Source organism: Chiloscyllium plagiosum, unplaced genomic scaffold (genome assembly GCF_037043375.1).
Source record: "Chiloscyllium plagiosum isolate Xiang-an unplaced genomic scaffold, Cpla_swu_hap1 HiC_scaffold_22, whole genome shotgun sequence".
Classification (NCBI taxonomy): Eukaryota; Metazoa; Chordata; class Chondrichthyes; order Orectolobiformes; family Hemiscylliidae; genus Chiloscyllium; species Chiloscyllium plagiosum.
Window position 1 is genome coordinate 73,749,159 of NW_028270160.1, and position 72,089 is coordinate 73,821,247.

The following is a 72,089-nucleotide window of genomic DNA, read 5'->3' on the forward strand; positions in this document are numbered from 1 at the left end:
AAGGCTTTGCTGTTGCTGAATCCCCCACAATCAACAAGCTGGGAGTTCCCATTGAGCTGAAAATGAAATGGGTTTACAATGTAAGTACTGTGGCTACAAGAGCAGCTCAGGGGGCAGGAACACTGCAGTGAGGGATGTACCTCATGGCTCCAAAAGCCTCTCCACCATCTCCAAGGCACAGGTCAGGAGTGTGATGGAATACTCCCCACTTGCCTGGACGGAAATATCTCCAAGATCCCTCAAGAAATGGGATCCCAGCATGACCAAGCAGCCATATAAAAGCACAATGTTGCAGACACTCAAAATCCGACATGAAATCAGAAAGTGCTGGAGAAATTCAGCAAATCTGGTAACACCTGTGGAGAGATACATAAAGTTAAACTTTTGAGTCCAATATCACCCTCCTTTAGAACAGTGCTGACAGGGTGTCATTTCGGACTAGAAACATTCATTCTCTTTCTCTCTTCATAGTTACACTAGGCCTGCTGAGTTTCTCCAACATTTTCTCTTTTATGATGAAGTAACCAGTTTGATCGGCACCACATCTACAAACCTTCAGTCTGTCCACCACCGGTGTTCAGTAGCAGCACTGAGTATCATTGACAATACACACTGCAGATACTCACCAATGCTCCGTAGACATCTCCTTCAACATCTATGACCACTACCTTCCTAAAGACAAAGGCAGTAGATGTTTGAGAACACCATGACCTGCATGTTTCCTTCCAAGCCACTCACCTTCCTGACTTGGATGTATATTCCTTCAGTAAAGTCTCTGAAGTCCCAATGGACCATAGGACTGCTCTCTCATTAGTGAGAAACAACTGGCCATGAGTTTAACCTGAGGGTCACCGTGCCTAAGGGGAACGGTGAAGTTGGGAAGGTAGGACCTTCATGATGATCTCAGCCAGTGTGGGGATTGAACCTGTGATGTTAACATAGAACATACTATAATACAGCACAGTACAGGCCCTTCAGCCCTCGGTGTTGTGCCAACCATTTATCTAACTCTATTGTTCTCTCCTCTATGTGCCTATCCAAGAGTCGCTTAAATTGCACAAAATACGGAGGCATGGGATTGAGGGTGTTTCAGCAGTTTGGATCACAAGTTGGCTCGCTGAAAGAAGACAGAGAGTGGTGGCTGTTGGGAAATATTCACCCTGGAGTTTGTTACTAGTGGTGTATCACAAGGATTTGTTTTGGGTCCACTGCTGTTTGTCATTTTTATAAATGACCTAGATGAGGGTGTGGAAGGATGGGTTAGTACATTTGTGGATAACAATAAGGTCGGTGGAGTTGTGGATAGTGTTGTAGGATGTTGCAGTCTACAGAGGGACATAGATAAGCTGCAGAGCTGGGCTGAGAGGCGGCAAATGGAACTTAATGTGGAAAAGTGTGAGGTGATTCACTTTGGAAGGAGGAACAAGAATACAGAGTACTGGGCTAATGGTAAGATTCTTGGTAGTGTAGATAAGCAGAGAGATCTCAGCATCCAGGTCCATAGATCCCTGAAAGTTGCCACCCAGTTTGATAAGGTTGAGGCTCTTTTCATTCGAGAGAAGAAGATAACGTAATTGTGAGATACAGATAATCACTGAGTTGGATGGGGTGGACAGTGAGAGCTTTTTTCTCGGATGGTGATGGCTAGCATGAGGGGACATAGCTTTAATTTGAGGGATGATAGATATAGGACAGATGTCAGAGGTAGTTTCTTTACACAGAGTGTAGTCGGGGCATGGAACGCACTGCCTGCAACTGTAGTAGACACCGACTTTCAGGGCATTTAAATGGTCATTGGATAATCATATGGATAAAAATGGAATAGTGTAGGATAAATGGGCTTCAGACTAATTACACAGGTCGGCACAACAATAAGGGCCGAAGGCAGTACTGCGCTGTCATGTTTATGTTCTATGTTCTAATTGTTCCTAATCTATCTGACTCTGCTACCACTGCTGGTAGTGTATTCCACACACCCACCACTGTCTGTGTTAAGAACCTACATCTGACATCTCCCCTAAAAGTTCCTCTCATCACTTTAAAATGATACCCGCCCCCCCCCCCCCCATGATGACCATTTCCACCCAGGGAAAAAGTATCTGTCTATTCCATCTGTCTGTGTCTCTCATCACCTTGTACACCTCCATCATGTCAGCTCTCATCCTTCTTCACTCCAGTGAGAAATACCCTCGTTCCCTCAACCTTTCTTCATAAGACATGCCCTCCAGTCCAGACAGCACCCTCTCTAAAGCTCCCACATCCTTTCTAAAATGAGGCAACCAGAACTGAACACAATATTCCAAGTGTGGTCTAAGCAGGGCTCTACAGAGCTGCAGCATAACCTCGCGGCTCTGAGACTCCATCCCTCTGCTAATGAAAGCAAACACGCTATACATTGCCTCAACAAATTTGGGGGGCGCTGGGTGACTTTGAGGGATCAATAGGCATGGACCCCAAGATCCCTCTGTTCCTCCACACTGCCAAGAATGCTGCCTTCAACCCTGCACTCTGCATTTCAGTTTGACCTTCCAAAATGAATCACTTCATGCTTTTCGAGGTTGAACTCCGTCTGACACTTATCAGCCCAGTTCTGCATCCTGTCAATGTTCCGTTGAAACCTAGAGCAGTCCTCCACACTATCCACCACTCCACCAACCTTCATGTCATTGGCAATCTTACTAACCCAACCTTCCACTTCCTCATGTAGGTCATTTATAAAAATACACAGAGAGCAGAGGTCCCAGAACCATCCCTGCAGAACATCACTGGTCACCAAGCTCCAGGCTGAATACTTCCCATCTACTACCAGCCTCTGTCTTCTATGGATGAGCCTACTCTGTGTCCAGACAGCCAAATTTCCCAGTATCCCACGCCTCCTTACTTTCTGAATGACCATCCCATGGGGAACCTTATCAAATGCCTTGCTAAAATCCATGTGCACCACATCCACTGCTCTACCTTCCTCAGTGCATTTTGTCACATCTTCAAAGGATTCAATAAGGTTTGTGAGGCATGACCTGCCCCTCACAAAGCCATGCTGACTATCTCTAACCAAGCTATGGTTTTCCAATTAATCATAAATCCGGTGTCTCAGAATCCTCTCCAATAATTTGCCCAACACAGAAGTAAAACTGACTGGTCTGTAATTCCTAAGATTACCCTATTCCCTATCATGAATAAGGGAATAATATTTGCCACCCTCCAATTATTTGGCACTACTCCAGTGGACAATGAGGACACAAAGATCATCATCAAAGGCACAGCAATCTCTTCCCTCACTTCCTGTAGTAACCTTGCGTATATTCCTTCCTGCCAGGGGAGTTAGCTATCCTTAAAACTTTCAGCACACCCTCCTTTTTAACACCAACCTGTTTGAGCATGTCAGCCTGTTTCATTCTGTCTTCACAAACATCAAGTTCCCTCTCAGTAGTGAATAATGAAGCAAAGTATTCATTGAGGACCAACACCACCTCCTCCTCCGACTCCAGGCACAAGTTCCCTTCACTGTCCCTGATTGGCCCTACCCTCACTCTGACCATCCTCTTGTTCCTCACATCAGTGTAGAACGCCTTAGGGTTTTCCTTCATCCTGCCTCCTAAAGCCTTTACATGCACCCTCCTAGATCTCCTAAGTCTATTCTTCAGTTCCTTCCTGGCTACCTTGTAACCCTCTAGAGCCCTGTCTGATGCTTGCCTCCTCAACCTTAAGTAAGCTTCCTTCTTCCTCTTGACTAGATGTTCCACATCCCTTGTCACCCAAGGTTCTTTCAACCTCCCATCCCTTCCTTGCCTCAGTGGGACAAACCTGTCCAGGACTATCAGCAAGTGCTTCCTAAACAACCTCCACATTTCTTTTCAGCATTTCCCTGAGAACATCTGTTCCCAATTTAGATGCCCCAGTTCCTGCCTGATAGCATTGTAATTCCCCCTCCCCCAATTAAATACTTTCCCAGACCATCTGCTCCTATCCCTCTCCATGAGTACAGTGAAGGTCATGGAGTTATGATCATTATCACCAAAATGCTTTCCTACTGAGAGATCTGACACCTGGCCAGGTTCGTTGCCAAGCACCAAATCCAAGATTGGATGTTGGTGTCACTCCAAATCACAAACCAGCCATCCAGCCCCCAGTGCTGCAGGGGCTCAGTTAGCACAGTTGGCTGGATGGCTGGTGTGAGATATAGAGAGGTGAGGTGGTACTTTGGTTAAACTCACCATCAGTTGTCTCTCTCCCTCTCTCCAAGACAGAACAGCCTTTTGAATTGTGCAATTCCTTCGGTATCCCTCTGTCACAATCCTAGAGAGAAGGCTGAGAGGTGACTTAATTGAGACATACAAGATAATCAGGGGGTTCGATAGGGTGGACAGTGAGAGCCTTTTTCCTCGGATGGTGATGGCTTGCACGAGGGGACATAGCTTTAAATTGAGGGGTGATAGATACAGGACAGATGTCAGAGTAGTTGGGGTATGGAACGCCCTGTCTACAACAGTTAAAGACTAGTCAACTTTAAGGGCATTTGAATGGTGATTGGATAAACATATGGATGAAAATGGAATAGTGTCGGATCGATGGGCTTCAGATTGTTCCACAGGTCGGTGCAACATCGAGGGCCAAAGGGCCTGTACTGTGCTGTAATGTGTGATGTTCTATTTTAGTGACCAGTTGATCACTAAAAGGCTGAAGGGTGAGAGCAAAGGAGAGACCTGCAGAGACCCAGAGATGGAGCGCAGAAGGAAGGCTGTGATTCTGCTCTTCACCATCTCTGGGAGCTTCACCCTCCCATGGTTCATCAATGTTGTAGATTTCTGAGATTATGTCATTCGAGGCATCAATCCTGATGATTGCCCACCGTTTCTGTTAGTGTTCAGTGTTGTTGGTTACATGCTGCAGAGGTTACGTTGTTGTACAAACAGATTTATTTATGCAGCAACGCTGTCTACATTCAGAGGGAAGATCAGTAACACAGTAAAACCTCTGGCTACACAAATTCATTACCTTCTGAATAAATAAAACTCTTCATTGAAGCCAAAGGGGTGGTCCCATTGTTCCCAGACTGTGGAATGATATTTTTCATTGACCCGTGGGATATGGGCAGCACTGGCTGGGCCAGTGTTATTTGTCTGTCCCTTGTTGCCCCTTGAGAAGGTGATGGTGAGCTGTCTTCTTGAACTCACTGCACTCCATGTGATGTAGGTAGACCCACAATGTGCCCCTTAGGGAGGGAATTCCAGGACTTTGACCCAATGACACTGAAGGAACAGCGATATGTTTCCAAGTCAGGATTGTGAGTGGTTTGGAGAGGAACTTTGGAGAGGGGGTGGTGTTCCCATGTATCTGCTGCCCTTGTCCTTCTAGATGGAAGTGATCCAGTGGAGAGCAGACTGAACCCACTGTGTCTCTGTCACTGACCCAGGGGAGAGCAGACTGACCCCACTGTGTCTCTGTCACTGACCCAGGGGCAGCAGACTGACCCCAGTGTGTTTGTGTCACTGACCCAGGGGGAGCAAACTGACCCCACTGTGTCTCTGTCACTGACCCAGGGGAGAGCAGACTGACCCCACTGTGTCTCTGTCACTGACCCAGGGGAGAGCAGACTGACCCCACTGTGTCTCTGTCACTGACCCAGGGGAGAGCAGACTGACCCCAGTGTGTCTGTGTCACTAACCCAGGGGGAGCAGACTGACCCCACTGTGTCTCTGTCACTGACCCAGGGGAGAGCAGACTGACCACACTGTGTCCCTGTCACTGATCCAGGGGGGAGCAGACTGACCCCAGTGTGTCTGTGTCACTGATCCAGGGGGGAGCAGACTGACCCCAGTGTGTCTGTGTCACTGACCCAGGGGAGAGCAGACTGACCCCATTTTATCTGTGTCACTGACCCAGGGGAGAGCAGACTGACCCCAGTGTGTCTGTGTCACTGACCCAGGGGAGAAGAGACTGACCCCATTGTATCTGTGTCACTGACCCAGGGGAGAGCAGACTGACCCCACTGTGCCTGTGTCACTGACCCAGGGGAGAGCAGACTGACTTCACTGTGTCTCTGTCACTGACCCAGGGGAGAGCAGACTGACCCCACTGTGTCTCTGTCACTGACCCCAGAGTGGGAAGGCTGACCCCACTGTGTCTGTGTCACTGACCCCAGGGAGGGAAGGCTGACCCCACTGTGTCTGTGTCACTGACCCCAGAGTGGGAAGGCTGACCCCAGTGTGTCTGTGTCACTGACCCAGGGGAGAAGAGACTGACCCCATTGTATCTGTGTCACTGACCCAGGGGAGAGCAGACTGACCCCACTGTGCCTGTGTCACTGACCCCAGGGAGGGAAGGCTGACCCCACTGTGTCTGTGTCACTGACCCCAGGGAGGGAAGGCTGACCCCACTGTGTCTGTGTCACTGACCCCAGGCAGGGAAGGCTGACCCCACTGTGTCTGTATCACTGACCCCAGGGAGGGAAGGCTGACCCCACTGTGTCTGTGTCACTGACCCCAGGGAGGAAAGGCTGACCCCACTGTGTCTCTGTCACTGACCCCTGGGAGGGAAGGCTGACCCCACTGTGTCTGTATCACTGACCCCAGGGAGGGAAGGCTGACCCCACTGTGTCTGTATCACTGACCCCAGGGAGGGAAGGCTGACCCCACTGTGTCTCTGTCACTGACCCCTGGGAGGGAAGGCTGACCCCACTGTGTCTGTGTCACTGACCCCAGGGAGGGAAGGCTGACCCCACTGTGTCTGTATCACTGACCCCAGGGAGGGAAGGCTGACCCCACTGTGTCTCTGTCACTGACCCCTGGGAGGGAAGGCTGACCCCACTGTGTCTGTATCACTGACCCCAGGGAAGGAAGGCTGACCCCACTGTGTCTGTGTCACTGACCCCAGGGAGGGAAGGCTGACCCCACTGTGTCTCTGTCACTGACCCCTGGGAGGGAAGGCTGACCCCACTGTGTCTGTATCACTGACCCCAGGGAGGGAAGGCTGACCCCAGTGTGTCTGTATCACTGACCCCAGGGAGGGAAGGCTGACCCCACTGTGTCTGTATCACTGACCCCAGGGAGGGAAGGCTGACCCCAGTGTGTCTGTATCACTGACCCCAGAGTGGGAAGGCTGACCCCACTGTGTCTGTATCACTGACCCCAGGGAGGGAAGGCTGACCCCAGTGTGTCTGTATCACTGACCCCTGGGAGGGAAGGCTGACCCCACTGTGTCTGTATCACTGACCCCAGGGAGGGAAGGCTGACCCCACTGTGTCTGTATCACTGACCCCAGGGAGGGAAGGCTGACCCCACTGTGTCTCTGTCACTGACCCCACTGTGTCTGTATCACTGACCCCAGGGAGGGAAGGCTGACCCCACTGTGTCTGTATCACTGACCCCTGGGAGGGAAGGCTGACCCCACTGTGTCTGTATCACTGACCCCAGGGAGGGAAGGCTGACCCCACTGTGTCTGTATCACTGACCCCAGGGAGGGAAGGCTGACCCCACTGTGTCTCTGTCACTGACCCCACTGTGTCTGTATCACTGACCCCAGGGAGGGAAGGCTGACCCCACTGTGTCTGTATCACTGACCCCAGGGAGGGAAGGCTGACCCCAGTGTGTCTGTATCACTGACCCCTGGGAGGGAAGGCTGACCCCACTGTGTCTGTATCACTGACCCCAGGGAGGGAAGGCTGACCCCACTGTGTCTGTATCACTGACCCCAGGGAGGGAAGGCTGACCCCACTGTGTCTCTGTCACTGACCCCACTGTGTCTGTATCACTGACCCCAGGGAGGGAAGGCTGACCCCACTGTGTCTGTATCACTGACCCCAGGGAGGGAAGGCTGACCCCACTGTGTCTCTGTCACTGACCCCACTGTGTCTGTGTCACTGACCCCAGGGAAGGAAGGCTGACCCCACTGTGTCTGTGTCACTGACCCCAGGGAGGAAAGGCTGACCCCACTGTGTCTGTGTCACTGACCCCTGGGAGGGAAGGCTGACCCCACTGTGTCTGTGTCACTGACCCCAGGGAGGGAAGGCTGACCCCACTGTGTCTGTATCACTGACCCCAGGGAGGGAAGGCTGACCCCACTGTGTCTGTATCACTGACCCCAGGGAGGGAAGGCTGACCCCACTGTGTCGGTGTCACTGACTCCAAGGAGAGCAGACTGATCCCTTGTCCCTTTACGGAGGATGTGTTCTGTTTCTCTTGATGAGGGATGTTATCAACCTGGTGCCAAGGTGTATGTTCCATGGAAAGCAGAGTAAATAGCTTTGGGTTTTCTTAAATTACGACCAAAGCAGCATGAGGAAGTGGAGTCCGGCTCTCACCGATCCAGGGGCTCAGTGCTGCTTTCAGTTACTGAAGTTGCATTATTTGGTGTTGAAGCTGTTAGTTACAGCTGTCACCTCTCTCTGCCATAGGAAAAAAGCTTGAACTCTCTCTCTGCTGTGAGATTGTTTGTTTTGGTGTTCCCATCTTTTGGATTGGAGGAGATAGTAAGTGAGGGAAATCTGTTTTGCTGAATTTGCCTTCACTAAGGGTCTGTTTATAGGATGTGGCTGTATTGGAACAGTTGATGGGTAGAATTAAATAATATATTATTTTGTTCTGTATTCCGACAGGTTCAAGTTGTGTTTTTTTTCATTGTTTGCATTTTAATTGTGGTGTAAGAATTAAGTGTGTTTTGTGTAAAGCTCAACATTCTGACCAATCGAATTCCATCCAGAACAGAACACTCTAGAACTGTCCATGATGCTACCAGCGAAGTCTAAGGTTCGACATGACCGTTCTCAAACTCACTTGAAGTATTGGCCAACAGAGTTCTGCACATTCTGGAAGGGATGTGAGTGCATTGGAGAGGGTGCAGAGGAGATTGACCAGGACGTTCCCTGGGCTTGGAGAGTTTTAGTTCTAAAGAGAGTTTGGACAGACTGGGATTGTTTTCATTAAAGCAGAGGCGATGGAGAGGAGACATGACTGAGATGTATAAAACTATGATGGGCGTAGGGTATACAGGAAGAGAACATTTCCCATGGATGGAGGGATTAAGGACCGGGGCATAGATTTAAGTGAAGGAAATTGAACCCTTTAGTTAAGGGAGGAGTAGCGTGTCAACAACTAAATGGCTGGAGGATAAGAGAAGGAGCTGGAAAGCGCAGCCTAAATGAGTGGTAGAGGTGTGAACCCTGAAGACAATTCGGAATTATATGGATGATATTTTGAAATGCCACAGTGGACAAGGCTGCAGACTGATGTACACAGTGAAGGCAAGAGGATATGACAGACAAGGAGTGAAACCCACATCCCTCTGTATAGTGGGCCCAGACCCATACCCTCCCTGGCCTCACCCCTCCATCCCCCTTCAAACTGCTCCATCATCAGTAAGCTGGTTTGGGTTTCTACACTGAGCATGCCCAGTACACTGCAGGGAACAAAGAATGATTCATCCCCAGCTGCTGTCGAGCAGATCGTGTGTGTCTCAGAGTCAGCTCTGAGACATCTCCTGGGCAGTCTCAATCTGTATCTGTGTGTCTCTGACTCCGTGTCATTGATCTCCACCCGTACACCCTAATGTCTATGTCTAGAACTGCTTTGTATATTCTGGAATATGAACACATTGTAACCTGAGAAAGGTGAGGGTTTCGGTCCTCCCCGGCTTACTCCCTGTTTGATCGCAGTGAGGCCACTTGAACTGGACAGGTCAAAGTGTGACCTCACAGAACAAGTGTGACCTCACCGTGTACATCACAGAGAGAGTTCTGACATCACAACTGGTGTGTAAACAGGCTTCAACTGAGACACGAGGCTGTGTCAGGAAACACAGGGAAGGCTAGGTCACTGCACTGACCGTGTCTCGGGCTGATCTGTCTGAGAGTGAATGTGATCAGAGAGATCATCAAAACAGCTGGACTTTACAAAGAGAAAACAAAGCTCTGAAAACACCATCAGCAATCTGATCAGGCAGAAGATGGGGAAGTTTGAAAGTTTTTTTTTAGATATTAGATTAGATTCCCTACAGTGTGGAAACAGGCCCTTTGGCCCAATAAGTCCACACCAACCCTCCGGAGAGTAACCCACCCAGTCTCATTTCCCTCTGACTAATGCACCTAATGTTATCTTCATTATTCTTACCATCTCCAGTCTCCACCTCACTGCCTACTTGTTTTCTCTTCTGGTTCCCAGTCCCCTGCCACATTAGTTTAAAACCTCCCCAATACCGTAGCAAAACTCCCCCAAGGACATTAGTTCCAGTCTGGTTCAGACGTAGACCGTCCATTTTGTAATAGTCCTACCTTCCCCAGAACCCGTCCCAATGTCCAACAAATCTGAACCCCTCCCTCCTACACCATCTCTCAAGCCACGTGTTCATCCTGCCTATTTTTTCATTTCTACGCTGGCGAGCACGTGGCACTAGTAGTAATCCCGAGATCACTACCTTTGAGGTCCTCCTCTTTAACTTCTCTCCTAGCTCCCTGAATTCTGCTTTCAGGACCTCATCTTGTTTTTTACTTATATCATTGGTGCTTGTATGCACCAAGACAACTGGCTGTTCACCCTCCCCTTTTAGAATGCTCTGCAGCCGATCGGTAACTTCCCTGACCCGAGCACCTGGGAGGCAACATACCATCCAGGAGTCCCGTTTTCGGCCACAGAACCGCAGATCTACTCCCCTCACAATCGAATCCCCTATGACTATGGCCCTATGAGTCTTTTTCCCGCCATTCTGAACAGCAGTGCCCACCACGGTGCCGTGATCCTGGCAACTGCTGCCTTACCCTGGTCGGCCATCTCCCCCAACAGTATCCAAAATGGTATACCTGTTTTGGAGGGAGATGAGCTCAGGGGACACCTCCACTGCCTTCCTACTCTTTCTCTGCCTTTTGGTCACCCATTCACTGTCTCCCTCAGCAATCCTAACCTGCATGTGACCAGTTCACTAAACGTGCTATCCACGACCTCCCCAGCATCGTGGATGCTCCACAGTGAGTCTATCCACAGCGAGTCTATCCACAGCTCCAGAGCCATTATACGGTCAAACAAGAGCTGCAGCTGGACATACTTCTTGTCAGTGTAAGGGTCAGAAAAGTCAGACACATCCCTGAGCTTCCACATCAAGCAAGAGGCACAGGACATGGGTCTGAGGTCCCCTGCCATTGTAGGCTTAGCTTTATATCAACTAACGAAAACCTAACAATGCCCTTAAATATATGAAAAAGAAAGATAAAGAAAAAAATAAAAGCTTTATCTTACAGAATCTTTTTCTTCCGGTTCGAGGTGGGGGGTGGGGGGGTGTGCAGGAGGGAGATACTACACGTGTAGTATCTCGGGTTTAGCCACTGCCCAAATATAAATTAAGCCCTTACCTTCCCAGCAGCCCTCGCTTCACTCCACCTTCTCTCCTCGCCGCTCTGTCAAAATGGAGGCACAGCCAACCCCATTTTCATCTGTCGCCCCATGATCAGCTTTTCCTTTCTCCCTGCCTCACAATTATTGGTCCCCTTTATCTGTCTGACTGCTCTTCTGTCTCTTTCTGGGCTCCATCTCCACCTATTGCAGCAGTGAGATGCCTCACCCCCCAACCCCCCCATCTGCACCTTTTCCTAGCTCCTATCAGTTACCATGAAGGATTACTGGATCTGAAACGTTAACTCTGCTTTAACTAATCAGAATCTGCCAAACCTGCTGCGTTTCTCAAGCGATTTCTCTTTTCATTCACATTCACATCCAGACGACATTTCCAAGGTGGAACTGCACTTCCTATTGGCTATAAGCTCGAGATGGTCATACTTTCTAACCAACCAGAGCAGGATGGAGAACCAAGGACCGCCCTGAGGACTCTCACGGTGTCAAGATTAGAGTGGTGTTGGAAAAGCACAGCAGGTCAGGCAGCATCCGAGGAGCAGGAAAATCGACCTTTCGAGCAGGAGCCCTTCGTCAGGAATGAGGCTGGGAGCCTCGGGGGTGGAGAGATAAATGGAAGAGGAGTGGGTAGCTGAGAGTGCAATCGGTGGATGGAGGTGAGGATAAAGGTGATATGTCAGAGAGAAGGGTGGAGCAGGTAGGTGGGAAGGAAGATTGACAGGTGGGACAGTTCATGGGGACAGTGCTGACTGAAAGGTTGAACTGGGGTAAAGTAGGGGGAGGGGAAATAGAAACCAGTTCCACCAGAGAAGAACCAGATGGCCTCCTTCTTTAAAGACCGTAATGTCCCCTCCCGCGTGGTTGAAAATGCCCTCCAATGTGTTTCAGCCACGTCCTGCACCTCTGCCCTCAACATTAGACATCCATGGCTGATGAAGGAACTCAGAAAAAGAGAGAGCCTATAAAGTGGCCGAGAGCACGGGGAAATCAGAAGATTGGGAAGACTACAAAAACAAACAGGATAACAAAGAGAAAAATAAGGAAGGAGAGGATCAAATATGAAGGTAAGCTAGCCAGTAATATTAGAAATGTGAATGAAAGTTTCTTTCAATACATAAGAAACAAATGAGAGGCAAAATTAGAGATCGGGCTGCTCCAAATTGATGCAGGAAGGCGAGTGCTGGGAGATAAGGAAATAGCTGAACAACCTAATAAATACTTTGTGTCAGTCTTCACAGTGGAAGACATGAGTAATATCCCAACAATAGTCAAGGGGCAGAGTTGAGTATGGTAGCCATTACAAAAGAGAAAATACTTGAAAAGCTAAAAGGTCTAAAAACTGATAAATCTCCTGGCCAGGATGGGCTACATCCTAGAGTTCTGAGGGAGGTGGCTGAAGAAATAGTGGAGGCATTGGTTATAATCTTTCAAAAATCACTGGAGTCAGAGAACGTCCCAGGTGAATGGAAAATCGCTGTTGTAACCCCCTTGTTCAAGAAAGGATCAAGACAAAAGATGGAAAATTATAGATGATTAGCCTAGCCATGGTTGTAGGTAAAATTCTAGAATCCATCGTTAAGGATGAGATTTCTAAATTCTTGAAAGTGTAGTATCGATTAGAACAAGTCAGCATGGATTTAGTAAGGGGAGGTCATGCCTGACAAACCTGTTAGAATTCTTTGAAGAGGTAACAAGCAGGTTAGACCAGGGAAACCTAGTGGATGTTATCTGCCTAGACTTCCAAAAGACCTTTAATAAGGTACCTCACAGGAGGCTGCTGAGTAAGGTGAGGGCCCATGGTGTTCAAGGTGAGCTAGTGGCATGGATTGAGGATTGACTGTCTGATAGAAGGCAGAGAGTTGGGATAAAAGGTTCTTTTTCAGAATGGCAATTGGTGACAAGTGGTGTCCTGCGGGGTTCAGTGTTGGGTCTGGAGCTGTTCACTTCCTACACAAATGATCCGGACAAAGAGATTGGGGGCATTCGGGTGAAGTTTGCCGATGATATGAAGTTAGGTGGACAGGCAGGTAGTTCTGAGGAGGTGGGGAGGCTACAGAAAGATTTAGACAGTTTAGGTGAATGGTCCAAGAAATGGCTGATGAAATTCAATCTGATTAAATGAAGAACACAGGCATGGACTATTTTCTAAACAGTGAGAAAATTCATAAAGCCAAAGTAAAAAGGGATCTGAAAATGCTAGTGCAGGATTCTCTAAAGGTTGACTTGCAGGTTGAGTCCGTGGTTAAGAAAGTATGTAGTGTTGTCATTTATCTCAAGAGGGTTGGAATGTAAAAGCAGTGATGTGCTATTGAGACTTTATAAAGCTCTGGTTAGGCCCAATTTAGAATACTGTGTCCAGGTTTGGGCCCCACACCTCAGGAAGGACATACTGACACTGCAGCGTGTCCAGTGGAGATTCACACAGATAATCCCTGGAATGGTAGGCCTAATGTACGATGAATGGGTGAGGATTCTGGTATTGTATTCATTAGCATTTAGAAGGTTGAAGGGAGATCTAATGGAAACTTACAAAATAATGCATGGCTTAGAAAGGGTGGATGCTGGGAAATTGTTTCTGTCAGGCAGGGATACTAGGATTCATGGGCACCGCCTTAAAATTAGAGAGGGTCAATTTAGAACGGAAATGAGGAGACATTTCTTCAGCCAGAGAGTGATGGGCCAGTGGAATTCATTGCCACAGAGCACAGTGGAGGCGGGGACGTTAAATGTATTTAAGACAGAGACTGATAAATTGTTAATTTTGCAGGGAATTAGGGATACAGGGAGTGTGCGGGTAAGTGGCGTTGAAATGCCCATCAGCCATGATTGAATGGTGGAGTGGCCTCGATGAGCCGAATGGCCTTACTTCCACTCCTACTTCTTATGGTTAGATTAGATTACTGACAGTGTGGAAACAGGCCCTTCGGCCCAACAAGTCCACACTGACCCGCTGAAGTGCAATCCACCCAGACCCATTCCCCTACATTTACCCCTGCCCCTAACACTACGGGCAATTTAGCATGGCCAATTCACCTAACCTGCACATTTTTGGACTGTGGGAGGAAACCGGAGCACCCGGAGGAAACCCACGCAGACACGGGGAGAATGTGAAAACTTCACACATTCAGTTACCTGAGGCGGGAATTGAACCCGGGTCTCTGGCACTGTGAGGCAGCAGTGCTAACCACTGTGCCACCGTGCTGCCCATAAACATTATAACATTACAGTCTCCCCTGGACTGGGAGGAAGTGTCAGGAGACTGGAGGGTTGCCAGCATTACAGCTTTGTTTTAAAAAGGGTTGAAAACCTAAGGCTAATCCTGGCGATTACAACCTTGTCAGTTTAACTAAGGGGAACAATTATTTGGAATAAAGTAATATGGAAAAAATATGGGATGGTTAGGAAAAGTCATGAGGAAATTGTGCACATCTGCCATTCCTAGTTACTGAGTTTTACAGCATAGAAACAGGCCGTTTAGTCCATATCCCTCCATACCTATCCCATTCATGTACCCCCAAATGTTTCTCAAATAATGAAATTGCCCTCACTTCCACCACGACCTCTGCCAGCTCCTTCCTGACACCACCCTCGGTGTGAAAAAAAATTGCCCCGCTGGATCCTTTAGTATCTCTCCCTCTCTCACCTTATACTTATGCTGTCTAGTTTTAGACTCCCCAACCGTGAGGAAAAGCAGTTGGCTATCTACCTTATCTGTGCCTCTCATTTTATAGACCTCTATAAGGGGACCCCTCCTTCTCCGACACCCCAAGGAAAAGTTCGAGCTCATCCAGTCTTTCTGTATAACTCAAAGACTTTCCAGTCCAGGTCGCATCCTCGTAAATCTTTTCTGCACGCTTTCTAGTTTAATAATATCCTTTCTATAGCAGGGTGACCAGAACGGCATGGAGTACTCCAAATGTGGCCTCACCAATGTCTTGTACAGCTGCAACAAAACGCCCCAATCCCTGTATTCAGTGTTCTGACCAATGAAAGCTAGCATGTCGAAAGCCTTCTTTACCACCCTGTCTACCTGTGACTCCACTTTCAAGGAACTATGAACCTGTATCCCCAGATCTCGTTGTTGTATAACGCTCCCCAGAGGCCCATGACTGTAACTCCTGCCCCGGTTTGCCCTACCAGGATGCAATATCTTGCACCTGTCTAAATTAAACTCCATCTGCCATTCCTCGGTCCAGTGGATCAGTTCATCAAGATCTCGCTGTATTCCCAGATAACATTCTTTACCATTCACTAAACCATCGATATTGGTCTTATTCACAAATTGGTTAACCATTCCTACTAAATTCACATCCAAATCATTTAAATAAATGATGAATAACAGTGGACACACAACCTCCACCACCCTCTGTCAAACCAATTTTGGATCCAGTTGGCTAGCTCTCCCTGAATCGCAGGAGCTTTAACCTTACTCAACAATCTACCAGGTGGTACCTTGTCAAAAGCCTCACTAAAGTCCACATAGACAACATCTCCTACATTGCCCTCATCTACTTTCTTGATCACCTCTTCGAAAACTCAGTCAAATTCATGAGACACGATTTCCTATGCAAAAAGCTATGCTGACTATCCCAGACTATCGTTGCCTTTCCAAATACCTTCAATCCTGTCTCTCAGAATCCCCTGTAGGAACTTACACAGATGGTAAGCTCAATGGTGGAAAGTTCCCACGCATTTCCCTGCAGCCTTTCTTAAATAATAGTACAACATTAGTAACTCTTCAATCTTCGGCCATTCCATCCCTGGCAGTCGATGATACAAATATCTCCACCAGGGACCTCTCAGTATCCTCCCTAGCCTCTCACAGTCCAGGAAGACATTTCATCAGGTCCTGGGGATTGAACCTTAATTCACGTTAAGACTTCAAGCACCTACTCTTCTGTACTTTGGACTGTCTTAAAGACATCACAATTTATTTCACCAAATTCCCTCGCATCCATGCCTTTCTCAACAGTAAATACTGACAAGACATATTCATTTAGGATCTCATCCATCTCTTGTGGCTCTAGCAGGTCTCCCAACCTCCAGTTCCGATCATCTCTACACCAGGAGAGATCCCAATGATCCAAGTACCTGAATACCTGCCCCATCTCTCAAGCCACGCACTCATCAGCCACATCCTCCTATTCCTCCTCCCGCTTCCACATGGCACCGGAAGTAGTCCAGAAATTACTGCCCTCGAGGTCCCACATTTTAACCTTCTGCCTGACTCCCTACTATCACTGTTCAGGACCTAATCCCTTTTCCTACCCATTCAGTTGGTACCAATATGTACAATGACTGCTCACACTCCCCTCAAGAATTTCATGCAACCACTCAGGGATGTCCCTGACCCTGGCACCAGGAAGGCAACACACCACTTTGGTGTCTCGATTGCTGCCACAGAAACATTTGTTTTTAACTGTCTGTAACCGTTACAGGCATCTAGAAATAATTCTTGACTGAGGAAAAATAGTTGTCACCACAGCCTTCTCACGTGACCTGATCAATCATTAAACTTTTTCCTTTGCATGTAACCTGCCCTCAAAGTTGAAAGATTGAAGCCCGTTTGTGTAACCTTTGTTCGGGACTTGCAATGATAGATCGTCAACTGATGGCTTCCTATCAACAAGTATAATTACAAATCAATAAAAACTAGTGCTTATCAGATTGAGTCACCCTTGGTAATTGTAATCGGAATCTCAACTTTGACCAGAGAGTGGGACACATTGACTGTAAGGACGGGAAGAAGACTCTCAATCAGTGGCCTTTGGTTCGGCTGTGTGGTTAACATGATACTGTATACATCCAATTGTGTCACTTTGCACCGTGCTCGTTATGAGGTAGGAACAAAATCAATGAAGCATGGCTCTAAACACCACCATTCCAGTAAAACTCTACTTGTCCCACTAATTGGAGTAAAAAACAACAGCCTGAGGCATCAGTCTGATTACTGCGTCACTTTGTTTCGAAATAAGAATAAATGTGAGTGTTATCTATTTCGGGTGTTTTCACAGACGGTCAGACTTGTCCTCTGCTCTTTGCAGCCTCCTTCCTAAGCAAGTTGTCAGAAAAAGCTCAGCAGAGAAGATGGAAAATTGATCACATTAATTTCCCAAGCCAGATATTGATGTGGTTGAATCTGCAGCTATTACCAGAGTCTCAGTGTTAAATGGAAGGATATTTGATAGTGACTGAAACAAACAGAAATTGCTAGAAAAGCTCAGCAGGTCTGGACACAACTGTGCAGAGAAATCAGAGTTAACGGTTCGGGTCTAGTGATCCTCCCTCAGAATGTTGCACACTGTATAAGGGATCCTTTTGAAATTATTGTAACAAAGAAAAGTAGAGAATAGTTCTGAGGACAGGTCACTGAATCCCAAACATTGTCTGATTTCGCTCCACAGATGTGACCAGGCCTGCTGAGCTTTTCCAGCAATTTCTGTTTTTGTTTCTGATTTCCAGCATCCCTAGTTCTTTCAATTTTTATTTGATAGTGACGACTTCATACAACTATAAACATGACTGCACTTGGAGCATACATTGCCACGGCACTTTTGTTTGCCATTAAGCCAAACAAAACCCAATTCCTAAGCTGCTATACCTAATCTTTTGTCATCCCTAAACACGATCCTGTATGAGTATCCTTTCACATTCTTGTGGTTCTGTTCGCCGAGCTGGGAATTTGTGTTGCAGACGTTTCGTCCCCTGTCTAGGTGACATCCTCAGTGCTTGGGAGCCTCCTGTGAAGCGCTTCTGTGATCTTTCCTCCGGCATTTGTAGTGGTTTGAATCTGCCGCTTCCGATTGTCAGTTCCAGCTGTCCACTGCAGTGGTCGGTATATTGGGTCCAGGTCAATGTGCATATTGATTGAATCTGTGGATGAGTGCCATGTCTCGAGGAATTCCCTGGCTGTTCTCTGTTTGGCTTGTCCTATAATAGTAGTGTTGTCCGAGTTGAATTCATGTTGCTTGTCATCTGCGTTTGGCTACTAAGGATAGCTGGTCGTGTCGTTTCGTGGCTAGTTGGTGTTCATGGATGCGGATCGTTAGCTGTCTATGTAGTGTACAAAATCCCATGCAAGGACTGCACAAAACACTACATAGGACAAACAGGAAGACAGCTAACGATCCGCATCCATGAACACCAACTAGCCACGAAACGACACAACCAGCTATCCTTAGTAGCCACACACGCAGATGATAAGCAACATGAGTTCGACTGGGACAACACTACTATTATAGGACAAGCCAAACAGAGAACAGCCAGGGAATTCCTAGAGGCATGGCACTCATCCACAGATTCAATCAATAAGCACATCGACCTGGACCCAATATACTGACCACTGCAGTGGACAGCTGGAACTGACAACCGGAAGCGGCAGATTCAAACCACTACAAACACCGGAGGAAACACCACAGAAGCGCTTCACAGGAGGCTCCCAAGCACTGAGGATGTCACCTAGACATGGGACGAAACATCTGCAACACAAATTCCCAGCTCGACGAACACAACCACAACAACGAGCATCCGAGCTATAAATCTTCTCACAGACTTTGAAATCCTTTCACATTATTGTAACGAATAGAAGTAAAGAACATTTATTTTGCACAGAGGCAGTATTGTTGTATTGTGGTTCTTGAATTAATAGGATGAAAGCTCCAGACAGTGGACCAATTCTGCTGTGTTGGCTGATTCAATTTGAAATCTATGAAATCACGTGGAATACAGTGGCAGTGAATGTAACAGCTATTTTCATCAAAGCTGATTATTTTTTCAGCAACTTACATTTGGGAAGAAAATCTGCCATCCCATTTTTTTTTTGCAGACCCACGGTGTGTTGACTGGTAAATACTCTCTGCCATGCTTCGCAAGCCTGCTGAGGTCAAGAGGTGGGCAAATTGACAACAGTTTCACTGACAACCCAATAAACACTAAAATGAAAGGAAACATAGGAACAGGAATAGGCCAATCAACCCCTCAAGACTCTTCTGCCATTCAATGCGATCACGGCTGATCTGTGGCCTAACCCCATTTACTTGCTTTTGACGCAGATCCCTTAATATCTCTGCTTAACAAAAAGTTATCAACCTCAGATTTGAAATTAGAACTGATACAGCATCCACAGCTATTTGTGGAAGAGGATGTTAAATATCTACCTGCCTTATGCATAGATGTGCTTCCTAACACCTTTTGTCCTATACACAGACTATATCACCTAGTTCTCGAATCAGTGAAAAGAGTTGATCCCTACCTACCCTGTCTTTTCCTGTTCATATCCCAAAGAGTTTGATCAGATTATCGCTTAAACTTCTAAATTTATAAAGAGACATCACATGAAATGTCTGTGACCTCTGGGTTGTTAGTTGAGGAACAGAACACAGCTCAAAATTCTTCTAATCTTGCAGTCATAGAATTATACAGCATAGAAACAGACCTTTGGGTTCAACTTGTCCATGCCGCCCAGCTTTCCCAAACTGAACTAGCAGTGGTGTGATGTTTTCTGGCTCCTGTAATGGAGTTTTAAATTTCCACCAGAGAATGTCGCAGATGATGACTGACTTTCCATTATTATTATGCAACAAGCATCGACCTGGAGCAGGTCTTGGGAGCAGGATCCCATATGTTTCTGCCTTGGAGGCAAAAGCACCATCCTAAAAATGGGCATTTCAAATTCTGAGCAACAAGGCACCAATAAATGATGGTTGAAAACTAACCATTCTGTTCATTTTACGTTCCGCAAAGCAACTTTTCAGAAATATTATTGCGTACCTCTGGAGCAGGCAAGACTCAGACTCTGGCCACCTGACTCAGAGATGGGGACATTACCACTGCACAATATGCCTCTGAAGGCACATTACGCTTAGTAACATTGCACCTCACCCTTTAAGTACTTGTGAAAAATTTAGATTGCTACTCCCAATATTCAACACGGGAGCAAAATTGGGCTCTTGCGATACATAGAACATAGAACATAGAAGAATACAGCGCAGTACAGGCCCTTTGGCCCTCGATGTTGCGCCGATCCAAGCCCACCTAACCTATACTAACCCACTATCCTCCATATGCCTATCCAATGCCCGCTTAAATGCCCATAAAGAGGGAGAGTCCACCACTGCTACTGGCAGGGCATTCCATGAACTTACGACTCGCTGAGTGAAGAACCTACCCCTAACTTCAGTCCTATATCTACCCCCCCTTAATTTAAAGCTATGCCCCCTTGTAATACCCGACTCCATACGCGGGAAAAGGTTCACACTGTCAACCCTATCTAACCCCCTAATCATCTTGTACACCTCAATCAAGTCACCCCTAAACCTTCTTTTCTCTAATGAAAACAGCCCCAAGTGTCTCAGTCTTTCCTCATACGATCTTCCTTCCATACCAGGCAACATCCTGGTAAACCTCCTCTGCACCCGTTCCAGTGCCTCCACATCCTTCCTATAGTATGGCGACCAAAACTGCACACAATATTCCAGATGCGGCCGCACCAGAGTCTTATACAACTGCATCATGACCTCAGGACTCCGGAACTCAATTCCTCTACCAATAAAAGCCAGTACGCCATATGCCTTCCTCACCGCACTATTTACCTGGGTGGCAACTTTCAGAGATCTGTGTACATGGACACCAAGATCCCTCTGCTCATCCACACTACCAAGTATCCGACCATTAGCCCAGTACCCCATCTTTTTGTTATTCTTCCCAAAGTGAATCACCTCACACTTAGCTACATTGAATTCCATTTGCCACCTTTCTGCCCAGCTCTGCAGCTTCTCTATATCCTGCTGTAACCTGCCACATCCTTCCTCACTGTCAACAACTCCTCCGACTTTCGTATCATCCGCAAACTTGCTCACCCAACCTTCTAACCCCTCTTCCAGGTCATTTATAAAAATGACAAACAGCAATGGTCCCAAAACAGATCCTTGCGGAACACCGCTAGTGACGGCACTCCATGAAGAAACTTTGCCATCAACTACTACCCTCTGTCTTCTTCCATCCAGCCAATTCCTAATCCAAACCTCCAACTCACCCTCAATGCCATATCTCCGTATTTTCTGCAGTAGCCTACCATGGGGAACCTTATCAAACGCCTTACTAAAATCCATATATACCACATCTACCGCTTTCCCCTCATCAACCTCCTTCGTCACCTTTTCAAAGAATTCAATAAGGTTTGTGAGGCACGACCTGCCCTTCACAAAACCATGCTGACTATCCTTGATCACATTATTCCTATCCAGATGTGCATAAATCCTATCCCTTACAATTCTCTCTAAGACTTTGCCCACAACAGAAGTGAGACTCACCAGCCTGTAGTTACTAGGGTTATCCCTACTCCCCTTTTTGAACAAGGGAACCACATTTGCTATCCTCCAGTCTTCTGGCACTACTCCTGTAGACAAAGAGGACATAAAAATCAAGGCCAATGGCTCTGCAATCTCCTCCCTTGCTTCCCAGAGAATCCTAGGATAAATGCCATCAGGCCCAGGGGACTTATCTATTTTCACCTTTTCCAGGATTTCCAACACCTCTTCTCTACATACCTCAAAGCCATCCATTCTACTTATTTGTGACTCAGTATTCACATCGACGACAATGCCCTGTTCTTGAGTAAATACTGAAGAAAAGTATTCATTCAGTGTCTCCCCAATCTCTTCCGCCTCCACACGCAACTTCCCACTACTATCCTTGACTGGACCTATTCCTACCCTAGTCATTCTTTTATTCCTAACATACCTATAGAAAGCCTTAGGGTTTTCCCTAATCCTACCGACTAAGGACCTTTCATGTCCCCTCCTTGCTGCTCTTAGCTCTCTCTTCAGGTCCTTCCTGGCTACCCTATAACTCTCAATCGCCCCAATTGAACCTTCACGTCTCATCTTGAGATAGGCCGCCCTCTTCCATTTAACAAGGGATTCCAATTCCTTATTAAACCACGGCTCCCTCGCACGACCCTTTCCGCCCTGCCTGACAGGTACATAATTATCAAGGACACTCAATAGTTGCTCCTTGAACAAGCTCCACATATCATTTACACTCTTGCCTTGGAGTCTACTTTTCCAAGCCACACATCCTAAGTCATGCCTCACCGCATCATAATTTCCCTGACCCCAGCTATAACTCTTGCCCTGTAGTACACACTTATCCCTCTCCATCACGAGAGTAAAAATCACCGAATTATGGTCACTATCCCCAAAGTGCTCACCTATACTTCTACCTCTGGCCCAGGAGCCCTGGGTTCAAGACCCTGCTTCTCTAAAGATGGGTCTGAACAGATTGATTGAAATATTTAGAGACTCTTTTGGCTGGGTTTTTGTATTCATTCACAGGAGAAAGGCTTTGCTGGCTCAGGAAGCATTTAATTCACCTCCCTAATTGCCCAGAGGCCAGTTGTGATTGAGTCACATTAGCTAGGTGGTCTGGAGTCACATGTAGGTGAGGATGGCAGTTTCCTTCCCTAAAGAACATCAGTGAACCAGGAGGGCTTTTCCCAAAAGTCAACAATAGATTCACGGTCATTGTGAGACTCTTCATTCCTGATTTGGTACAGAATGCAAACTCCACCAGCTGCCACGGTGGAATTTGAACTTGGGGACCAGGCTCATTACCAGCATCCCTGGATTAACAGTTTAGTGACAATACCACTAGGCCATTGCTTCCCCTAGCCGAGAGGCCTCTGTTTAAAACCCATCTACTTCAGAGCTGTGCCACAACGCATCTGAATGCGAGTTTAAGAAGCATCCAGAAGTACAAAATTAATTTATCCTACAAATTAATTTTGGGTGAGTGTTGTGAAGATGTGGGGTGTACTATACCTTTAAGAGAGTTAAAAGCTACAGAACTACCTGACAGAAAAAAAAAGATGATGTAACGTGCCCCAGCTACTGGTGTAGCTAGGGTAGCTGGTTGCCAGGAAACGACAAAACAGAATTGAATTAGGCCAATCAGTTTAAATTATACCCCAAAAATACCAACTCCAATCCAGTTTGAACTTGGTATATTGACAATCTTAAAATGATACAATCCAGTGCTTTCGGGGTATAAGACCAGGGAAATTTGAACAGTTGGGAGGAGCATCTTCTCAACTGCAACAGCATCTGCACACTGCCCAGCAAAATAGCTCTCTTAAAAGGTCCCTTTATCGATCAGTAACCTGTGACGCAATATCCCCAAGGAGACTGAAAGAAGACTGAAATACAGAGAAGAACAAAAGCTGTCTGATTTTGAGATAAGAAGTTTTGGGGTTTTTTTGTAAATCTTAATCAGGGGTGTTTTAATCGGACTAGTATTGTATGTGCAAGGTTTGTGAAGGTTTGTAGCTCAGGTTGAGGTTTAGGGTGTAGGTTTGCTCGCTGAGCTGTAGGTTTGATATCCAGACGTTGCATTACCTGGCTATTTATATGTTTGTCCTGGATGGGGTTCCTGGCATTTGTGGTGATGTCATTTCCTGTTCTTTTTCTGAGGGGTTGATGGATGGTATCTAGATCTATGTGTTTGTTTATGGCGTTGTGGTTGGAGGGCCAGGCTTCTAGGAATTCTCTGGCATGTCTTTGCTTAGCCTGTCCCAGGATAGATGTGTTGTCCCAGTCGAATTGGTGGTTTTTTTCAACCGTGTGTAGGGCTACGAGGGAGAGAGGGTCGTGTCTTTTTGTGACTAGCTGGTGTTTGTGTATCCTGGTGGCTAACTTTCTTCCTGTTTGTCCTACGTAGTGTTTGTGGCAGTCCTTGCATGGAATTTTGTAGATGACGTTGGTTTTGTCCATGGGTTGTACTGGGTCTTTTAATTTTGTTAATTTTTGTTTGAGAGTGTTGGTGGGTTTGTGTGCTACTAGGATTCCAAAGGGTCTTAGTAGTCTGGCTGTCATTTCTGAAACTTCTTTGATGTATGGTAAGGTGGTTAGGGTTTCTGGCTGTGTTTGGTCTGCTTGTCGTGGTTTGTTCTTGAGGAATCTGCGGACTGTATTTTTTGAGTATCTGTTCTTCTTGAATACGTTGTATAGGTGGTTCTCCTCTGTTTTCCAAAGTTCGTCTGTGCTGCAGTGTGTGGTGGCTCGTTGGAATAGTGTTCTGATACAGTTTCGTTTGTGTGTGTTGGGATGGTTGCTGGTGTAGTTAAGTATTTGGTCAGTGTTTGTCGGTTTTCTGTATACGCAGGTTTGTAGTTCTCTGTTGTCCTTTCTTTCGACTGTGACGTCCAGGAATGCGAGTTTGTTGTTGGTTTCTTCCTCCTTGGTGAACTTTATTCCTGTGAGGGTGTTGTTGATGATGTTAAATGTCTCTTCTATCTTGTTTCGTTTTGTGATGACAAAGGTGTCATCTGTGTAGCGGACCCAGATTTTTGGTTTGATGGTTGGTAGGGCTGTTTGTTGTAGTCTTTGCATTACCGCTTCCGCTATGAATCCTGATAGTGGAGATCCCATGGGTGTGCCGTTGGTTTGTTGGGAGATTATGTTGTTGAAGGTGAAGTGGGTGGTGAGGCACACGTCCACTAGCTTCATGATGTTTTCGTTGGTAATGTGATTGGATGGTGGTTGGGGTGTGTGAGATGGTCTCTTCTAAAAGTGTGGTAAGTGTTTCCTTTGCCAGGTCGATGTTGATGGAGGTGAACAGTATTGTATATTGTATTGTCTGTATCCTTTTATTTCCTGTCAATCATGTCTGTCAAAATGCCAATAGACATTGCTATAATGTCTGCTTCGACCACTTCCTCTGAAAGCGCATTCCAGGCACATTGAGTCAGTCATATTGTCATATAGCACAGAAACAGACCCTTCAGTCCAAGCCGTCCATGCCAAGCATAATCCCAAACTAAACTAGTCCCACCTGCCTGCTCCTGGCCGACAACTCTCCAAACCTTTCCTATTCATGTACTTCTCTCATCTCTTTCTAAACATTGTAATTACACCCACATCCACCACTTCGTCAGGAAGTTCCCTCTGTGGAAAAAGAAATTGCCCCTCCCACCTCCTTTAATCATTCCCCCTTTACCCTTAAATCGATGTCCGCTAGTAATTGAGATATCTATCCTGGGGAAAAAAAACTGCATTCTATCCATGCCTTTCATAATTTTGTAAATCTCTATCAGGCCGTCTTTCAGCCTCTGGTGTTCAAGTAAAAACCAATCTTGTCCAATCTCCTTCACAGATAATACCTCCCAAACCAGACAAAATCCTGGAGAACATTTTCTGTACCCTCTCCAATGCTCTCACGTGTTTCTGGTCATGATGCAATGACCCAGAACTGTACACAATATTCCAAATGCGACCTTGCTAATGCTCTGCAACATGGCTTGCCAATTTTTATACTCTGTGCCCTAAACAATAAAGGCAAGCATGCCATATGCCTTCTAGATTACCTCATCCACTGACATTGTCCCTTTCTGGGAACTGTGGACCTGTATGCTTCAAGCCCCTGTACTTTAATGCTTCTAAGGGTTCTGCCAATTACTGTGTAACTTCCCTTATTCATTGGACCTTCCAAATGTATCAGCTCATATTTTTCCAGATTAAAGTCCATCTGCCATTTCTTCACCCAAATCTCCAGATTATCTATAATCCTGCTGTATCCTCTGGCAATCCTCCACATTATCCATAGCTCCCTCAATGTTTGTGTTATCGGCAAACTTACTGATCAGACGATGGACATTCTCGTCCAAATTATTTATAAACAAATGAGGGGTCTCAATACTGATCCCTGTGCAACAATACTGGTCATATGGCCATATGATTTCACCCCCAGTATCTGCTTACCATGACAGATCTTGACAAAGGCCTTGCTAAAATCCAGTGAGACAATATCTGCCACTCTGCTCTCTTCAGGGATCTTTGCCACTTCCTCAAAAATCTCAATCAAGTTTGTGAGACATGACCTTCTCCACACAAAGCCTTGCTGCCTGTCACTAATTAGTCCTTTTTTTTCCCAAATGTGAGTAAATCCTGGCCCTAAGACTCTTCTCCAAGATCTCTTGGTTTGGCGGTATAGAGTCATGGAGTTGTACAGCAAGGAAACAGGCCCTTCGGTCCAACCCATCCATACTGACCAGGTATGTTAAATTACCACTGACATAAGGTTCACTGCATTTCCTATATTATCCGTGTTGCCCTTCTGAAACAAGGGAACAACACTGGCTATTGTCCAGTCCTCTTGGATCTCTCCTGTAACTAAAGAGGATTTAAAGATTTTGCACAAGGACCCAGAAATGTCCTCCCTAGAATAGCTACCATCAGCTCCTGGGAACTTATAACCTCATGGATTTTTGAAAAGCCCAACACTTCCTTCTTTTTTTATATAGACATGCCCTAGAAATATCAACATACCCTTGTCTAGATTCACCATGTCCATTTCTTTTGAATACACATGCAAATTATTCACTAAGGTCCTCACCCACATCCTCTGGCTTCATGCAGAAATTTCCTTCTTTGTCCTCAACTGGACCTGGCTTTTCCCTCACCCGCACCAACCAACCAACCCAACCGCCCCGTGGCTGAACACCTTAACTCCCTCTCCCACTCCCATTCCGCCAAGGACATGCAGGTCCTTGGCCTCCTCCATCGCCAGACCATGGCAACACGATGCCTGGAGGAAGAGCGCCTCATCTTTCACCTAGGAACCCTCCAACCACAAGGGATGAATGCAGATTTCTCCAGCTTTCTCATTTCCCCTCCCCCCACCTTATCTCAGTCCCAACCCTCGGACTCAGCACCACCTTCTTGACCTGCAATCTTCTTCCCGACCTCTCCGCCCCCACTCCCTCTCCGGCATATCACCCTCACCTTAACCTCCTTCCACCTATCGCTTTCCCTCCTCCCTCCCCCAAGTCCCTCCTCCCTATCTTTTATCTTAGCCTGCTTGGCACACCCTCCTCATTCCTGAAGAAGGGCTTATGCTCGAAACGTCGATTCTCCTGCTCCTTGGTTGCTGCCTGACTTGCTGCGCTTTTCCAGCAACACATTTTTCAGCTTTGGCCAATATCCCTCTAAACCCTTCTTATACACGTACCTATCCAGATGCCTTTTAAATGTTGTAATTGTCCCAGCCTCCATCCCTTCCAATGGCAGTTCATTCCAGACATGCACCACCCTCTGTGTGAAAGCGTTGCCCCTTAGGTCCCTTTTATACCTTTCCTCTCTCATCTTAAACCTATGCCTTCTGACATTGGACTCTCATACCCTGGGAAAAAGACATTGACTATTCACCCTATACATGTACCTTATGATTTCATAAAACTCTAAAAAGCCACCCCTCAGCCTCCAATGCTAGAGGGAAAATAGCTTCCGTTTATTCAGCTTCTTCCTGTAGCTCAAAGCCTCCAACCCTAACAACATCCTTGTAAATCTTTACTGCACCCTTTGAAGTTTCACAACATATTGAGAGAGACCAGAATTGCACACAGTATTCCAAAAGTAGCTTAACCAATTGTCATCCAAAGCACTTGAATCTAGCCATCATTATCCTTCACTTTCACAGGAAACGCTGGCCTGGAATTCACTAGCCTTTAAAAGAGTCTCATATTATCCGCAAACAACTCCTCCCATCTATATGCTCCAGTTTGTGACTAATATCGCCATCGCTAGCTTCTCCCAATTTCGCCAGGAACCACTTTTATCCTCATCATAAATAATGTATAACTTGCAGAATTATGGTCAGTGTTCCCAAAATGTTCTTTCACTGAAACTTTGATCACGTGACTGGGCTCATTCCTTAATACCGGATCAAGTATTTCCCTTCCTCAATTGGACTAGAGACATATTGCTTCAAGAAATCCTCTTGGACTCAACTAACACATTCTACCCCCACCCACACAAAAGCCCCTTTCCTTAAGAGAGTCCTTGTCAATTTCTAGAATGTTAAAATCACACATCACCACAAACCTGGTGTTTTCACATTTTTCCATTGACTCTCCATGGATATGTTCCTCTGTCTCCCACTGGCTGTTGGGAAGCCTGTAATACAAACCCATTGAAAGGTTTGCAGCCCTCTTATTCCTGAGCTCTACCCATATGACCTCACTGGATAAGCCCTCCAAGATATCCTCCCTCAGTAAACCTGTGATATTCTCCCTAATCAATAATCCTCAACATCTTTTACATCCCTCTCTATTTTGCATGATAAAATATAGAACATTAAGCTACCATTCTTTTCCTTCTTTGAACCAAGTAATAGCTACAATGTCATAGTTATATGCATGAATCCAAGCCCTAAGTTCATCTGTTTAATGTGTCATAATCCTTGCATTAGAACAAATTCACTTCAGATCGCCAGTCCTGCAGTGTTCAGTAACCTCTTCCTGTTTGTTCTTCTACTTCATTGAGAGGGCGCTGCTGGAAAAGAACAGCAGCTCAGGCAGCATCCGAAGAGCAGGAGACTCGATGTTTCAGGCAAAAGCCCTCCATCAAGAATCAGGCTTGTAGTTCAGGGGGGCTGAGAGATAAATGGGAGGGGTGTGGGGCTGGAGAGAGTGGGAGAATATGATAAGTAGGTGAACGTGGGGGGGTGGGGGAAGGTGATAGTCTGAGAGGAGGATGGAGCGGATAGGTGAAAAGGAAGATGGACAGATCAGGAGGGTGGTGCCGAGTTGGAGGGTTGAGACTGTGATAATGTGCAGGGGAGGGGAAATGAGGAAACTGGTGAAGTCCACATTGATCCCACGTACACCTCCCCCCCCACCTCTATCCAAGGCCCCAAAGGATTCTTCCACATCTGACAGAGATTTACCTGTACTTCCACACACGTCATCGACTGTATCCGTTGCACCTGAAGTGGTCTCCTTGACATTGGGGAGACAGGATGCCAACTTGCTGATTGTTTCAGAGAATATCTCTGGGACACCAGCGCCAACCAACCCCATCCCCCCGAACACTTTAACTCCCCCTCTCACTCCACCAAGGACAAGCAGGTCCTGGGCCTCCTCCATCACCAAACCCAAACCACCCGACACCTGGAGAAAGAACACCTCATCTTCCACTTTGGGACCCTGCAACCACACAGGAGCAATATGGATTTCACCAGTTTCCTCATTTCCTCTCCCTCCACCTTATCTCAGTCCCATGCCTCGAAATCAGTACCACCCTCTTGACCTGTCCATTTTCCTTCCCACCTGTCCACTCCACCCTATCACCTTTCCCTGCCACTTTCACCTACCTAACAAATTTCCAGTTACATTTTCCCCAAGCCCCAGCCTTCTCCCATTGATCTCTCAAACCCCTGGCCCACAAGCCCCATTCCTGATAAAGAGCTTATGACTGAAACGTTGACTCTCTTACTCCTCAGATGCTACCTGACCTGCTGTGCTTTTCCAGCACCACAGTCGACTCTGATCTCCAGCATCTGCAGTCCTCCCTTTCTCCCACCTGCTTTAAACACCTACCGAGTGACACCAGCAAACCTCCCTGCCAAGATATTGGTGCTTCTCCAATTTGCGTTAAATCCTTCCTTCTTGTTGAGGTCCCAAACGCCCTGGAGGACATTCCAACGATCCACATATTGGAAGCCCTCCATCCAACAGCCTTTTAGCAATGTTTTTCACTGCACTGTCTTCCTATTCCTCGCCTCACTGGCACATGGAGTAATCCCGAGATGTGAACCCCAGAGGGGTTGCCTATGTTATTCATACCAACCTGTACCACACTCTTTGGCTGCTCAGAGTCATAGAGATGTACAACATGGAAACAGACCCTTTGGTCCAACTCATCTATGCCAACCAGATATCCTAACCTAATCTAGTCCCACTTGCCAGCACCTTGGTCCATATCCCTCTGAACCCTTCTTAGTCATGTACCCATTCCAGATGCATTTTAAATGCTGTAGTTGTACCAGACTCCACCACTTCCTCTGGTAGCTCATTCCATACAAGCACCACCCTCTGTGTGAAAACGCTGCCCCTTAGGTCCTTTTTTTTATCTTTCCCCTCTCACCTAAACCTATGCCCTCTAATTCCAGACTCCCCCACCCCAGGGAAAATACTTTGTCGATTGATCCCATCCATGCCCCTTCATGATTTTATAAACTTCTATAAGATCACCCCTCAGCCTCCGACACTCCAGTGAAAACAGCTCCAGCCTGTTCAGCCTCTCCCTATAGCTCAAATCCTCCAACCCTGGCAACATTTCTGCAATTCATTTCTGAAATGTTTCAAGTTTCACAAATCCTTCCTACAGGAGGGAGACCAGAATTACACACAATATTCCAAAAGTGGCCTAACCAATGTCCTGTACAGCTTCAACTCATTGTTCCTTTTGACAATGTTCTATGCCCACTCACAGACATCCTTGACCCTGGAACAAGGGAGGCCATGCATCATCCTGGTCCTTTTTGCAGCCACAGAAATGCCTATGGAGACCGCTATTAGTACTGGTTTTCTGCACTTTGATCCTGCCTGTTGAACAACAGTGCCAGCTGTGGTAGCACTGTTCTGGCAGCTACTGTTGTTATCCCCTGATCGAGCCCTACCCACCACTCCACTCCTCTCCTCTCAAAATCCAAAACGGTATACTTGTTGGAGATGGTTTATCCAGTCTCCAACTGCCTGTCCCTTCCAGCTACCTGCCTGAACCTTGGTAGTGTCCACGACTCTAAAACTCCTGCCTATGGCGCTTTCCACCCACTTTCCTGAATGCCCCAAAGTGTGTCCCCACTCTGACCCATGTAATCTGACAGAAGCTACAATTGGACAGTTCCCACAGGTTTGGTTGGCATGACTGTTCGAACTGTCTCTTATTTCCCACATTCGATATGATAAGCAAACTACCCAGTGTACTGCCATTTTAATCTTCTCACAACTACTTCATTGAAAATTAATGTCTACTAAAATTAACTTACAGCAAACTAGATGGCCCTAGAGTTAGAATCTCATTAAAGAACATTAAATATTCAATTAATTCTAGAAATAGCAGTCTAGATCCCACTCTAAATCCCAGGACTGTACTGCTCGCCCACCAGCCTGACTCCCATTGCCCTTAAACCTGATGGGGAGGGAAAGGTGAATGGAGGTTTCAGGTAAGAACAGAGTGAGTCATCTGACCGTTACTGACCAATCAGCAGGCCTTCTGTCCAAAACGTTACTCTGGCATTGTGACGTCACTCCCCTCCAGGTCTGGCCCCGGAAGCTCCTTCCGCTGCCTCAGCCCCTCAAGGTGTGTCCTCAAACCCGAGCCCGCTCCTTCGGGATTGATGTGGACGCTCCCACTGAGTGAGACCGTTTCATGCCGGGTCACAGGAAGCCTTGACTGTGCTGGGTGTTGGTAGTGTCAGTTAAATATTAATCTGCTCAACCTGTCACTGAGAGAGGTGTGAATAAGGGGATAAATCAGAATCATCTTCTTCTGTGCTGTCGATCTCTACGGCAATCATATAACCAGAAGGTAACACACTGAGATCTTAATCAAGGTGCGGGAACAAATGACTGCAGATGCTGGAATCGGAACTGAAAACAACAAATGCTGGAGATCACAGCGGGTCAGATAGCATTCACAGAGGGAGAACAAGCTAACGTTCCGAGTCTAGATGACTCTTCATCTTAATCAATACAGTTAAATATTTTTAGTGTCATTGCATTTTGATATCAACACGATCATTTTGCTGTTATTAGAATGTAGTTTGCTTACATTTGTTGAATAGCAGCAGCAACAAAATTCCGCCAGCATTTTGATCAGTCTAACAACGGTACATATTCTTTTGTTTAGCTTGTGAACAAATGCAAAATTATGACGGACGGAGTAAATGTGGGACAAATACAATGTACTTCAATGAAAGGAAGAAATGGAAAAGGTAAAGTTCAAAGATCAGCTGTGTTACTGGCAATATTCCCTGATGAGTATCAGACACTCCAGGATAGAATGTTACAATTTCAGGAAAGGCTGAGAAGTAACTGTGGCTATCAGAATGGTAAACAGCATGGCAGGCATCTCAGGAGACTGGATAGCCTGAGCACAACTTGCAGATGAATGGTATTTCGTGCTTGGCCACTGGGCAGACCACCTATGAACAAAAACAGTTGTTTTATCCCCTCATACATGATCTGTGGCAGCAGGAGAGATCATCTGGGCTCACAATCCTGCTAAATGGAAACACAAAATTCAGTTTACTGAACCAGCTCATAACATCAATTGGATGGTCAGGCTGGTTGTAAACAGGTCTTGGCAGTGTGGCTGTGGAGGGAGGTAACTATCTGTCCTTCTGTGGTTCCATTCAAGCCCAGGTGTCCTTGGGGATGGGGCGCAGAATGTCCATCTCAATGCCTTTAGAGGGATGGAACACCACAGAGGCATACAGTGCTTTATTTCCCGTCCAACTCCATTTCAATTTTATCCCTTCCCTCTCTTCCCACCACGTCCCCTGCCATGTTTATATTTGGTATTGCATTGCCCAAAAAAGGCTGCGCTTGTAAATCATCAATTGGATACACATGAGTTTTTACTGGTGGTGGCTGCTCGTTATACAAAAAAAAACAACAAAAGAAGTTGCAGTGGGAAAGAACTCATTTTTATGTGATAACACTTTTGGGTAGAAACATATACTAATAAAACACAGCAATGAAGGGCTCCTATGGTGCAGGGTTAGAATTCTTAAGTGTGTTCAAGTTCAGCCTGCTACCCTAAATGTGTAATATCTATGGGCAGAGTGATTAGAAATAACTAATGAGAACTGAAACAATTTAGGTTTTTGACTCTGTCATGTAGGAGGAGAAAGAGACCATTAATCCTTGTGAAATTGCTACACAGAGACAGGAAGAGTCTGCGAGTAAAATCGCACAATTATTTATTACAAATTAATATTTTGTATCAATGGTTGAAAGTATAAGATTTTCGGTGTGATATTTCTTTAACTTTTTACATTCAATTTTTTAATTGCATGTTTTGTTCACTTTCTTCGGACAGACGATGATGGAAAAGGAATTAGTCAATTGCTGAATAGTTACAGCGACAGGGAGTTCAACCTGATTACCCGATTCTACTATGAGAGTTTGGAGGATGCAATATTAGACTTGGTGGAGAGCATTGCCCTGACATTAACAGCAACTGGTTCATTGAGCAATGGAAATTACGCTGTAAGTTATATGATAGAATTTTTCGATTATTCTATTATTAATCAGTAAAATGATTGAAGTGGGCATGTAATTGAAGGAACCTTTGGAAATTTAAGGAAAAGTAACAAGGTTGTGCATCTCATTAATGATATGAAAAACAATAAAAGTAAGGGTCAGGGGTACAAAAATAAAAATGCACCAGAAAATAGAAAATACTGAAACAATATTTTTTTCAAAGAAAAAACAATAATGAAAAGTTGTTTACTTGAAGGACCGATAACGAACTGAGAGCAAAATAGAAATTAGTGAGGTGGGACCCCATGGCTTAGTGGTTAGTGGATGAACTCATGTGATGATGAAAACCACATATCAGAGAATATCAGGATACCCCAGATCAGTTTTAGCGAGCTGGAAGAAATGCCATGATGAATATTTCACTGGGAAGAATAGCTTGTGTGTGCTCTGCAAGCAACAAGATCCTAGCAGAGAGCACAAATAAAAATACCATGGTGGGGAGGGATTGGTGTCAGCAGTTTTAAGGGAGACGCTGGAATACCCAGTGAGTTCCAAATCAATTATGATGGAATTCTTCAGTTTATGTTGTATGCAGCTTTTGGTTTAAGCCCTAACACTATGGTCATTGTGTCATTCAGAACTGAAAGAGCTAAGTTTGGCTCGACCTAGAAATAAGTGAAACATTGTCACGGGATGGCACGATGGTTCAGTGGTTAGCATTGCTGCCTCACAGCACCAAGATCCCAGGTTCGATTCCAGCCTCCGGCAACTGTCTGTGTGGAGTTTGCACATTTCTCCCCGTGTCTGCGTTGGTTTCCTCCGGGTGCTCCGGTTTCCTCCCACAGTCCAAAGATGTGCAGGTCAGGTGAGTTGGCCATGTTAAATTGCCCATAGGTTAGGTGCGTTAGTCAGAGGGACATGGGTCTGGGTAGGTTACTCTTCGAAGGGCCTGTTTCCACACTGTAGGGAATCTAAAAAAAATAAGAAATATGTTGTCAAGTTTTAAACAGGTCACCTTATGAAGTTCAAGTTCAAGTACCAGTAAGGTGCCACTCATGTCACTGAGGCAGGTAATGTTGAGGGACTCTTGAAGAAGTGTCCTGTCCAGATCATTGAAAGTGAGGAATTACAACCCCTTGTGAAGTTTTCTTCACTTGGTAGTGTTCCATGTTATTCATGTTCGGTGAGTTTAGCTGAGAAATCTCTGGACACTGTTCTAATTACTTTTGCTAATCAATATGCTCCGTAGTGTGCTCTATCAAAGTCTGTTCCCATATTTGCCTCTTGTTAATTCTGGATGTTGAATATAAACGGTGCATACATTTTGGCCCACTATCATAAATATAATTAAGTAAAATCTGTTGCTGTTTGTTGCTGGAGAATTATTCAGCTTTTTTCACTGACTAAGTTCCTTGAACTCACTGTGTCTACTTTTTAGGTGAAATAATTGGTCTCTAGTCAAATCATAATGTAGATTTTCCACGTGCTCATGTGTCACATTGTAAAAAGTACAAAACAAACTGGTAAATGTGACTTGAAATTAACACGCAGAGTTCATTCAAAATGATTTCTTACAACTACAAAATATTTTTAAACAAAACAAAAACAAGTTACATGTAATGAATACAGTTTTGCCATAGTGAATATGCCTGTCACCAAGAATTGAAAATTTATCAATTCATATTAAAGGGAAGAGCCTTTCATGCTGGGGCAGATGACATACATTTATAAAAGTATATCATGCCAGCTATTCCACAGTAAAAAAAAACCTTCGGGAAAATGTTTACAAATTAAGACCAGAGCTGTGAGGGAAACATTTCATGATTCCAAAAACAAATTATTCCTTGGTGGAAGAAAGGCTTCCTGAGAAACATGAACCATCAAGCTAAGTCAGATAATGATTATGACATCGAAGTGAAATATAATAACATGCAAATTTATCATTTCATTAAGTTTCCTCCCCAGTGGCTCGGTGAGTATTTGCATTGTTGAAACTTTATTGCTGGAACAGCACAGCAGGTCAGGCAGCATCCAGGGAACAGGAGATTCGACGTTTCGGGCACAGGCCCTTCTTCAGGAATGAGCAGAGAGTGTTCAGCAGGAGAAGATAAAAGGTAGGGAGGAGGGACTTGGAGGAGGGGAGTTGGAAATGTGATAGGTGGAAAGAGGTCAAGGTGAGGGTGATAGGTCGGAGTAGGATGGAGGCGGAGAGGTCAAGAAGAAGACTGCAGGTCAGGAAGGCGGTGCCGGGCTGGAGGGATCCGGCTGAGACAAGGTGGGGGGAGGGGGGATGAAGAAACTGGTGAAGTCCAAGTTCATCCCCTGCGGTTGGAGGGTTCCCAGTCGGAAGATAAGACGCTCCTCCTCCGACCGTCGGGTTGTTGTGGTTTGGCGGTGGATGAGTCCAATGACCTGCATATCCTCGGTGGAGTGGGAGGGGGAGTTGAAATGCTGTGCCACAGGTTGGTTGGGTTGGTTCGTCCGGGTGGCCCAGAGGTGCTCTCTGAATCGCTCCGCAAGTAGGCGGCCTGTCTCCCCAATATAGAGGAGGCCACACCGGCTGCAGCGGATGCAGTAGATGATGTGGGTGGAGGTGCAGGTGAATCTGTGGCGGATATGGAAGTTTCCCTTGGGGCCTTGGAGAGAAGTGAGGGGGGAGGTGGGGGCGCAAGTGTTGCACCTCCTGCGGTTGCAAGGGAAGGTGCCGGGAGTGGTGGTTGGGTCGGTGGGGGGTGTGGATCTGACAAGGGAGTCACGGAGGGAGTGGTCTCTACGGAAAGCTGATAGGGGAGGGGAGGGAAATATATCCTTGGTGCTGGGGTCTGTTTGGAGGTGGCGGAAGTGACGGCGGATGATGCGCTGTACATGGAGATTGGTGGGGTGGTAGGTGAGGACCAGTGGGGTTCTGTCCTGGTGGCGGTTGGAGGGGCGGGGCTCAAGGGCGGAGGAGCGGGAAGTGGAGGAGATGCGGTGGAGGGCACCGTCGACCACGTCGGGGGGGAAATTGCGGTCCTTGAAGAAGGAGGCCATCTGTGTTGTACGTATTTTGAACTGGTCCTCCTGGGAGCAGATGCGGCGGAGACGAAGGAATTGGGAGAATGGGATGGTGTTTTTACAGGGGGCAGGATGGGAGGAGGTGTAGTCCAGGTAGCTGTGGGAGTCGGTTGGTTTGTAGCCGACTCCCACAGCCATCTACTACAAACCAACCGACTCCCACAACATCTACTACAAACCAACCGACTCCCACAGCCATCTACTACAAACCAACCGACTCCCACAGCCATCTACTACAAACCAACCGACTCCCACAGCCATCTACTACAAACCAACCGACTCCCACAGCCATCTACTAGAAACCAACCGACTCCCACAGCCATCTACTACAAACCAACCGACTCCCACAGCCATCTACTACAAACCAACCGACTCCCACAGCTACCTGGACTACACCTCCTCCCATCCTGCCCCCTGTAAAAACGCCATCCCATTCTCCCAATTCCTTCGTCTCCGCCGCATCTGCTCCCAGGAGGACCAGTTCAAAATACGTACAACACAGATGGCCTCCTTCTTCAAGGACCGCAATTTCCCCCCCGACGTGGTCGACGGTGCCCTCCACCGCATCTCCTCCACTTCCCGCTCCTCCGCCCTTGAGCCCCGCCCCTCCAACCGCCACCAGGACAGAAACCCACTGGTCCTCACTTACCACCCCACCAATCTCCATGTACAGCGCATCATCCGCCGTCACTTCCGCCACCTCCAAACAGACCCCAGCACCAAGGATATATTTCCCTCCCCTCCCCTATCAGCTTTCCGTAGAGACCACTCCCTCCGCGACTCCCTTGTCAGATCCACACCCCCCACCGACCCAACCACCACTCCCGGCACCTTCCCTTGCAACCGCAGGAGGTGCAACACTTGCGCCCACACCTCCCCCCTCACTTCTCTCCAAGGCCCCAAGGGAAACTTCCATATCCGCCACAGATTCACCTGCACCTCCACCCACATCATCTACTGCATCCGCTGCAGCCGGTGTGGCCTCCTCTATATTGGGGAGACAGGCCGCCTACTTGCGGAGCGATTCAGAGAGCACCTCTGGGCCACCCGGACGAACCAACCCAACCAACCTGTGGCACAGCATTTCAACTCCCCCTCCCACTCCACCGAGGATATGCAGGTCATTGGACTCATCCACCGCCAAACCACAACAACCCGACGGTCGGAGGAGGAGCGTCTTATCTTCCGACTGGGAACCCTCCAACCGCAGGGGATGAACTTGGACTTCACCAGTTTCTTCATCCCCCCTCCCCCCACCTTGTCTCAGCCGGATCCCTCCAGCCCGGCACCGCCTTCCTGACCTGCAGTCTTCTTCTTGACCTCTCCGCCGCCATCCTACTCCGACCTATCACCCTCACCTTGACCTCTTTCCACCTATCACATTTCCAACTCCCCTCCTCCAAGTCCCTCCTCCCTACCTTTTATCTTCTCCTGCTGAACACTCTCTGCTCATTCCTGAAGAAGGGCCTGTGCCCGAAACGTCGAATCTCCTGTTCCCTGGATGCTGCCTGACCTGCTGTGCTGTTCCAGCAATAAAGTTTCAACTTTGATCTCCAGCATCTGCAGACCTCACTTTCTCCTTGAGTATTTGCATTGCGTCATTAATTGTTCTTGCCAAGTTGGGAATGACATGCTTTCATGAAGCATTGCACTCGATTTGATGTAATCTAGCTGAATTCTCGATAGGATTGGGATCCAGGATTATTCAACAGCTGCAGTGAATGAAAGGTAGAATATTTCCAAGTCCAGATTGTTTGTAGATTGAATATCAGGGTTGTGGGTTTGGTACGATAGGAATATAAAGATACAGAATAAAGCAATTCAGTGCAGCATGTCTGCACTAACCAGAAAGAAATTGAAAAAGAAAAATCGCCCAATTTAATTTTAAGGATGAGAAAGTGAGACTGCAGATGCTGGAGATCAGAATCTCTGGTGCTGGAAAAGCACAGCAGGTCAGGTAGCATCCGAGGAGCAGGAGAGTCGACGTTTCGGGCACAAGCTCTTCATCAGGAATGGGGGGTGGTGGCCCAAGGGGACTGAGAGATAGGGTTGGGCTGGCGGGGGGGGGGGGGGGTGAAGGTAGCTGGGAATGCAATACGTAGATAAAGGTGAAGGTAATAGGTTGGAGAGGAGGGTGGAGCAGATTGGTAGGAGGTAAATGGACAGGTAGGACAGTTCAAGAGGGCAGTGCTGAGTTGGAAGGTTGGATCTAGGAGAAGGTGGGGGAGGGGGAAATGAGGAAAATGGTGAAACCCATATTGATTCTGGGTGGTTGGGGGGTCCCAAGGCAGAAGATGAGACATTCTTCCTCCAGATATCAGGTGGTTCGGATTTGGTGGTGGAGGAGGCCCAGGACTTGCATATCCTTGGTGGAGTGGATCACTCTGACACAAGTAGGGAGGATGTGTTGGGCAGGCTAGAGGTTATTAAGGTGGACAAATCCCCAGGACCAGATGGGATCTATCCCAGGTTGCTGAGGGAGGCGAGAGAGGAAATAGCTGGGGCCTGACAGATATCTTTGTAGCATCCTTAAATACAGGTGAGGTGCCGGAGGACTGGAAGGTTGCTCATGTTGTCCCCCTTTACAAGAAGGGTAGTAGGAATATTGTGGGTAACTACAGACCAGTGAGCCTGGCGTCGGTGGTGGGAAAGTTGCTGGAGAAGGTACTGAGGGATAGGATCTATTTATATTTGGAAAATAATGGGCTTATCAGTGTTAGACAACATGGTTTTGTGCGGAGGAGATCGTGCCTTACCAACTTATTAGAGTTCTTTGAGGAAGTGACCAAGTTGATAGATGAAGGAAGGGCTGTTGATGTCGTATGCATGGACTTTAGTAAGGCAGTTGATAAGGTTCCCCATTGTAGACTTATGGAGAAAGTGAAGTCACATGGTGTGCAGGGTGTTCTAGCTAGGTGGATAAAGAACTGGTTGAGCAACAGGAGACAGACAGTAGTAGTTGAAGGGAGTTTCTCGAAATGGAGAAAGGTGACCAGTGGTGGTCCACAGGGGTCAGTGTTGGGGCCACTGTTGTTTGAGATATACATAAATGATCTGGAAGAGGGCACTGTTGGTATGATCAGTAAGTTTGCAGATGACATGAAGATTGGTGGAGTAGCAGAAAGCATAAGGGACTGTCAGAGAATACAGGAGGGTATAGATAGACTGCAGAGTTGGGCGGAAAAGTGGCAGATGGTTTTCAATCCAGTCAAATGTGAGATGATGCATTTAGGCGAGACTAATTCAAGAGTGAATTATACAATGAATGGAAGAGCCTTGGGAAAAGTTGATGAGCAGAGAGATCTGGGAGTGCAGGTCCTTTGTATCCTGAAGGTTTCTGCACAGGTGGATAGACTGGTCAAGAAGACATACAGTATGCTTGCCTTCATTGGACGGGGTATTGAATATAAGAGCTGGCAAGTCACGTTAAAATTGTACAAGACATTGGTTCGGCCACATTTAGAATACTGTGTACAGTTCTGGGCGCCACATTACCAAAAGGATGTGGACACTTTGGAGAGGTTGCAGAGAAGGTTTACGAGGGTGTTGTCTGGTCTGAAAGGTGCTAGCTATGAAGGGAGGTTGAGTAGGTTAGGTTTATTTTCATTAGAAAAAAAGGAGATTGAGGGGGGGGCCTGATTGAGGTTTACAAAATCATAAAGGATATAGACAGGGTGGATAGAGATAAGCTTTTAACCAGGGTGAAGGATTCAATAACAAGAGGTCACGCTTTCAAGGTGAGAGATGGAAGGGTTAAGGGGGATTCACGCGGCAAGTACTTCACACAGAGGGTGGTGGGTGTCTGGAGCGCGTTGCCAGCAGAGGTGGTAGAGGCAGGCACAGTAGATTTATTTAAGATGCATCTGGACAGATGCATGAGTAGGTGGGGAGCAGAGGGATACAGGTGCTTAGGAATTGGGCGACAGGTTTAGACAGTACATTTGGATCGGCTTAGGCTTGGAGGGCCAAAGGGCCTATTCCTGGACTGTAAATTCTCTTTGTTCTTTGTAAGCACACATGTTGGAAAAGGCAACACTTCATGCAGTTGTAGTGATGTTAATATTGTGTCTGTTGGTGAGCTGAAGGATATTTATGACTTCAATTATTGGAGTTTCATGATGTTATCAGAACTAGTTACCCAAATTGCCCCAAATACCATAATGACCGTTGATATCTTTTCAATTCTTACTGCAATAAAATCCTGGCAATTACAAACTTTTCAATGTTTCCTACAAAATTTCTAATCTATTGAATTGGATTTCCTTTTTGTTTCTTTGGATATAGCAGTGAAACTAGTCCACTTTTAATGTAGGAATTCATTGAAGGTGTTGTGGTTCTAGCATCAAAGGCAATGCACAACAAGCTATTAAAGTGACAACATGGATCTCATGTTCGCATCATAGTTCAAGTGTTATGGATTCAAACCCAAACCCCAAAACTTCCACTTTCAATATTGTAGAATCCAGTTTTGTTTATCACATGACTTGTTAACTGCAAGTTTCATGTCATATCCAATAGATTCCTCTATTCCTGATGAAGGGCTTTTGCCCAAAACATCGATTATCCTGCTTCTCGGATGCTGCCTGAACTGCTGTGCTTTTCCAGCACCACTGTAATCTAGAATCTGGTTTCCAGCATCTGCAACCCTTGTTTTTTCCTACAACTAATGTCTCCCTCATAGTTCTTCTTCACAAGTGGAGGCAAGGTCTCATCAGTGTGCTGAGATGAATATTCTTCACCAATCGAACATCCTTAATGTAACAGCTTTTCATAATTACGACACTGCTGTTTATCATTTTCTCTCTTTCATTGTTTTCCTTTCTATTTCTTCTTTTTCTTGTTTCTTTCTGGTTTATTCCATTGTTCTTCCTTTGTTTCTTTCTTTCCCATCTTTCTTTTTCCCTCATTTCCATCTTCAATTCATTCTTCCATTCCGTTCCTTCATCTATTGTTTCCCTTTTCCTGTTTCCCTTTCTATTTTACCTGTTCTTCTCTTTTATTCCAGTATATCTGTAATCTGTCAGAGCATCAACAGAGAAAGGAAGCAACAAAACATCTTCTGAACAAAGTGACCAAAACCAATGGCTGCAGAGAACGAATATTTTGGGAAACATTGGTGAAAATGCAAGAATCAAAGCCAAAACTGAAACTCATTCTGAAAGAAATTCAGAGCAGAGGTATTGTACAGTCCAAGTATTTCTAGCAATCAAACATGGTTGCCTCTTTAATGGGTGAGGCTGCCACACACTACTAATGAAATGAAACATCTTTCCCAGGTTTTGACTTGCTTTATAATGCACGCATCGGAGAGATGGAAGGAGAGCTATCAGATCACCTCAAAGGTAAGTCAAAATAAAAGTAATCGTTAATCATAAAAACGTACCGCATTAATTAAGTTCTAACATTTTATTTGTGTCTCACATTTCATCACTGAAAGGAAACAAACCCTCCAAATTATTACCATGAACTGTTTCTATAAAATGCAATCCAAGTTACAACACGAAGCAAATGAACTGGAACTTGGGCATGGACAGTGTTCCAACTGCCACAGATTATATGCCACATGTGTGATATTGAGCTTTGTTGGAAATTGCTGAATGCTCATTTTGATTTTCCCAGCTGCTCTGGAGCAGACTGAGCCCAACCTTCCAGTTTTAGATGCTGAACCACAAAGTCACATTCAGTTTTGCAAGTCAGTTGGTTTCAAGATCTTCCCTGGTACTTTGTCAGGCCATTATTTCTTTTCCCTTCAGTCACATCAGGGTCTGAAAAGAAGTCTTGCTTTTACTGTCAATACAAGGCCGTCGGGTGCCTTTATGCAAATGTAAACCTCAATATCGCCAGAGTCTCGGAGTCTACAAAGTCTGTATTGGGCTGGAGTCACATAAAGCTCCAGACCCAGTTAAAGCTTAAATCATATACATTACAGACTGAGTAAAGATGATGTCATTTATAGGATCACAATTGGTTCCAGACTAGTTACTGATGAAGTCAGATCTGATGAATACAGAAGTTAGAGTGTGGTCCCATAGTGTGGACAGACTGAACTGATATGTATGTACTGGTTGAAGAAGGTCTTGATTCATATGTCGGCTCCACCCTGGGCAATGACTTGAAACGCACAGTGACCTAAAGAAAGTGTGGATATGGGTCACGTATAGAAACAGAATCTTTAAACATCCAAGTGTCATATTTCTACCAACTGCATATGTACTAGAGTTCAACATGTATCAGATTGCACACATGTTGTTTGGGCATTGAATGAAGGCACAAATAGGGCTATAATGATATTAGCTTGACCTAATTGATCAACCAGGACTAGATAAGGAATTGTTTTTCAATAAGTCACATATCCCAGAAACACATTTCTACACACAGTGCTGAAACATTGGATTTGTGAAGAGCCCATATTTGCTGAAATCTTACTGACATAGAGTAGCTGTGTCAAATACTGTACTCAATTGTCTGGCCAGGCAATTAGTTGGCTTGGAAACATATTTAGGCTCATATCGAGGTAAGATTTGCTTCGTCTATGTCGCGGACTTGTTAAAACATGAAATCAAATATGGGGTCAAGCTGGGTATAGGTAGATTAACATGAAGATTCAGAATAGAAAGGGAGTCCATTCACATACAATCTTAGACTGTCCAATGAGAGGCTTCAGCTTTCGCACTGAAATGGACAATGAGTTGATAAAATTGGTGGAAGATCCCAATGTTATCCTTATACATCGACAGTGTTATTTTATAATTATGGTTCACATAGCACATTTAATTGTATCACTGGTTTGTCATCCTGTTCCCAACATTAAGCATTGAAAAAGTGAGTATTATGCACAGTCCCTATTCAGCCAGTGGGCCATATGTTTACATTAGGTATAAATTGTCTGAGATTGAAGCAGACATCAATCTTATAAACACTCTGATACTATCTCCACTGGGGACAACAGACAAAACAAAAATGAATACAGTAAATAATAATAAGTGAACAATGTGATAATATTTGGCTTCTCACGTGTTCCAATGGTAAATTCTCCTCAAATGGAGATGACGATAGAGTGGAGGGGCTTGTCTGTTATAATGTAAAGTCTACTATAATCCATCTGATTCTCCCTGATTTATATTTAATTTAATTCAATATTTATTCGATAAGATTAATTTCTAGCACAGCGTAGTAAAATTTGGATTCGACTCACATATTTTGTATTGCTACCCAACTCAAACTCCTCCTTGCTTCTCGTTAATTGTTTTAATGTAGTTAATTAACAAATAAGAACAATGCCAACATAATTGTGATCATTGTCATGAAAGGTATACAAGATCAACACAAGCAACACCTCCTCCACCAAACCGAGCATGTGGTCAAACACACCATCAAAGGAGACAGCAAAATAATGACCATTTCCCTCACTGATCGATATACAGAGCTTATCATTATTTCCACTCTGCGTGAACGGAGACTAGTGGAACATGAGCTCCTTTCCAGAGGCAGGGAACATGAAGAATGGCAGCGGAAGTACCTCACCAGCGAACTTGAAAAAATCCGGATTGATCAATTATTCAGGAGCAGTTTTGGCCACTCCAGCCTGTCTGGCACCACGGTGGTTAGCGGAGTGGCTGGCATTGGTAAGACAACAATGGTGCAGAGGATGGTCCATGAATGGGCAGCAGGAAACATCTATCCTCAGTTCCAATTTGTTCTACATTTCACATTTCGAAATCTTAATGCCATCAACAGAGCCGTTTCTCTGACTGAAATCGTATTGGATCAGTACCCTTATTTAGAAAAGATAATTGAAGATATCTGGATGAAACCTGAATATCTTCTCTTGGTTTTTGATGGATTAGATGAGTACAAATACCAGATTGATTTCACTGGCCGCGTGGCTGGTGATGTCTCTGCGAATCACTGTGTTGCGCCTGACTGCAGATGTGAAGTTTTTGAAATGGTGTACTCCCTGGTACAGCAACAGCTGCTCAGAGGTTGTTCTGTGCTGGTTACCAGCCGGCCGACTGCCCTTGACTCATTGGAAAAGGCCAATGTCAACCTTTGGGCTGAGATCCTGGGCTTTCTTGCTGATGAAAGAAAAGAATTTTTCAGAAAGTTTTTTGGCAGTGAGCAACTCGCTACCAATGTCTTCAAATACATCGAGGAGAATGAGATCCTGTACACCATGTGCTACGACCCTTCATATTGCTGGATCATTTGCTCAACCTTAGGCCCACTCTTTACACAGATGAAGTGCAAGCAACCTCTTCCCAAAACTATCACTCAACTTTTCTCCATCTACCTTTCCAATCTCTTGGACAACCACAAGCGAGATGTTGAGGACCAGCGGATGGTTTTACAGCGACTCGGGGAGTTGGCTTACCAGGGAGTTTCGAAAAGGAGAATTGTTTTTAATGAGAATCACTTCATTCAGCATCAGCTGGAGTCCAGCAAATTCATTTCAGGATTCATGATGGAGATCTTGGAAAGGGATGACACAGCTAAAAACATTGTGTACACATTTCTCCACCTTACCATCCAGGAATTCTTGGCCGCCCTGGCTCAGTATTTGAGTCCAAAGCATCAGAACATGGTGGAAATGCTTCACTGTGCTTTTAAGAAGGATGATGGTCGGTTTGAGATTTTTATTCGATTTTTAGTTGGTCTTTCAACACCCACTTCATCCCGAAATCTGGAACCATTCCTGGGTCCGCTGTCTCATCACACGACCAGTCAGGTGATAGACTGGCTGCAGGCCAATGTTCAGGCAGAAATCAAAAACATGGACAGAGTCACTGGAAAGAGGAAACTGCTGAACATATTCCATTATTTGTCGGAGTCTCAGAATAGAGCTTTAGTTCAGAAGACCATTGGATCTGTGGAGCGTTTGAACTTTGGGGACTCCAATCCAAAAAATGCACTGAGATTAAACCCAATGGACTGTTTTGTAATGTCTCATGTTGTACAACTTTGTGAGTCAGTGATGGAGTTGAATTTGGAGAAATGTTATATTCAGGAGGAGGGGATCAAACGATTGGCCCCTGCAATCCACAAGTGCAAAGTTCTAAGGTATGTATTGATCCGGGTGAAATTAGATAACATGTCAGCAATGACCCACTGATTTTCTCTTATAAATTCCACCTGATATGAATTTCATAGGAACTTAGAATCTCTACAGAGCAGAAAACGGTCATTTGGACCATCTAGTCTGCAACAACCCTCTGAAGTGCATCCCATCCAGACCCCTCCCCTATCCCTGCATTTCCCAAGGGACATGAAAGGCTACAGAAAAGATTTAGAAGGATGAAGCCAGGATTGGAGCGTTTGACCTATAGGGAGAGGCTGAATGGACTGGGACTGTTTTCCCTGGAGCATTGAAGGCTGAGGATGACCTTATATATCGAGTTTATAAAGTCATGAGGAACATGTTTAGGGTAAATAGGCAAGGTCTTTTCCTTGGGATCTGGGAGTGAGAGGGGAAAGATTTAAAAGGTACTTAAGGGGCAACTTCTTCACACAAAGGATGTGTGGGTATGGAATGAGCTGCCAGAGGAAGTGGTAGAGGCTGGTGCAATTACAACATTTAAAAGGCATCTGGAGGGTTTATGAATAGGAATCATTTAGAGGGATATGGGCCAAATGCTGGCAAATGTGATTAGATTAATTAAGGATATCTGGTCGGCATGGACGAGTTGGACCAAAGAGTCTGTTTCCTTGTTGAACATCTCTATGACTCTATAACCCATCTGGTCTGCACATCCCTGGAAACTATGGGCAATTTAGCATGATCAGTCCATCTAACCTGCACATAGTTGACTGTGGGAGGAAATCGGAGTACCCAGAGGCAACCCCCGCAGACACTGGGCGAATGTGCAAACTCCACACAGACAGTCACCCAGGGGTGGAATCAAACCCAGATCCCTGGTGCTGTGAGGAAACAATGCTAACTGTTGAGCCACTTGTCACTATAGTCGCTGAATCACAATTACTATTCGTTTTTTTTCTGAGAGTCAAGGAGTTTTCCATGCTTTTTATTTATTTTTAACGCTACTACCGCATTGACCTTGATACTGAGTGCTCTAACTATAACAAAAAAAAAGCACCAGGCGAACTTGGTTGGTCTTACACTGTGAGACATTCAAAGCCACAAGGAGTCTGGCAGAGTCTTTAACTAGTGCTATGACAAGGAAACAAAGAACCGAGCCAAATCATCGTACCTCTGTGTTCACAACAGAGTAAAATTAAAACCTTCAAAGATTTTAACCTCAGCAATTCCTAACCAGACTTTATAACCAATCGCAGACTCTGTTGATAATGAAACCTAGACGGTAGGTTAATAACTGAAACAACAAAAAAAAAAGCAATTTATTACCAATATAGGAACTTTAGCACAGCAAACTTAAACAACAAAGTTTGAAACCAATAACCTTGTTTTCAGGGCAATTCACACAAAAGACAGACAGACAGACAAGTAAACACAGTGAAGGGATAATTAAAATAAAGTAACAAAACTGGCCAGATTAAGTGGTTTTCATATCTTACTCTCAATGTATATTTAATGGTTTCTTTGTTAATTTTCTGAAGATATCGATCTGTGCCACCTTTGAATTCACTCTGACAACTGAAATTCTGAAATAAAGTGGAAGGTTAGGCAGGGAGCATTTAAATCTTCATGCTGTAACGTCAATAGCGAAGTTCATTCTCTCAAAAGCACAGTTCCAAAAACCAACTTAAACTGTGATCTATGCCTATGTTTGACCATCTCGTTCTCTCCCAAAAACAAATGGAAATTGCTGTTCTGAGGAAAGCTCATTGGACCGAAATATATCTATCCACAGATGCTGCCAGACCTGCTGCGCTTTTCCCTCAATTTTTGTTTTTGTTTCTTATGTCCAGTATCCACAGTTCTTTTGATTTTATGTTCTATCCCAGGCTTGTACACAACAATTCCCAGGTACTGGCCTGATCAATTCCCAAACATTTCTTATCTAGTTCAATGTGCTGCTCTCCCACTGTGCTGAAACATCTACAGGATCCTATTGATCAAGAGCTAACCTGCCATTAACTGTGAGGCCCCACCTCGTGAACAAACAGCAGCTTGTTTGTTTGTTTTGTTGAAACACAAGTTGCTGTTCACAATCCAAAGATCATTTCCAGCTCATTGCAGTTCACAGCTACAAATCAAAATCGATAAAATAATAAATTAAACGAAAAGTTGGCGAAGGTTTGAACACTAATCCTAAGAGGCCCTCAATTAAATGAACAGACCTGGTGTGTGACTGAACACAGTTCACTGACAGAGAATAGCAATGGAGATCAGGTGGCAAATCAAACTGTTGAACCCAACCTCTGTCACCAATTGTGTGCTATTGCAGAGATGAATATCATCCTTTGTAGTTTACTTTTACAAACCAAAGCTAATCTGATATTGTATTTGACCCAACCATTCACTAGATAAATAGTAAGTGAATGCTGTACCTAGTTCAATGCAGAATACGTTGCTAACACAGCAAGGCTGCCATTCATGTATCTGAAACTGTTACGGGTGAGGGTCAGGGTGGGTTTGAAATAGAGGTTCAACAGTCTGTGATTTACAGGAGGCATGATCTGCCCTTTGTGGTAGCACAAAATTCACCATTCACCTCAGCAGCAGGGAGATTGGGCAGCTCATCACCACATATTTTACCTGACTGTTGGGATGAACTATTATCCATTCTGCTTGGAACTGAAAACATGGCATGTGATTGTTAAATGCATCAGAGAAGCAGGAATTTATTGATTGATTGATGTCTATAAGTCTTTTTCTTTGTTGTGTTATCCAAGCAGGGCAATAATGCCTCACAATTAACCATTACTTTTACTCTTTGCTGGATTACATATGGATGAGTTCAATGGGATATAATTGCACAAATGTTTAAAAAAAAATGGATATAAGACAATCAATTTTCTGTCTTGCGTTCAACTTGTCATAGAGTCAAATAACATGGAAACAGACCCTTTGGTCCAACCAGTCCATGCTGAACGTAATCCCAACTAAACTAGTCCCACCTGCCTGCTCCAGGCCCATATCCCTCCGAACCTTTCCTTCTCATGTATTTATCGAAATATCTTTTACAGTCATAGAGATGTACAGCATGGAAACAAACCCTTCACTCCAACCTGTCCACGCCGACCAGATATCCCAACCCAACCTAGTCCCACCTGCCAGCACCTAGCTCATATCCCTCCAAACCCTTCCTATTCATATACCCATCCAAATGCCTCTTAAATGTTGCAATTGTACCAGCCTCCACCACATCCTCTGGCAGCTCATTCCATACACATACCACCCTCTGTGTGAAAAGGTTGCTCCTTAGGTCTCTTTTATATCTTTCCCCTCTCACCCTAAACCTATGCCCTCTAGTTCTGGACTTCCCGACCCCAGGGAAAAGACTTTGTCTATTTAGCCTATCCATGCCCCTCATAATTTTGTAAACCTCTATAAGGTCACCCCACAGCCTCCGATGCTCCAGGGAAAACAGCCCCAGCCTGTTCAGCCTTTCCCTATAGCTCAAATCCTCCAGCCCTGGCAACATCTTTGTAAATCTTTTCTGAACCCTTTCAAGTTTCACAACATCTTTCCAATAGGATGGAGACAAGAATTGCATGCAATATTCCAACAGTGGCCTAACCAATGTCTGGTACAGCCGCAACATGACCTCCCAACTCCTGTACTCAATACTCTGACCAATAAAGGAAAGCATACCAAACGCCTTCTTCACTATCCTATCTACCTGCGACTCCACTTTCAAGAAGCTATGAACCTGCACTCCAAGGTCTCTTTGTTCAGCAACATTCCCTAGGACCTTACCATTAAGTATATAAGTCCTGCTAAGATTTGCTTTCCCAAAATGCAGCAAATCGCATTTATCTGAATTAAACTCCATCTGCCACTAATTGCACCCATATCCACCACTTCCTCAGGAACTACCCTCTGAGTTTAAAACAATTTCTTCTTGTGACTTTTTTAACTCTGTCTCCTCTCACCTTAAAAATGTGCCCCTAGTCTTGAAATCCTCCATCCTCGGGAAAAGACACCTACCATTAAGCCTTTTTATGCCGCTGATGATTTTATAACCCTCTGAGGTCACCTCTCAACCTCTTATGCTCCAGTGGAAAAAAATCCCAGTCTATCCAGCCTCTCCTTATAACTCAAACCTTCCATATCAAAGCTTCCTGGTAAACCTTTTCTGAACCTTCTCCACCTTAACAATATTCTTCTTTTACCTCAGTGATTATAACTGGACACAGTATTCCAGAAGAGGCCTCACCAAAGCAAACTTCAAAGAATTATGTACCTGAATCCTTAGCTCCCTCTGTTGTACAACACTGCCCAAAGCCCTCCCATTAACTGATTAACCTCTCCCCAAGTTTGTTGTATCAAAATGCATTTATCTAGATTGAACTCCATCTGCCATTTCTCAACCCATTGACCCATTTTGTCAAAATCCCTTAGAAAATCCTCTTCTTTACTATGCCACCAATTTTGATATCATTTGCAAACTTACTAACCATGCCTTCATCCAAATCGTTTCTATAAGTGACAAACAAAAGACAAGCCAGAACCGATCCCCATGGAACATTGGTGGTGACAGGCCTCCAAGTGTGAAAAACAACCCTCCTCTTTGTCTCCTGCTGTTAAGCCAATTGGCAAGCTCTCCCTGAATCCCATGTGTCCAGTTTTGGGTTAAAATATATATTCTATTTCCAGGTCATAAAATGGGTAATACATAATAAGGCCATCTGGCCAATTATGTCTGCACTGGCTCCTTAAATGGCCTACACACTTCATCCTATTCCCCTCCTCTTCCCTCAAAGCTATCACATGTTTTCTCTTCAGGTATATATCAAATTCCTCTTTTCAGAGTTGTACTGTCAATAGCCTTTCAGTCAGTGAACGAGTAACAGCAATTTACTGAGTAAAATATATGATAAGAACTGTACACCTCTCATTTTTCATCATTCAAGCAATTAATCTACTGTTTGAAATATGTGTTCACTGGTCACCAACTAATTCAGTGAGAATAGTTATGCAAGATTTCAATCTGTTTTCTAATACTGCACAACACTGTTCTATCTACCCATGCCTCAGTGTGTCAATGAGAAACAATTGAATGGAGTTTCTGTAAGGTGAAGTTTATGTTATGTTAATCGGAGAGATTTCCCATTCCTTGATTGTTTTTTTTTCTTGGCTGTTAGGCTGAATGACAATAACATTGGAGATACAGGAGTCAACATTTTGTCTGCATCATTGGCGTATTCGGAATGCAAAACAAAGCGATTGGAGTAGGTAATCTTCCCAACATTAACCCCAAATTTTATGTGCAATGATTTGTGGCAAGTCGGGAATTTGCTGTATCTTTGGCATGACCACTGTTGAATATATAGGGGAAGGTGAGGACTGCAGATGCTGGAGATTAGAGTCAAGAATGTGGTGCTGGAAAAGTACAGCCAGTCAGGCAGCATCCGAAGAGCAGGAGAAGCGATGCTTTGAACATAAACCCTTCATTAGGACTCCTGATGAAGGGTTTATGTTCGAAATGTCAATTTTCCTGCTCCTCGGATGCTGCCTGACCGGCTATGCTTTGCCAGCACCACATTCTTCGATCTTGCTAGACTGCATCTGGAGTATTCGGTTCTGTTCTGCACAATAAGTATATATTAGACTGCAATCAAATTTCAACAGGAAGATATTAGATTACTTACAGTGTGGAAACAGGCCCTTCGGCCCAGCAAGTCCACACCGACCCGCCGAAGCGTAACCCACACAGACCCATTCTCTTACATTTTCCCCTTCACCTAACACTACGGGCAATTTAGCATGGCCAATTCACCTAACCTGCACATTTTTTGGATTGTGGGAGGAAACCGGAGCACCCGGAGGAAACCCACGCAGACACGGGGAGAATGTGCAAACTCCACACAGAGAGTCGCCTGAGGCGGGAATTGAACCCGGGTCTCTGGCGCTGTGAAGCAGCAGTGCTAACCACTGTGCTACCGTGCCGCCCACATTAGGGAGAAATTGAATCAGAATCTTTTTGTGGAAATTATGGTCACATGGTAACCAATGGAGATGTTTAAAATGCTGAATGATGGGACAGGATCGTTAGCTAAAAGATCAAGGAAAGAGCATTATTTTAAAGTTACAGTTAAGCCATTCATTCAGGAGCCAGTTCAAACCACACTTCTTCCAACTAGAGAAGCACAATTTTCAGATTCTCAACAAAAAGTGTTGTTAAGATTCAGAGACAAAAGTAAAAAAGTTAAGTTAATTTTTTTGTTCAATTAATACAATTTGGCCTAAGCTGATGTGTTTACATCCCACGTTGTTACAATGCTTGAGGAGAGATGCAGGGCATCGGAGAAAGGAAGAAATGACTCATGAAAAGGATTTCATGGATCCTGAACATAAGGTCTGAAGATAGATTGAAAACATTGGATCCGTCTCCATTAAGGAAAGGAAGCTGTGATGTAATTTGAATGAAGTATTAAAAATGATAATGACAGTGGAAAGAGTCGGTAACAATAAACTGTTCACTGCCATGAAATGATCAAGTATATCAGCACAAAAATTCAAGAAATTGCCAAAAGAAGCAAGAACAATGTGAGATAATCTTTTCTGCACAGTGACTGGTTAAGGTTGGAATGTTGTGCCTGACTGACATCATGGCAGAGGCCGGTTCAACTGAAGTGTTCAAAAAGGAATTAAACTTTGGTCTGGAAAGGCCCAGTGCACAGGGATACGGGATACAGAGTGGCAGGAAGTGAATTGCTCATTCGGAGCCTCGAATCACCTCCTCCTGCACTGTACCCTGTTTGATTCTGTGAGGCTGTAGGAACGCATATTCTTTTCAAAATTAAGAGTAAGGTCTTTCAATTAAGGAATAATAGTGTTAAAGACTAAAAGCATTAAAGTTAATTGATTATTAGTTCGTCATTACTGAGTCAAATAAAATGAAAAGGAGGCTGATGATTCAAAAGCTTTCTCACTTTGTTATGCTGATCCAATTATTGCTCTTCCTTCTCAGTGGAATTTCTTTTATCTTTTCGAGCTGTATTGAAAACTGATTTGTAATTATCAATCTTTAGTTTGCAGGATAACAATCTGACATTTGCTTGCATTGAAGACCTGAGGATGGCATTTAGTCAGAGCGAATCATTGTCAATGCTATACCTGGATGGAAATAAATTCACAGATGATTGCATTCCGAAAATGAGAAACTTCATCATCAACTGCAAGAATTTGGAGCTGATTCAGTGAGTGCATATGTTAAAACATTAAACATTTCCATTGTATTGTAAACAATAATTTCCTTAAGTCATGTCCACAGCAAGTTCTTCAGGGGTGCTTAACATATTAATTCACCGGAACATAGAAAATCAGAACAGCAGCAGGCCATTCAGCCCATAGACCCTGATCTATCGTTTTATATATATATATATGCCATGGATGATTATCCAACTTTGAACCCTGTTCCTGTTTTCTCCCTGATATCCTTGACCCCTTTAACCCTTAAGAACTTTATCTGCCTGGCGTTATAGAGATGTTCAGCACAGAAACAGGTTATTTTGTCTAACTGTCCATGCTGAACAGATACCCCAAATTAATCTAGTTCAGATGGAGTTTAATTTAGATAAATGTGAGGTGCTACATTTTGGAAAAGCAAATCAGGGCATGACTTATACACTTAATGGGAAGGTCCTGGGGACTGTGCTGAACAAAGAGACCTTGAAGTGCAGGTTCATAGTTCCTTGCAAGTGGAGTCATAGGTAGATAGGATAGTGAAGAAGGCATTTGGTATGCTTTCCTTTATTGGTCAGAGGACTGAGTCTAGGAGTTGGGAGGTCATGTTGAAGCTGTACATGACATTGGTTAGGTCACTTTTGGAATATTCTGTGCAATTCTGGTCTCTCTCCTAGAGGAAGGATGTTGTGAAACTTGGAAGGGTTCAGAAAAGATTTACAAAGTTATTGTCAGTGTTGGAGGCTTTGAGCTGTACAGAGAGGCTGAATAAACTCTGTTTTCTCTGGAGCGTCGGAGGTTGAGGGGTGACCTTATAAAGGTTTATAAAATAATGAGTCCCATGGTTAGGGTAAATAGACAAGGTCTTTCTCTGGGATGGGGGAGTCCAGAACTAGAGGGCATAGGTTTAGGGTGAGAGGGGAAACATTGAAAAGGGACCTAAGGGGCAACCTCTTCATGCAGAGGGTGGTGCGTGTATGGAATGAGCTGCCAGAGAAATGGTGGAGGCTGGTACAATTATGATGTTTAAAAGGCATCTGTGTGGGCACAAGAATAGGAAGGAAATGGGACAAGCGCTGGCAAATGGAACTAGATTAGGTTAGGATGTGGAGCTGCCAGTGTTGGACTGGGGTATACAGAGTTAAAAATCACTCAACACTACGTTGTAGTCCAACAGGTTTAATTGGGAGCACTAGTTTTCGGAGCACTGTTCCGGACAACCACCTGATGTAGGAGCAGTGCTCCGAAAGCTAGTGCTTCCAATTAAACCTGTTGGACTATAACCTGGTGTTGAATGATTTTTGGATTAGGTTCGGATATCTGGTCAGCATGGACGAGTTGGACCGAAGGATCTGTTTCTGTGCTGTACATGTCTCTGACTTGTTATGGACCAGGCCAGACCCCCTCAAAACATTTCAAGAAAGTAGCCCAGACCCTGACATTGCTCGTTGTTTTAAGAAGGTGTAAAGTGGATATTCCAGGAGAGGTGCCATTGGTCAAATCACTTCGTTTTAAACAAAACCAAATTTATTTACAAGATTAGTCAATGAAATAGAAGCAAAAGAGAACCGAATACAGAGTTAGATTAGATTACAGATTAGATTACAGTGTGGAAACAGGCCCTTCGGCCCAACAAGTCCACACCAACCCGCCGAAGCACAACCCACCCATACCCCTACATTTACCCCTTACCTAATACTACGGGCAATTTAGCATGGCCAATTCACCTGACCTGCACGTCTTTTGGATTGTGGGAGGAAGCCGGAGCGCCCGGAGGAAACCCATGCAGACAAGGGGAGAATGTGCAAACTCCACACAGTCAGTCGCCTGAGGCCGGAATTGAACCCGGGTCTCAGGCGCTGTGAGGCAGCAGTGCTAACCACTGTGCCACCGTGCTGCCCACTAAATAACCTCACCTATCCAAAAACCAAACAGACTTTACCTGTTCCCTATACTTGCAACAAGCCCCATAAACACCTCGTGGCGCAAAAGGTAGCATCAAACACAGGGCCTTACAGGAGAGAGATGTCAGACAGAGAGGATCAGCACGAACCTGCTTCTTGGATCAGCAGCCTCAAAACACTACCTGCCTGCTTTCAGTGAATAGCCAGACGTCCAAAAACCAAATCAAACCAGAGAAAAGCTGAGCTGGCGGAAGTGACCATTCCCCTTTCATTGCACAAATTCTTTTAAAAATAAAACCTTGTTAAAGGAGCAGCATCATCACAGACTCTATTTGACAACATTTGGCCCTAATCCCCCTCAACTCTTCACATTCATAAACCCATCCAGATGCCTTTTATATGCTGTAATTGTACCAGCCTCCACCACTTCCTCTGGCAGCTCACTCCAATCTCATACCATCCCTCTGTGTGAAAAAGTTGCCCCTTAGAACCCTTTTAAATCTTGCCCCCTCAACTTAACCCTCTGCCCCCTAGTTTTGGTATCCACTAACCCTGGGGAAAACATCTTGTCTATTTGCCCTACCCATGCCCCTCATTGTTTTATAAACCTCAATAAGGTCACCCCTCAGCCTCCCACGCTTCAAGGGTAACAGCCCCAGCCTATTCAGCCTCTCCCTCTAGATCAAACCCTCCAACCCCAGCAACATCCTTGTAAATCCTTTCTGAACCATTTCAACTTTCACAACATCATTCCTATAGCAAGAAGCCCAGAACTGCATGCAGCATTTCAAAAGTGGCCAAAGCAATGGCCTGCACAGCCACAACATGACATACTAAAGCAAAGAAATACAGATAGTAGAAACCCGAAACAAAAGCCAAAATTGCTGAAGAAACTCAACAAGCCTGACAGCATCTGTGGAGAGAAAGTAAAGTTAATGTTTCGAGTCCAGTGATCCTTCTTCACAGCTGACTCCGTTTTTCTCTCTCTGTAAACTTGCTGAGTTTCACCAGAAATTTCTGTTCTTTTTGAGAACAATATTTAACTTTTTCTTTCCAACCATTCAGTGTTTTAGCCAACAAACACTCTCTCTGACAGGGAATTTCACAGACTCACCTCAACCTGAGTGAAGAAATTTATCCTCAGCTCAGCTCGAAATAGCCTACCCCAGATCCTGAGACATTGACCCTTGGTTCTGGACCTTGGGAACATCCTTCCTGTGTTTACCCTGACCTTTCCTGTTAGAATTTTGTAGGTTTCTAAAAGGTGCCCCATATTATTCTAACCTACAGTGAAAATAGTCCTAACTGATCCAGTCTCTCTTCATTCATCAGTCCTGCTATCCCACGAGTCAGTCTGGAAAACCTTTGTCGTATTCCTTCTATGCATGAATGTTCTTCCTTAGATAAGGGACAAAAACTATACACATGACTTCAGGTGTGGTCTCACCAAGGCACTGCATGTAGGCAACTAGACAGCCCTGCTCCTGTCGTTGAATCCTCTTCTCTCTTTTTTTTTCTCTTTTTCTGTCTCTCTGTCTGTCTGTCTCTCTCTCTCTCGAACCCAGACTCTCTTTGCCTCAGCATGCTATTCTCTAAGGGGTTGTAGGGGGGAGAGAGACTGTCACACATCTTCTTCTGGAATTTGTCTTTGCAAAGGAAGTCTGGAGAAAGATGCAGTGGCCTTTGTCAAGGTTCATCCTGAGCAGCTCCATGACGCAAGACTCTGTGCTCTACAGTCTGTTCCCTGGGACGCACAACGAGACAAACATCAACTGCTCCTGGAGGACCGTCACCTTGCTGAAAGACACTCTTTGCTCTGCCTTAAAGTTGTTGATTGTTAGTTCCCATCTGAATCACACACACTGCTGTTCACCCTCCCTTTCCAGGAGTTAATCCAGCTGTTCTTTGACACTGAATACTCAGCAATCTCCTTCCCTGTTCTAGTGATTCAACTTCCAGAATTTTCCTCAGTCACTTCTCACTACCACCCTCTGGTGGATGCTCTTTCTCCTGCTGAGTCCCATGGCCTCCACGATTCCCATCTCATTAAGTTGAAACAAGTTGTTATCTCTTATTGGTTCCCTTTACGCGAGTTTCAGGTCTAGTCTGGTTGACAATGTCCTCACGAATTAACGAATTTGGTCCCTTGTGTTGCTACTGAGAATCTGATGCTCCCCAGTCGGAATCTATTCTCCGTCCTTGCCATTTGAAGCACTTCTTTGAGATGGTGTTCAAAGTGCAATCAACATTTCAGTGTGAAGTGATGTAAAATCAGCAAAATAAAAATCCTTGCCCATATCTGTCTTGATACCAGTCATTAGGAAGGAGTCATTACCGTGTTAATTACGTGTGTTGTAAGCTTCAGTGCCAAAGTTGAAACCAGATATCCATCCCATTTTCATTTCATATTCATATCTGAAACATACATCTTTAACCACACATTGTATATCAGTCAGAACGATTTAATGTCTTCTGAAAATACCTCTGGGCCAGACCAGGTAAGATTCCCAGATTCCCTTTGGTGATGGACATGAGTGAAGCAGATATGTATTTACAGCAATCACTGATTCGGTTCTATGAAAATGGTGACTATGAAACTAACTTTCAATTCCGGATGGTTTAATTATTTGAGATAAAATTCAGCCAGGTGCTGGCATTTGTACTCTAGGTCACTGCATTACAAGTCCAATGCGATTTCCCCCTCCAACTACATCCTCAATTTACATCATTCCCCAAATATCAACACCTTAGTTTCTTACAGCACTGTCTGTGTGTGCAGCAGCTCATTAGATTCTCTTTCCCCCACCACTTACACCCATTTGTTACTGTGTAGCTGCTCACAGTTTGATTTCAAAATGTGTGTTTCAATTGGAAAATTATGAATGATTCTGTCATTTTAACTTTATTAATTGGTTGGTTATTAATCATTAATTTCTTTCTTAGATTATGGAGGAATCAGTTCAGTTCAGATGGAAAGAAGCAGCTCCGATCACTGAGAGAATGCAGGGCTGGTGTCCGAGTATTTGTGTGATCAAAGGATCAAGAAATTGCCAACTATTTGGACTTGATATTACTGAGAGGTGTAAATCTCTCACCTCCATCAAGTGAAACACATGAGATATTATATTGGCTCAAGAAAAACAATTCCTGGAATTCCGAAGTAGAATGGGAACGATGTGGAGTATTCAGTAGAAACTTTCAGTAGCAGCTGGTGTGTGTTGGTATGTGGGTGATATTCACCGTCGAGCACAGGGAGATGGAGCTGTGATTGTGAAGCTTTTATAAAAGAGTCCGAGAGATCGCCAGCATAGAAACAGGCCTTTCGGCCAGCGTGCCTATGCTTTCCAGTTTTCACCGTTAAACTAGTCCCTTTTGCCTGTGTTTGGTCCATGTACCCCCATATCTAACCCATCCATACAACTGTCTAGATGTTTCTTAAATGATAAAATTGTACTCACTTCCACCACCTCTGGCAGCCCATTCCAGACACTCACCATCCTCAGTGTGAAGAAAACTGCCTTTCTATGCCCTTTTGTATCTCTCTCCTCTCACCTTAAACATATGCCCCAGAGTTTTAGACTCCCTTGGGGAAAAGCTGCTGGCTACCTACCTTATCTACGCCTCTCATGATTTTATAGTTCTGTATAAGGTCACCCCTGAATCTCCTAAACTCCAGGGAAAAATGTCCCATCCTATCTCATCTCTTCTTGTAGCTCAAACCTTCCAGTCCAGGTAACATCCTAGTAAATCCTTTCTGCCCTCTTTCTAGTTTAATAGTTACTTTCTATAGTAGAGCGACTAGAACTGTGTACAGTATTCCAAATGTGACCTCACTCATGTCATAGAGTCATAGAGTTGTACAGCATGGAAACAGACCCTTCAGTCCAACCCGTCCATGCCGAGCAGATATCCCAACCCAATCTAGTCCCACCTGCCAGCACCCGGCCCATATCCCTCCAAACCCTTCCTATTCATATACCTATCCAAATGCCTCTTAAACGTTGCAATTGTACTATCCTCCATCACTTCCTCTGGCAGCTCATTCCATACACGTACCACCCTCTGCGTGAAATAGTTGCCCCTTAGGTCTCTTTTATATCTTTCCCCTCTCATCCTAAATCTATGCCCTCTAGTTCTGGACTCCCCGACCCCAGGGAAAAGACTTTGCCTATTTACCCTATCCATGGCCCTCATAATTTTGTAAACCTCTATAAGGTCACCCCTCAGCCTCCGACGCTCCAAGGAAAACAGCCGGAGCCTGTTCAGTCTCTCCCTATAGCTCAAATCCTCCAACCCAGGCAACATGCTTGTAAATCTTTTCTTAATCCTTTCAAGTTTCACAACATCTTTCCAATAGGAAGGAGACTAGAATTGCATGCAATATTCCAACAGTGGCCTAATCAATGTCCTGCACAGCTGCAACATGACCTCCCAACTCCTATACTCAATACTCTGACCAATAAAGGAAAGCATACCAAACGCTGCCTTCACTATGCTATCTACCTGCGACTCCACTTTCAAGGAGCTATGAACCTGCACTCCAAGGTCTCCTTGTTCAGCAACACTCCCTGGGACCTTACCATTAAGTATATAAGTCCTGCTAAGATTTGCTTTCCCAAAATGTAGCATCTCGCATTTGTCTGAATTAAATTCCATCTGCCACTTCTCAGCCCATTAGCCCATCTGGTCCAGATCCTGTTGTAATCTGAGGTAACCCTCTTCGCTGTCCACTGCACCTTCAATTTTGGTGTCATTTGCAAGCTTACTAACTGTACCTCTTATGCTCACATCCAAATCATTTATGTAAATGACAAAAAGTAGAGGATCCTTGTGGCACTCGACTGGTCACAGGCCTCCAGTCTGAAAAACAACTCTCCACCACCACTCTCTTTCTCCTACCTTTGAGCCAGTTCTGTATCCAAATGGCTAGTTCTTCCTGTATTCCATGAGATCTAACCTTGCTAATCAGTCTCCCATGGGGAACCTTGTCAAAGCCTTACTGAAGTCCATATAGATCACATCTACTGCTCTGTCCTCATCAATCCTCTTTGTTACTTCTTCAAAGAACTCTTGTACACCTGCAACAAGGCATTCCAATTCCTGTACTCCATGCTCTGCAATTTGTTCGATTGTACAATAAACCTGTTAGTTATTAATTATTTCTTATTATTATCTGTCTTCAGTTGTACATAAAGCTATATTCAATTTGTCATAAACATATTGTTGTTTGTATAATAAACATATGTTCAAGTGTGTAATTCTTCCCAGCGTTAGACTTTAGTGACAGTCTGTGTTTGATACTGGGTCAGAGATTGGTCAGCGCTGTAGCTGTTCCCCTGTGGGAATGATAGGGTCTGCATCAACAGTGTGTGTAAATACTGGGTCAGAGATTGGTCAGCGCTGTAACTGTTCCCCTGTGGGAATGACAGGGTCTGCATCAACAGTGTGTGTAAAATCAGTCAGGATCAGGTCGTAGTTTGGAACCAGTGACCATCTGCACAACGTGTGCCTGTCCCACTCTCATCAAATACACTGGAGACCCCGACACTTGCAGAGATCCCGCTAACAAAACTCTGAAAGAAATCACATTTGTAAGGGAAGATTACTTAATTAATCTCCCTCCCAGTCCCTAAAAGGCCATTTTTTGATGCTCCCACTACATTCACTGTAATTTCACTTTGACCATCTCTGGTCCCTATCTCATGTCGGGTTGCAGGGTCGGGTCAACTTGTCAGTGTCCAACGGCAATTTTGTCGATTTGTCTGTTAAATGTTTGCCTCTAACACAGATCTCCACAAGGCTCCATTCAGTCTTAGAGTTCAACAAATGGTGCATCGTCCAATGGTAAAGACTGGAAAGGACCCAGCACCCGTGTGTTCAATTCAGGCTGCACTCAGCTAAATATTCAAATATCAGTCTCCCACACTGTTGACTATGTATTACTGTAGACAATACAAACGTGCACTCTGCTAACTGTCCACATGTCATTGTCACACACTGTAGACAGCAATCACTGTTGGAAGTTCACACTTTGCACACGACAGAGTGTCCGTATATTAGTTATCAAATATTATAGATGTTGCATTACTGTAGATATTGTATTACTGTAGACAGTAAATACGTTGCACACTGTGGACTGTCCATACATCAGTTATCTCATACTGTAGACATTGTATTCCACGCCAGCACTGTAGCTGGACTGGCACACCTTTATTAGGCATGTCACAATTTTTAGAGACTGATGTTGTCAGGATGCACAACCTTTGCAGTATACAGTGCGACCAGTCCGGTGATGGCAGCTTAGTGGAACAGGGAGGGTTGAACCAAGACTAAGTGTGGGATATCCAGTGACCAGGACCCAGCCCGTGCCATCCCCACATCCACACACAAACCTCTCTCTCTCTGTCAGACTGACTTGTTAGAACCAGTCGAGATTGCTGCAGATCTGTTCCAGTCCCAGAGTCACATCTTCTTGATGCTGTTCAGACTGAGCTGGAGGGAAAGGAATTGCTGGACCCTTCCCTATTCCAGCAATTATTTCACACAATTCCCACGGGATCAATACAAGGTATGAATGAGACTGACATGAACCTGTAAAGTCAGCAAGTTTTACTTTTTGATTGAGGTTCTGAGGGTAAACATCAATCCTTTTCACAGATGGCCATCCAGTGATTACACAGATCTGTTATACAAGTCTGTTAATTGTACAAATGACCATGAGATTCAGCTCTTCCTTGACAACAAGCTAAGGGACACTGAGGTAATGCCAATGGTACTGCAACATTATACAATATTGGGGTGAAGATATAGCCATAACTACTCCTCTGTTTTCATTGATTTGGTTCCAGTTTCTTCCATCTGTGGGAAAGTTGGCATGGTGGCTCAGTGATTAGCATCACTGCTTCACAGTGTCAGGGACCTGGGTTCAATTCCACCCCCTGTCTGTGTAGAGTTTGCATGTTCTCCCTGTGTCCATATGGGTTTCCTCCTTCAGTCCAAAGGTGTAGAGGTTAGGTGGATTCACTGTGCAGTAGTGTCCAGGGGTGTACAATGCTAGGTGAACTGACCATGGTAAATTGGGGTTACAGTGTTAAGGTGATGCACTGAGTTTAGGTGGGATGCTGTTTGAAGGGTTAGGACAGACCCAACGGTCCACCTTCTGCATTGTAGGGATTCTATGATTTAGACAGATTGGGCAAAGAGAATGAATGAGCAATTGACTTCTGAAACAGGCTGCATAAGGATAATAACAGAGCACAATTTCACACAGAATTACCACCATCTGAAATAGTTTAAGAGAAAAGAAAAAAAAAGAGGAAATTCAGTCTCCTCACTTCAGGGACTGATTCTGAGCTGGCTACCCACAGTCGGTGTACTGTGCACATGTAGATAAAAGGTGACCTGATAATGGGATACCAGCTCTGTGTAGAATCACAATTATTGTACCATCTACAACACTACCTGCATCCCCCTACACACCGTTCCCCAGCAGCATCTCATTCATCCACCCACAAAATCAGCCACTAGAAATATGCAAATGTCAAGTTAAGATATTAATAAATCTTCATTGCTTTGGAAACACTAGGATCTGTATTTGGACACTATGCTGTTCTATTTGTTCATTACAATGCTGATTTATGTTTTATGTAAAAGAACATTTCACTGCTTTCTTGATCTGGTACCTGAATTTGGACTATGTTGCCCCACAAATAAATGCATCCCATTCCGGTTGTATCGTCAGATCGTACTGGAATTTTAGACATTCCTAATTTTAGACATTACCTGGACCAGAATTCCACTCCAGATTCCACCATGTTACCCCATTTCCCATCACACCTCTGGATGATGACTTGAGTGGCCTCTTGCAGATGAGTAACAGAAGGTCCAAATACGAGGATGAAGCCCTGTATGGAAGAGTTGTCTTCTGACCAAAGTTTAAACACGTTGCCAAAGAACCATATCATGAGCAGTGACCTCAGTCACCAAAGTGGACCAAATGCAGCTGGACCTCAGTTTGCTCTGGATTCCCCATTTGGGTAGGGGTGGGAGCAGGAGAGCAAGATGAGCTGGGACGATGAAGCAAATAGAAACAAAGCCAAAGCTTTTGGAACAGATTCAATTCTGTAGAAGGGTCACCAGGCTCAAAACGTTGACTTTGCTTTCTCTCCACAGATGCTGCCAGACCTGCAGAGTTTCTCCAGCAATTTCTGTTTCTGATTTGATAATATCAATTTTTCTTTTGCAGGCATCGCTGGTTTAGATATCACTGTACTAAACAGTCATGCCAACTACAATCAGAACCTCACTTGTATCCGAGGCAGTAAATCAAAACTCCAGAGTTAATTGAGACCAACCGACCAGTTTGAAAATATATGATAAAAAGTGACCTGGTATCTGCAGAAAGACGGTCAGCAGTATCAGTCCCACAGTAAAACCAGCATATTTACACAGTTTCTGTACAAACCCACTTACCCGGAATACCAATGATGGCCAGGATCATGTCATATATTTTGTTGACGTTGCGAATAATTCCGTGCATTTTCTGACTGCATTACTCTGCCTCGAACAACCCGACTGAATTAAACTTGGAGTCAATGAAGCCAATTATCTACATTCTCTGGAAATCTCCACAGGGACATTCAGATTGCAGCATTTTCAAAGATTTTGTGTACAGTTTGGGTAAACAAATTCTGGCAGCTATCCACGTCAGAACACTGATGAGGTAGAATATGATGATACTGAATTGTTAAGTAATACAATTGGATAATTTATGTGAATCAATGATTTTTTTTGTTGCAAAAGTATGCAGCATTTTATGAAATAATATGTGCAATACACTCCATTAAAGCCCATTTCAAATCACACAGAACAGAAAAGGCAAAGTGACCATAGTCCTGATTTCTCATTAGACAGAGGTCACTGATGGTGGTTTAACCTGAAGATCACGAGATCTCAGACAAAGGAAAAGGTTGAGAAGGAGAGTCCTTCTTGGTAACCTCAGCCAGGATGCCATTTGAACTTCTGCTATTAGTATTACAAGCCAGCTGCCCTGCCAACTGAGCTAAACCAATGGCTCATAGTGTTCAGGGCTGTGCAAGTTAGGTGCACTAGACTGGGGTAAATGTAGAGTAGTAGGGTAGGGGAATGGGTCTGGATGGGTTACTCTTCAGAGGCTCAGCGTGGACTTGTTGGGCCGAAGGGTCTGTTTCCACATTGTAGGGATTCTGGAAAAAAAAGGCAATTGTGATTGTTGGCCCTTATTTCAAGGAGGTTGGAGTATAAGAGTAGGGAAGTCTTCCTGTAACTGTACAGGGGGTTGGTGAGACTACATCTGGAGGACTGTGAACAGTTTCAGTCCCTTTATTTAAGGAAAGGCATCATTCCATTGCAGGCAGTTCAGTGAAGATTCACTCGGATGGTCCCAAGAATGGATGGATTGTCTTATGAACAAACATTAAACAGTTTGGGACTGTACTCACTGGGATTCAGAAGAATGAGCCGTGATCTCATTGAAACATAGGCTTTGACACGGAAAATGCAGGGAGGATGTTTCCTCTCATGGGAGGCTTGGCCAGTTCACCGAACCTGCACATCTTTGGAATGTGGGAGGAAACTGGAGCATCCTGAAGAAACCCACACAGACACAAGGAGAACGTGCAAACTCCACACAAACAGTTACCAGTTTGTTGATGGTGTTTGGAGGTGGCAGAAATGGGTCTTATGCAGTGTAGAGATACCTAACTGACATCTGGTTTTCTTCCATTGACCAATCCCTTTCCACTTACATCTATAATTTCTCTGATACTTTACGTCAGTTTCAGAATTTTCAGTTTGCAGGCTCTAGCCACCTCCCCTTTACTGTGGACAAGCAATCCTTTCCCCATCCATCCCCATCAGGGTGGTCTCAGGGCTCTCTGCGTCTTCCTGGAAAAATAGCCTGATGGGCCCTACCCACCACCACCCTCCTCCACCTGGCTGAGCTTATCCTCACCTGAACAGCTTCTCTTAATGGCACTCACCTTCTTCAGGTCAGAGAGGTGGCCATGAATACCCACGTAGAGCCCAGTTATGTTGTCTCTTTGTGGGGTATGTGGACAAGGGAAGAAAAGCAGAACTGAGTTAGGTCTCTCTACACTCATTAAGCCCCATTTCTGCCACCTCCAAATGTCATCAACAAATATGTCCTCCCATCTCCTCTCCTCTCCTCCCGTGTCAGCCTTCTGCAAGGACCATTCTCTCTGGGAGACTCTGGTGCACTCCTCCTTCATTCTGCAACCCCAGAAGGTGGAATATCTGCCCATTTACTTCCTCCATCATCAATATCTCAGCGGCTAAACACACCTTCTAGATGAAGTCATGCTTAATCTGTACTTCACTCGATTTAGTTTACTGCAATCCCTGCTCAAAATGTGGTCTCTACTAAACTGGGGAAACAGCATAGACTGGGTGACTGCTTTGCAGAACATCCATGTTCTGTGTGCAAAAAAATGTCCCTGAGCTTCCAGTTGCTTGAAACTTCAGCATCCCATCTTGCTCTCTGGCCTACATCACTGTGTCAGGCTTGCTGCATTGTTCCAGAACAGTGCCTCATTTTCTATTTGAGAGCTCTAGAGCCTTCTAGACTCTGAGTTCAACAATGTTAGAACTTAAAACACCTCCCATTCCTTGCCCCAACCCCAAGCCTTGTCCTTGCATGGCCTGCTATTACATACAACCCATTATTAGCCACTAATTTATCCCCCTAATAGCTATTTGATTTCCCAGGCTGCTCCACTTCTCTGTTTATCTCTCTCTCTGGGCTCCATCTCCACTTTACTCCTTCCCTCCCCCACCCCCAACCCATTTTATCTTCTGCATAAGAAAACGCTTTCCTAGTGACTAGCAGCTCTGTGGAAGAGTCATTGGACCCAAAATGTTAAATCTTGATTTCTCTCCACAGCCACTGTTAGACTTGCTAAAGTCTTCCAGCAAATTCTGTTTTTGTTGGTGATATTAGATTAGATTACTTACAGTGTGGAAACGGGCCCTTCAGCCCAACAAGTCCACACCGACCCACCAAAGCGCAACCCACCCGGACCCATTCCCCCCCCCCACTTCACCTAACACTACGGGCAATTTAACATGGCCAATTCACCTAACCTGCACATTTTGGACTGTGGGAGGAAACCGAAGCACCCGGAGGAAACCCACGCAGACACGGGGAGAATGTGCAAACTCCACACAGAGAGTCGCCTGAGGCAGGAATTGAACCTGGGTCTCTGGCGCTGCGAGGCAATAGTACTAACCACTGTGCCACCGTGCCACCCAGACTTGCTAAAGTCTTCCAGCAAATTCTGTTTTTGTTGGTGATATGTTGTGATTTGTTTAATTAAATGCTGATTGGAAGCTGCTGCTGTTCTAGACCAATCATGTGATGCTGAGTGACCGAGGGGCATCGCGATTTGCTGAAACACTGGGGTTTCCCGAAGTCCCAATGGAGGCTTTGATTACAGAACGTTTAGGGGATTGATGGCAGCGAAACCTCCAAGCAGCTTCCACCCCACTGGATTCGCAAATGGAAGTGTATTTAATTCTATCTTATCTTGTTCATTAAACTATACCTTGTACAGAATCCTGTACAATGATTTTTATTGACCTCAGTATCATTATGGTTATGGGGTTTTAGTGTGGGCTCATTTAATATAATTAGCATTTCTTACAATATGGTACTTGTTTGAATCAAGTTGCCTGTTACCTTCCCTGTTTTACTATAGTGTTAGATGTGGAGCTGGAGTTGAGCATGATTTTCTGAATTCCCATATCTGCAGAATCTGAGCCAAAATGTAGAAAGAAGCACGAGCCTGGGTTATGGCCAGAGCTACTTTTACACTTGGATGTTATTCATTCACCCTCCATTTGCCTAAAATAGTCACATTCGCAATAGTGTTTATCACATTGGACACAGATCCTCGGAACACGATCACCAGGCATGTGATATCAGAGTTAATCACTTATACTTGCAGTAACCAGCAGTTTCCTTCTGCTATGTTAAAGTTTTAGGTGAAAGTGAGGACTGCAGATGCTGGAGATCAGAGTCAAGATTAGAGTGGTGCTGGAAAAGCACAGCAAGTCAGGCAGCATCCGAAGAGCAGGAAAATCGATGTTTCGGGTAGGAGCCCTTCATCAGGAATGAGGCTGGGAGCCTCTGAGGTGGAGAGATAAATGGGAGGGGTGTGGGGATGGGGAGAAGGTAGCAAAGTGTACAATAGGTCAGAGAGGAGGGTGGAGTGGATAGGCGGAAAGGAAGATTGGCAGGTGGGACAGATCATGAGGAAGGTGCTGAGCTGGAAGGTTGGAACTGGGGTAAGTTGGGGGGGAGGGGAAATGAGGAAATGGTGAAGCCCACATTGACGCCCGGGGATTGAAGTGTTCCGAGACGTAAGATGAGGCATTCTTCCTCCAGGCGTTGGGGGGTGAGGGAGTGGCGGTGGAGGAGGCCCAGGACCTGCATGACCTTGTCAGAGTGGGAGGGGGAGTTCAATTTCTGCCGTCACTCATAAAAGATTTTATCTTTGTGACTAAGGCTGTGCAGAAACGTGAGCATAACTTCAGTACACCATGCACTAACTTCATGTCCTGAAGTTTGACTATTTGCGAACAATATTATGTCATTATTGGAGCATTAACACTTGCTTCAGTTCAAGTGGACAAGTAGAGGTCATTTTAACCTAGTTGCTGTGCTTAATTGGTTAAGGTAGTTTAATACTGAAGGGCTGTGCACTGATACTTTAATTTTGATTTCCAATTTCTTAAGCTTCGTTTTTAGCTAACATAGTGACCATGTGCTATTGCATTAGATAGTTTTGGGAATGTGGCCTGTGCCACCTCCACTGGAGGCCTAACCAACACCTTGGTTGGCCGGATTGGTGATAGCCCCTGCAGAGGTAAGCAATTCCTCTTGTTGCTTGCATGGTATTCCTAACTTATCTGCTTTAGCACGCTCTATCCATGCAGTCACAGAGCAAGAGAAACCAACTTCCATTCACTGAGGGTGGAGCAAAAGGGAAGTTGGAGGGCTTGAGGGAGACTGGGGGGAGATGTGGAGGTCAAGGAACTATAGGAAGCAGGGGAAATGGAAGGATTGGTGAATGGGGGGAGAATAGGGAACGGGGCTGAATTCTGCCTGGGGAAAAGGTAAATGGAGATGGAGAAGAGGGACACTTGGAGGGAAGTCCCATGTGGAACCAAACCACCCTTGATCAACTATCATTCCTCCATCAAATACATCCACTGGCCATTCATCCTGCTGTCAGTGGAGCCTGTTTCTTTTTCTATAAATAGCTTCTATCAAATCTTCCCTTCACCTACTCTGCTGTAAGAAGAATATTCCTAGCTTCTCTTGGTTCCAACTATTCTTGCTATCATCCTTTATCTTCAATACCATTTCAGAGAATCCCCTTTTTGTGCGTTGCCATTCGTCCTATATTATGTTACCCAGTGTTGAGCAGAGTTCTCTGACTGGGACTTAACTAATGATTTTTCAAAATCGGGAGAAAATCTTTTGCTTTATTGTAATCTTTGCATCTATTTGCTCCTTCATAATGTCAGAGGTGAGAATATTTACTGATGACCGTCCAATGTTAAGCACCATGTGCAGCTCCTGTCCTTACTGTATCCTGGAGCCACTTGTCAAGCTGTTGCTTCCAATTCTGGAATCTCCATCATTGAAAAAGACAAAGTTGACAGGTGCCTTCACATTCGTGTCCTACCTTAATTTGGAACTAGATTGATTCAGTGACAATGCAGGAATACCAAAGTCATGGAAGTCCCTGCCTAACATCAGTATAGATGCACATTCACCAGATAACCAGTTGTTCAAGTCGGCAACTCACCAGCACTGTCTCAATGGAAGTGAATGACAAGCCTTGCTAGTGTTGGCCCTGTTGCTAAACTGTAAGTTAAAAACAAGATTGCTGGAAAATCACGTATCCATAACCTCTCAACACAAATGGAGCTCCATTTCAGGTGCATTGTTTGTAGATATGTTCTATGTTCAAAGTTATTGCACAGCTCTGGAGCAGGTGGGATTTGATCCCAGGCCTCCTTGACAAGACACACGGATTTTACCATAAGAGACCTTCAAATTATGGATTTATGAGGTGCAATTTTGGATTGATTGTCTCATCTATGTTATAACTCGGTCTGTAGATGCACTATTTAGTTCCTGTAGAGGGAAATAAATGTTTTGCCTTGGGAGCAGAGCATGATAATTGGAGCTGTTCTGGGAATGTCCTTAAAACAGGTAAACATCTTACAACTCCAACAACTTTTCATAAGACACAACAGGTTTTAAAACTAAATTGGTTGGTCAGCTTGTCTGAAACATCCTACAAAAACAATAAAAATCATACTAAATATGAAACCTTTCTGCTTTCTCCCCATGCTCAGTAATTGGACTGCATTTTGCAGCTGAGGATGATGTAAAAATGCTGAAAATGTGTTGCTGGAAAAGCGCAGCATTCAAGGAGCAGGAGAATTGACGTTTCGGGCATGAGCCCTTCTTCAGGGATCTTCGGGCTCATTCTTCGGATATTCTTCGGGCTCATGCCCGAAACGTCGATTCTCCCACTCTTTGGATGCTGCCTGACCTGCTGCGCTTTTCCAGCAACACATTTTCAGCTCTGATCTCCAGCATCTGCAGTCCTCACTTTTTCCCATTTGGTGGGGCTCCAGGGTGTATTAGCTGGATGGATGGAGATCTGGCTGGGCAACAGGACACAGAGAGTAGCAATGAAGGGAGTTCCTCAAAATGGAGAACTGTGACCAGTGGTGTTCCACAGGGATCTGTGTTGAGACCACTGTTGTTTATCATATACATCAATGATCTGGAGTGATGTACAGGTGGTCTGATTTGCAGATGACACGGAGATTGGTGGGTTAGCAGATGATGAAGGGGACGGTCAGAGAATGCAGCAGAATATAAATAGATTGGAGAGTTGGGCAGAGAAATGACAGATGTAGTTCAATCCAGGCAAATGTGAGATGATGCATTTTGGAAGATCCAATTCGAGAGCGAACTACACGGTAAATGGAAATGCCCTTGGGAAAATTGACGTACAGAGTGTTCAGGCCCTGAAAGTGGCAATGCAGGTCGATCGAGTGATCAAGAAGGCATACGGCATGCTTTCCTTCATCGGACGGTGTTGAAGAAAATCTCAGATGCAGACCTTGAATTGACCAAGCTTATTACATCTCAAAATATGTCATGGGTAGCAGCCAGTCCATAAAACAAATGGATCGCGACTGCATCGAAAAGCTCCAGTTCAGCGGGGATTTATAAATGGCCCAACGACAATTTGCTTAACTAGACTCAGTACCACAATTAGCCACTAGATGGCCGACTTACACTTGCATGCAGCAGAGTTGAGACCTTGCCAAGAATGGGTATTGATGGAGCATTGTTCTCACGACTTGGGTCAATACTCTGTCGCTAATCAGCATTTGAAAACAGTCTCCAGATAAGGCAGTTCATTAGTCATGCGAGAAAGCATACTATCTCATAGGTGAGGCAAGTCTATTTCTAGAGCAAATTATACAATGATGGAAGAGAAAGTTAAAAATCAGACAACACCAGGTTATAGTCGAACAGGTTTATTTGGAAGCACTAGCTTTTGGAGTGCTGCTCCTTCATCAGGTGGTTGTGGAGTATAAGATTATAAGTCACAGGTCTTTTTCAATATATCATTTCAGTTACATCGCACTGTAAACTTTTGCTATAAATTCTGTGTCTTACAATCTTATATTCCACGACCATCGAAAGCGCTGCGAAGGCGAGTGCTTCTAAATAAACCTGTTGGATTATAACCTGGTGTTGTGTGATTTTTAACTTCGAACAGAATGCAATAGTCTAAGTATGCTTAACCAACATAATATAAAGCTGCAACATGACATCCTGACTCTTGGACTCAATGTCCTGACCAATACTGGAAGTACGACACACACCTTCTTAACACCCTATCTACATGCGTGGCCACTTTCAGGGAGCTACAAACTTGAACCCTAATATCCCACTGTACATCGATATGTTCAGGGTTCTGCCCTTAACTATATACTTTTCCTTAACATTTGATCTCCTAAAAAGTAGCACCTCACACTTAGACAGATTAAATGCCATCTGCCATTTCTCCGCCCATTTCTGCAACTGATCTATATGCCGCTGCATCCTCTCACAACCTTCTACAATATCCACAACTCTACTGATCTTTGCATCATCTACAAACTTACTAACCCACCCATCTACAACTCCATCCAAGTCATTTATATCTGTTAAAAAGCAGAGGTCCCAGTATGATTCCCTGCGGAACACCACTAGTCACCATTCTCCAGCCAGAAAAACACCCTTCCACAACTACTCTCTGCCTTCTATGGGCAAACCAATTCTGAATCCATGCGGCCAAGTTACTGTGGATCCCATGCATTATACTCTTCTGGATGAGCCTACCATGAGGGACCTTGTCAAAAACCTTACTAAAATCCATGGAAACAATATCCACCCGCTCTATCCTCATCGATCACCTCCTCAAAAAATTCAACCAAGTTAGTACGACTCAACCTGCCCTACACAAAGCCATGCTCACTGCCCCTAATTAGGCAGTGCTTTTCCAAATGTGCTTAGATCCTGGAGAATTCTGTCAATAGCTTCCCAATGACTGACGAAAGACTCACCAGTTTATAATTTCTTGGATTATCCCTAATTGCAGTCTTGAACAGAGGAACAACATTAGCAGCTTGCCAGTCCTCCGGTACCTCTCCAGTGGCTAGTGAAGATACAAATGTCTTGGTCAAAGTCCCAGTAATCTCCTCTCTTGCCTCACTCAAAAACCTGGCGTAGGTAGCATCAAGCCCTTGCGACTTATCAACCTTAATGCTCTTCAAAAAACCCAATACCACTACTTTCTTGATCTCAAAATGGCCTTGCATATTAGCATGCTCCACACTAATCTCATTATCCTCTCAATCCTTCTTCTGGGTCAATACTGACACAAAGTACTCATTTAGGATTTTGCAAGCTTCCAAGCACAAGTTCCTCCTTTATTCTCAAATGGTCCTACCTTCTCCCTCATTATCCTCTTGTTTTTATTTTTAATGTATGCCTAGAATACCTTGGAATTCTCTTTAAACCTATTTGTCAATTTCGTGGTCCCTTCTTGCTCTACTAATTCCCTGCTTGAATTCTTTCCTGCTTTCTTTATATTCTTTACAGTCCTTGTCCAATCTTAGCTTCCTAAACCTTCCATTTGCTTTTTTTCTTTTTGAGTTAATTCACAACCTCCTTCTTTATCCAAGGTTCCCTTACCTTGCTATCCTTATCCTTTCTCCTTACTGGAACATGCCGGTCCCAATATTGACCCGTTGGGAACTCCACTCCAAATCTTCCTCCAGCCAGAAAAATATCCACTGACCATTGACTCTCTCTTTCCTTTCACTCAGTTAATGTTGTATCCATG

The 72,089-nt window shown here is 44.8% G+C and overlaps 1 protein-coding gene across 1 annotated transcript; it reads left to right on the top strand.

The window, feature by feature from the left end:
* Window positions 1-33,168: 33,168 nt before the first annotated feature.
* On the top strand, window positions 33,169-57,720 carry LOC148146047 (NACHT, LRR and PYD domains-containing protein 3-like; the record flags this gene model as incomplete). The annotated part of the gene is made up of 7 exons (XM_087999168.1): window positions 33,169-33,381; window positions 41,435-41,606; window positions 41,706-41,771; window positions 43,740-45,486; window positions 50,656-50,742; window positions 52,546-52,713; window positions 57,547-57,720. Coding segments are annotated over 7 exons (2,541 nt in total), but the record flags the coding sequence as incomplete, so codon positions are not given.
* Window positions 57,721-72,089: the final 14,369 nt, after the last annotated feature.